Source organism: Melanostigma gelatinosum, assembly GCF_949748355.1.
Source record: "Melanostigma gelatinosum genome assembly, chromosome: 9".
Taxonomy (NCBI): domain Eukaryota; kingdom Metazoa; phylum Chordata; class Actinopteri; order Perciformes; family Zoarcidae; genus Melanostigma; species Melanostigma gelatinosum.
The window spans coordinates 19,765,689-19,837,777 of NC_136642.1; the positions used below are offsets into that span (position 1 = coordinate 19,765,689).

Sequence of the window (72,089 nt, forward strand, 5' to 3'; positions counted from 1 at the left end):
ATCTTCCGTTCGAGATTAACTTTCCAGCGCTTTCCGTCTCTCCCTTTGGCCCTCCCCTCCACTAATTTACCCTCCAACCCGCTGCTTTTGCCATGTACAATTAGGAAGAGGAGTGCTTCTTAATGCGCACTAATAATGCTCAAGCTGAGACGGTTTGTCGGTAATAATTACTTCCTGCAGAATGAGTTATTGTAGTCACAAGATGTGAATAAATACCTACTGTTGTTCTGCCTAATTTTCAATCTACAATGCAATGTGATTGTCTCCTGGTGCTGATTAAATCATTTCGTTTCGTGTGAGGAATTTTTCACAGGTGACAATGAGGAGAGAGGAGAAACGGAGGCGTCGACGCGGAGATGTCGTGGTAGATTCATGCTAGAATTGAAAAATTGAATTAGTTTAATGCTGGTTTGGATTTCTTTATGATTTTCTTTTTTTTGCGTTTACACGTAACGACAATCGCCGAATCTTTGAATCTCATCACAGGTACACAACAACAACAAAAATAGCCTTTAAAACCAGGGAAGAAGAGAGGGTGGTGGACGGCACGTCCCTCCAAAGTGGATCAAATTCCAATCTTAGATTGCCTCCTTGGATAATGTGGAAATATTAGAGAAGCCTTGATCTAAAATGGAGCATGGAAATGAAGTGGCAGAGGGAGCCCTGAGGACAGGCAGCAGACAGAGAGCTGGGCCAGCCATACATACCTCTGGGAGGCTGCGAGCACAGCCTGCCTCTCCTATGTAAATGTCCCATTCCACACATTAGTCATACTGCCTTCACCGTGCACTAAAGTGTGCCTCGCCCATCAAATCCTGCCTGCCTCCATGAAGATCCCTCGACTGCTCCACAGATAAACCCCAGAGGCCCCTTCCTACCCCTCCACCACCCCCACCTTCAGGACCACTGATTGGTTAGATACCCCAGGTAAATGCTGGAAATTCTAATGGAACACTTGAATGCTGATGTCAGGGATTTTCAGGTATGGGCCTATTGATGGTATCTGTGGACAAAATACCCCTTGGTGAGTTTTTCTTTTGGTTTTCATCTTTACTTACTCAAATTGTTTTTCATGATTAATTTCATCGTGAAAAAAAGAAATCACTGATTTTATGAAACGGTGTCATAAAAAGTTGCAAATATATGATAGAACGGCAGATTGGAAAATCAGAATCAACAATTCCCCTCGAGTCCCTGGCTATTGATCACCATAACTATTGACTTTCACATGGCTGTTGATTCTTTTTTTTTCAGTCACAGTGCCTTAAATTACATGTTATGAACCATCACACCAGTCCCATTACCCTCCCGAAGCCTCATGAGCACCACCTTATGGCTCTCAGCCCTGCCCTATCCCCCACCATCAGTCCCCTCTCTTCTGCCTGCTCTGTTTCTATTGTTGAGCGGTGAGGTCCGGGCCAAACCGGGCTAATTTATTCCACCATTAATTGGTCTCGGGCTGTATGGCTGATTAAAACCTGTAATCGCTTACAGGGGAGAAGAAGGAGACGGGGGATGGGGTACCGCTGCTAACCAAATTACTTTATTAGACGTCTCACTGTCCGGCCAGATTTACAATCTCTGAGACGAAGCTTTCAATCTTTATTCTTTCATCAGTTGATAAAGAGTGAGTTCTGTAAAGTTGTCGGCTTTTGTCACCGGACAAACTGATTATTTTTGTAGCTTGTTTTTTTTGCTTCACACCACAAGATCCTAGATTTTATATTAACTGTGTGTAATTTTTTGACAAGTCAGAAACACACAGAAAATCATCACCCAACCCATCTTTTTATTCTGGTTTTTCAATCCAAAACCTGTCTTTTTGGTTTCTCATATGAACAATGTTTTATGTTTTATGGTGTGGTCTCTTGTAGTTCCTTGAATTTGACGATTTCGGCCCTTACCATCAGCAGTACTTGAATCTCGTCGTCTCTCCACGTAGGCAATTCCCTTGGCGTCTTTGTGTAAATGACCTCTCCTCTTCACCTTCAGATGGTCGTATACTTCCTGTTTCGCACCAGTCGCTTAAAAACATCAACACGCGCAACTTCTCCAGACATTGACCGGCTCTAATCACACTGGGGCTCAATCGGGCATTACACAAACGTGTTATTGGGAAGCTAGCAGGTTGTTTAATGTTGGGTCCAAGGGATTCGGACGTTTGCGTTCTCGCATACAGCTCCTCCGTGTAACGTCTACATAAGTTCAGGGTTGCCGTGCATGTGTGAAAGGAGCTTCTGTTTCAAGCAGCAGCAGGCAACTTTTTTTAGCTAGTTAGCAACTAGCTGGTGAATATAGTGGAGCATTTAGCAGCTGCTTTCACCAGGTGGTGATATGTCAATGGTGTGTTTACAGATTGTTTCCACTGCCCCCAAGTGTGAAAAAAAAATGTGGTTGATGCTGCTTTAATAAGTTTGTGAATTTACATGATTTAGATCAATGAATTTCCTCTGTCTATGTGCTCTGAAAGTGAAAGTCATTGAACGATGACTAAGGATCATACAATTCAAATTTTGATGGCATAATTGCTTCTATAATTGACTCTTGGAGCATCAGCATCAGTAGCCTGGGTTGTCTCTGAGCCAGCTCGCCCTCTGACCCCAGCTTGATCAGTCTCTCTGTGTAAGACGCAAAGAAGCAAAGTCAGGAGTCAGATACCTCAGACATATTCGCAGCATGACAGACTCGGCTTGCTTTGCTAATAAACACAGCAGGTAGTCCGACTTAAAACTCCTCAACTGGATGCGATTGGTCCAGGCCTCCCGGGGTCACTGGCTGCAGTTTGCTTTTCTTACAGTCTTCTAGCATTTCCTTAATGACCAGGTTGCTCGTTGTGTTGGGCAAGACAGAGGTAAGGTGATTCAGCCTGATTGCTATTCTAATCAGGCTCTATATATGCTGGACTCTTGGCTCCAAACCTCCTGACCAAGTTAATGCCATTAAATAAATAATGAAAGATATGTATTATCTATCACTCCATCCAACATGGGATCATCGATGTATTATGCATTACCTTCTCTAATTTATTCATTAAGACAAAACGAAAGTCTTGTTAGCCTCATTTCTTAGCCATGAGCCCAAAACCATGCTGCACTCCACGCTGATACACTCCTATTTATACGCAGCCACACAGGACTGCAAGGCTGTTTGCAGCCTGAGCGACAAGTCCACCGGTGATTCACTGAAAAATAATTCATTTATTTGGTGATGCTCTTTTTATTTAAAGCTGACTGAAAGACATGAATGAGGAATAACCTGCCTAAAGGCAGTGTGACGGCACAAATATGTGAAATCGTTGCCTGCGAACATCATGTTTCAAGCTTTTATTGTGAAAGGTAAGAACTGGAGTGGATCTGGTATGCACTGCCTTTTGTCAGGGTTGAAAGGAGTAAAGAAAGTTTGCCGTCTTGGTTGGACTAAGGAGCCTCCGTGTGGCTGTACCCTGTAGTGTATGTTTTGAATATCTCCTTTCGACACAACGTGATTGGTTGATGCCAAGGGCAAAAATGTAACTCATCACACAAAAAAATGATGTTGCTTGTTTGCCTCATAATATTCCTGTTCTGCATGATCCATGATAAAATCAACATCAAAGAAATATATTGAAATCTCATTAAAGCAACACCCTCGTTGTGTAGAGGCCTAAAGAAATCTATTTGAACATTAACTTAGAATTGTATATCAATGTTTTTTTTCCTACTCTTCCATTTCAACACATTTACTGTGTTGTATTTGTACGTTCAGTTGTTCAGTTATCTATTCATTGAATATTATTTAAATGCCCAAATCATTTACATTTTTTAATGCCATACCAACATATATATATATATATATATATATATATATATATATATATATATATATATATATATTACTTGTATTGGTCTCTAATTGTGTTTTTAACCCTTTGAGAGCCCTTTGCGTTTGCAGTAAATAAAAAAATGTTGTGTTTGCAAGTAAAATTTTGAAGTACTTGTACTTCATTTGAGTATTTCCATTTGAACACTTCTAGGGAAATATTGTACTTTTTACTACCTGACAGGCTCGGTGAGGGTGAGGGTGCCCCAGATTTACCTTCGCTTTGGAAGGAGCATTGTCCGTTTGGCGTTTCGCCTCGCTATGTTTTCCATTTTTGTCCACCATTTTCAGAGCTGAATGTGTGCTTAAGATCTGGCACCTGTTCGCTTCGTTTTTATTAATGTTGACACCCAGAAACATCCCGGACATTGCAAAGTGAAAAAGAAAAGAGAAAATACAGGCAGAGTCTATAGATACAGACCCGGCCGCACATTTCTGGTGGGTCATAAGTGACGACTGAGCGGGGTTTGTTTTCCGTCTATATGTTGCTTTTAAGTAAAATCCTACTCACTGTGCCTTTAAGTAGAGGACTTTGATTGTTGATGTTTCTGCTAGAAGGTGGTCATAGTGAGTGAGTGTGTACATATTTTTCCTTTGCTTTAAGAGGAAGGTAAGATTCATTTAATTATATTTTACTCCTGCTGTATTTGTGTGAGAACCCCCAACACCCCCCCACACACTCCTGTTCCCACACTACTGCTCCACAGTGTGCAAATGTCAATAAAATCCATTGCAGGTTAATCTCCCACCAATGGAAACATGAACACTTTATCCAAAGCCGCATATGTTTCACACCCGGGGTCGATTTACTGTATGTCAGGGGCGATATTAGCATTCATATTAGCCGCTCTGCCCATGTATGATATTCGTCATTGCCAGCCCTTTCGCACACCAACACAGTTCAGGGATGCTTATCTCATGAGCCATAAATTAGGGGATGAATTCCCTCCGAAACATCGAAGGCGAAGGATGGAGGATGGAGGATGGAGTCATTGTGCTTGTGTGGTGTTTTGACACTGTAATGACACATGTTTTACAATCACCCCCTTCCCCTTTTCATTCGGAGGAGTGGACCTGTCCGCTCCTGCTGGAGAGAAATGGGCCTCTCGGACATTACCACCTCCTCCCAGGGGACACATAAATGAGCGAGTGGCAATAGGGGGAGACTATAGGAGGAGGAAGAAGAGGAGGAAGGTAGAACTGGATTGTGTCCAAAATACTGGAGGTGGGAGAGAGTTATATACAGTATATGTGTGTGTGTGTGTGGGGGGGGTGTCTGTCTCCATATTTGGGGGAGTTGATCAGATGATGCAGAAAGGGAAAAGAGAGAAAGAGAAAGAGTGTTTGTTTTTAATTGCAGCCGGGGCTGCTGCACAAGCACAAAGGTGCATCATTACTTACCTGACAGAGCGCCACAATCACAGGCCCTCCCTAATAAATACTCGTTACTAAAAGCTCGAATATAAATAAAGTGAAGGTCACATCTGAGGGAGGCGTGATCTAGTCCAGAGGTAGGTGTTTTTACCCATCAACCCAACCTCTCCCTCTCTCTCTCTCTTTCTCATACTCTGTCTCTCTTTCTTGCTCTTTCTCTCGCGCGCTCATTACAGGAGAAGCCATGCAGCGCTGGTTAGGAGAACGTGTGATGAGCCTTGGGAGATATATCCACTGGGAGGGAGAGAGGTAGAGAGAGAGAGACTGAAGGGGAATAGATAAAAAAATGCTGACTTGTCTTCAAAGGAGGCAAAAATAATTGAAATGGTGTGTGTGTATGTGTGTGTGTGCGCGTGCGCGGCAGTGTCGGGGTGAGGTGGCGGTGGGGAGATTGAGTGGCTCCATGTTCGAGTTGGTCATTAATTGAGGAGGAATGTGAAACACTGTGTGGTCCTCCGCCGACACCCTCGCTGACACACAAGGGGAGATTGATAGAGGAAACGGCGTGATAAAGATATGAAAGGGGGAGAGAGGGAGAAGGAAGTGAACGGCGAAAATATAATGAAGTGGAAGGCAGCGTTGTTGGGCCGGCCGAAGGAGACGGAGAGAGAGAGTTCAAAGTGTGCCCAGACTGAGTCCTGTCCTCGCCGTGTCCTTCCTCGAGCCCCGAGTCACGCATCGCTCATCTTGTCACATTGAACTCCAGATGCTCCTACCCCGGAGAACGCTCCGGCCGCGGCCATTTTTCTTCATTCTCGCTAACAATTTGGTGATGAAATATTGATTTTTAGTTAGATTCATATTGATGCCATTAGCTTTGCATTGATAAATCACGTTTGGCTGCTTGTCTAGCGTGGCAGAGCAAGAGCCAGGGCGGAGAGATTACAATCAAAGCCACTGATGTGTTAATTTGATGGATATTTCCCCTCCGCCACCCCACACACACACACACACACGCACGCACACACACACGCACACACACACACACACACACACACATACACACACACACACACACACACACCCCTCCTTCTTCCTTCCTTTATGTTTCACTGCGTTTCATAACATTGTGTTTTTTTTAGTTTTTTTTTATTACAAAGCACCCCGTGAGGATATTTATGTCCATGTCCATTTCTCCTGAAATAGCCTTTCAGCCTGTGGCAACACCGCACAGTCTTAAAGTCATTTCATCTCTTATAGACAAGACAAGGATATGAGGGACTGTTTCACACCCGTTGAGTCAAATGAGGCAAACAGGAGAGGGCATGGCTATTTCTACACTCTGACACCCAGAAACAAAGAAGCAGCAACAGAGACTCTCCGGTTATGAGAGGCCTTTTTGCATGCGATAACCATAATCTCCCAGGGGTAAGAGATATGGCTTTTATTCAGTTTTTCAATATTTATTGTCAAAAATATTGGAAATATATGTGAAAGCAGGGGTAAAGCAGCTCTCGGGGTACATTTTTTAAGCAGAGACTCGGTTTAAATGGCTGAAAACGTTACAGCTCTCGTAAGCGTTTCCCATGCTAGGTTGGGAGGATATAACATTTGAGAAACATTAGAATCATTTTCCAGATTAGGGCGGTTTTTAAATGAGTCTCCTGCCGCAGCTTCGCCTTCCAACTGCAATATGTGTCTGCACACAGTCATCTTAATGAAAGGAAATGATGGCGTTCACTTTAATGACGTGGAGTTCAAGGACTGCTTATTGTTCCAGAGAAAAGCCATCTTTTTTCACGGTAATATGAGTCTCTCTTTTTTTTTCTTCTTTTCCTTTTTTCTCCACAGTGCAATTTCATTTTGAGAAACAGACACCGAAGGTTAAACGTGCTATATAGGTTGTCAAAATATGAGAGAGAATTCAGGATGTGAAACAGATATATTGATAACGTCCCCGCGCGCAGTTATAATTTTTTTGATAATGCCTCATCTCAACTTTTCTTCCTCTTTATCTTTCTGGGCGATTATGCAAAACAGAGTATAGTCCTAATTATCACCGACAAGTGAGCCACTCTGTTTCACTCTAGTTATAAAGCAATCTCACTGCAGATGATCAACACAACTTCTCCCTTTAACATCCTGCTCGCATTTCTCTGCAGCTTTTGAAAGAAACGAACCAATGACAATCCAATTTACAGCATGTTTACTGTGCGTGTCATAAAACAGCTTCACGTTTACATTTAGTCTCTAATTTAGTGCTCTGTGTGGAGTGAATCTCCCGCATGCTTCCAAATATTTTGGTCCAAATGTGATTTTGTTTGATAGGATGACAATAACTGGTATTAAAGGGAGGCCGATGATTCCCAGACGTCTGGGGTGCTCTGACATTTACTCGAAACACAATTAAACCCTAGAGTTATGGCTTCTTTAGGGTTCCGTGCTTTCCCTTTGATCCCATCGTGCCCCCCCTCTCCTGTCATAGATTAGAGGGCCAAACGGGCTATTTGGGGAAAAGGCCAGTCGAGTCCAAATGGGGCTGGTGGAAGAACACCGGCTCCACTGGCCTGGAGGCGGAGCTTCGATATGACTGCAACAAATCTGACAGTTGAATGGCTGCGCTCCAGTTTGGCGCCAACCCGGTTGAAACTCTGTGTCATTCTTTGACGTTATGTTGAAAATAACACAATGAACATGCCACTAATGATGACCCATTAGGAGACATTTCTGTTTTGGAACTCCACCTGGAGTTGGAGCTCTGTTTTGGCCTCAGACAGGCGTCATCCTCTCAGTTATGCTAGTTGCTATTATTCGGCACCGGTCTGATTCCCATCATGCCAAACTTCCATCGCGTCTGAGATGCTACTCTATGCTCCACATTGATTTGGCTTTGAGTCCCTACCTCTCTGGAGAAATACCCCCCCCCCCCCCCCCAGGAGGATTTGCTATTGATCCCCACTTCCTGCGGAGTGATATACCTTCATCCACACACGCATTTAGTCCCAAGCTCACTGACAAGGTGTGCGCCGCAGATACACAGAGAATATTATGACGTAACAGATGGACTGTGAGAGAACAGTTTTTCCCTGAGAGGCTATTCGGGGTAGAGCTGACCCCTCATTCAACCAAGAGTGAAACACCTCAATTGAGATTCTGTATGTGCTGATCGATGGGTCTTTATGTTGCACTGCCCTTTACAGTATTGTACTACCAAGCTCTTTATTACTTTAATGCCTTTCCAGTGATGTCATCCTGAGGTCATGCCCAGAAACAGGGGGCCGTCGGTGGCGTTTTGATTGGCAGAGGCACCGTCGAGGCTCAGCCAATGGTGGCCCGGTGTGGCAGCTGGTTGTCATGAGAATGGGTAGGCAGGGGAGGGGCTTCGTTAGCGCCTCAGCCATGCAATGGAATCGATATCTACCCCCCGAGGCATCGCTGTGTTCCCCCGGCCAGCCACAGCAATGCTCACACTCACTACACAGCTCCAACACCACAGCTCACAGCCGCTAAATGAGTGGGAGAGAGAGAGGAGGGAGGGAGGGAGGGAAGGGGGGGCTGAGGAGAGAAGACAGAGCAGTCAAACATTTCAGGGCTCGCCATTCCAGAGTAATGAAGCATAGCAAGAGAATATACCTCTGCAACATTTGATAAAGATGGGCTGACACACCAGTCCAAATAGGTTCCTCTGTACGCCGGCACATGTCTATCCATCACCGCTCCGCGTTACGGGCAGGAAGAAAGGGAGGCTAGGGGGAGGGCAGCGAAGGGGAGGGGTGCAGATAGATGGCGAAAAGAGAGTCAAAATTGACTGACAGTGAGAGAACAGGTGGGGAGGCAAGGGTGGATCGAGAGAGGCAGGGTGAGAGGGGAAGGACAGAAAGAGAGAGAGAGAGAAAGGGAGTCGGTGTATCCTTGGCAGCTGGTGGATCCTATCAAGGCCGATTGGTTGGTGAATGAGGCTCGGGAGGCCCGTGTCCTTGTACCCACCGGTTTGTTTTCCACTCACTCCCTCACTCCACTCCTGCAGCGAAAGACAATAAAGAAGCAAATGAGTAAACGTTGCACATTTTACGTCCTCATCATCCCTGCACTCTGTCTCTCCATCTGTTACTGCCTCACCAGCGCCATAAAAGAAAAAAAAAGAAAGACAGAAGAGAGCACTCGAAAGGAGACAGAAAAGCCGCGGTTATGTTGTGCGCCTGGAGTCATGTGTTGGTAAAAGTTTTAGTTAAGTTGTTAACATGAACCTTTGAGACCTCAGGATTAGGTCTCGATGCCGAGAGAGTAAAATACGTACTGTTGGTAACAATGTTTTTGATGATATAATGTGTCAACAAGTACATGTGAAAGTCTGATCTTGTTCAGACAACAAAACGATGTGAAACTTCTTTACGATGGGAGAAAGCAAGATGAGAGCAGCTCTGAGAGGGACTCATGCACACTGGTGCTTCGAGGTAAATGCCGATGTCAGCATGCTAACATGCTCACAAAGACAACGCTAACATGCTGATGTTTAGCAGGTATACATATGTTAACTGTGTTAGTTCACAGTGTAAAGCTGAGGCTGATGTCATTAGTTCTCCTGCAGGAATGAGTCCTAAAACCCGGAAATGAGTTGAACATTTTTGCACTTCCTGTTCCCTCGTCTAGAAGTTAATGGGCTTATTTTTTCGTGTCACGGCGGCCTGTAATTAACACAAACGATAACCTCATAACTTCACGGTGGATTGAACAGATTGAGCAGCTGAAGTATAAATTCCAACGAACCATCCTAAAGAGGAGCTAATGTGCTGAATCTTGAAATAATATGACTGCCCTGTGTGTTTCGTTCTTGGCTCTTCGGTGCTGCGGCTCCATGTCACATACTCGCAGTGCTCTTCCATCATTGCAGAGCAGTAAAATATGTAGAGACTTGAATCCTCCACACCTGGCCGAATAATTGTTGACTCAGTTGGTATTGATCCACAACCATAACAAGCCCCTGCTGACATGTCACGGCTGCTTTGTGCCATCGGACAGTAAAAACTTTTCTTTTTTGCTCCTTTCAGCGAATTCATTCTTTATACGGAAACGGCGCTACTTGGAAGCATAAACAGCGTGACAGAAAGCGAGCAGAGAGACAAATACAACAAATAAGCTCTGCCATAACATAACACAACATGGCTGCGCGTCGTCCCCAGGAGGTTGCATGCGGAGGCCTGCTTGCCTGCTCGCCGGCCAGGTACGCCGCTTTTGCTCTCAAGTCTTGGGGTGATTAATGAAATCTTAACGGCAGGCCAGACACAAATATTCATCACCTGGCTGCCCCTATTGTAATGCGTGTGGCGAAGCCGGAGCGTGACAGAGGAGAGGGGAGACGAGAGCCGGCCCAGAGACAAAACACAACATGGGGCACGGGGATTATTACCGGGCCCACGGAAACAGCGCTTTTTGTTCTCCTCAACAAAATGGAGGCCCGTGATTTATGGACAGCCAGCATCTGGTTGGAGCAAAGGGAGACACAGATTCATGTCCGCTATTATGGGCTGTCCATGTTACCGGGGTGAGAATTTGAAAGAGGCGGGTGTGTGTTAAGGGTTGTCGGTTCGCGTTGGGAGGGGGGGGGGAGGCGCCGTTAAGAGCAAGACCTTCTGGGAAAGTACAGTGTGTCAATTCCTTGTCGTGCTGTGAATCTGTGACATTGTAGCGTATGGCTGAGGTGTTGTATTACATTGTACATCACAAACAGATGTAGGCCTACGAGCCATCCGGGGGCGTTCTTTTTCTTTTTTTTTTCTTCTTCTTCTTCTGTTTTGGAAAGAGTCAAGTGTTTGGTGGGTGGGACTGAGAGCGAAACACACACACACACACACACACAAAAAAAGTTTGATACACCAACTGATAATGTGTCTCCACGCGGAGCAAGAGGGAGGATGAAATCTATTGTATCATCATTCCTCGCAATAAATACGGCTTTGTGCGCAAGACTGATATGATCATTTTGATTTATGACATGCATACAAGACTTCCAGGAATCTCTGGGACTGCGTGTATGCGCACAAGGTTGACTGTGTTGTTATGTGTGTGTGTGTGTGGATTTTTAGTGTCTTTGAGAGGAGCAGCAGCAGAGGGACAAAGAGACATACATAAATACAGATGGAGGGAATGAAATAGCCAAGCGGCGGAAGTGAGACAGAGTGCAGTAGACAGTGAGGGAGATTGTGTGTCGGTGTGTGCAGTGTAGCATTGACTCCTGCATGCTCCCAGTGATAGATAGTGTCAGGTTAGGCTGCTCAGTGGCAGGTCTCACACTGTCAATGCTGTGGCTGTGGGGGAGAGCAGGGGCCTGAAATGTTTTAACACCCATCGCTGATCCCTGTCAACATACACACTAACACACATGACATCAGGCGGCACCGCGTACACGTGCACCTGAGTGTGTGTTTCCCCGTGTACACGACGCCCGAGTGCCTGTGTGTGTGTGTGTAACAGTGCACACTTCACATTATTTTGTGCAGAGCATCATCTCGTCTCCTCCCTGAGAAACGGACAAAAAAAATACTTAACATCTCAGAATCACAGCCTTAGAAAACAATTATACCAGCCCGTTTTTTTGTTTTGTAAGGATCTTTTTTTTCTTTCTTTTTTTTCTTTCCTCCAGGCAGCAACAGAGGGAGAAAAAAAGGCCCTCATTGTTCCATTGTTCACATTGTGGCATTCTTTGCCTTGGAACGACGATTGTTTGCTGCACAGTTAGGAACACAATGGTGTTCACATAAAAATGAGCCACTTAGCTCTCACACTAAACTGCAAATTGCATAGCACTGCAGAGGAGAGTCGGGCTTTCCAAATTCGCTTATTCACATTTTCCGCTCCTTACCAGCCCCTATAAAACCAGCCGCTTCTTGCTGAGGTGGACAGAAACGGTGACAGCTGCCGTAGTGTACACACCGTATCTGTGTCCTGTGTTTTGATAGAGTAAGAGGAGAGATATTCAACTATACGGAGAGAATTGTATTATCATTCGCAGTAATCGTTTGGAATCAAAATCAATATCCTGTTGCAAATGATACCTAACCACATAATATTAAGCGCAGACATGTGCTACACAGTTTGTGGAGTTTCAGGGGTGGGTGTGTGGGAGGGGGGGGGGAAGTGTGTTCAGTGTGACATACACGCCTCCAGTGGGAAATCCTCTCTGTTTCTGTGAGAGTCCTGTGCTCACTTTTCACTGTAAATCTTACACAGCACGTGAATATTTCCCCCTGCTTGCATAGCAAAAGGTGGCATGTTGCACCACTGCAGCTTTAAATCTGAAAAGTAGCCGTGAGGTGCTCCTCCGGCGACGAGTGACTGGAAAGTATTGTGTCATCCGTAAAGAAGAAATAAAAAATGGTGCACAGGAGTGGGTGATTTTTCCAGGCGCTGTTAAAAAATAGTTTTGCATGGGTGCCTTTGCTCTCCTGTTAGTAAAACACGTCTCGGAGCCCTCCCGCTGCCATGACCAGGAACGAAGTACTCTCTTGGGCCAGACAAAATCAATTCCTCACTCTGGCAAATTTCCTCCTTCCCTGCTTTTTTTTTTCTTTTTTCTTTATTTTTTTTGAGTCCGGCTATTTGTTTTTAATGCTGGCATAGACTTATGGCTTGGGGAAGGCAGTTATGCCAAACAGTATAAACTACACCTCCTGACAAACATTCAGAACGCCATTGAACTTTCATTCATTTTTCGGTGGTGTCAGCCTCAACTTTCCAAGGCTTTGTTATGAAGAAGTAGTGTTGTGAATTCCAGTTTCTCAAATGTGGCACGCACCTTTTTTTACTTCTTTTTTAAAAGAACGCACATCCGTCTATGTCTTTCCAAAGCCTGCATTTATCATTGAGATCCGTTTATTTGAATGATCCCCCTGGATGAATTACCTGAGCCGGTACATGCACAGCATTTACAAGAGATATGGGGGGGGGGGGGGGTCCTGTGGGAAATCAGAGTCACTGCCACAGTAGCCAACATTGCCATTAAATCAAATATAATCCCACATTTACCGCCGAACACTTGTGTCATTAATTGATGTTGCTCACTCAATCATGATGTACATGTTGTTTTTTTTACCAGAGCTGATTCATACAAGTGACTTTTAAATACAAAAAGAAAATCCATGTATTTCTGCTTCTCTCACCCCTCTCTTATATGGATTCAATGAATGGCACATGAAATGATTTTAAAGTCTTCTCATCCAGTTGTATGCAAAACATTCTTATCCTAAACAATCGCAAATGGCAATTCATAAGCTATCGATTTGAAATATGGACTCACACATTGGCACAAGAGGAAGGCCATTGTAAAGCAAGGCACAATTCCCCTTTTTTGAGAACATAAAAATCCCCTCGCGAGCAATCATCTTTGTGTATTTGGCCAGAGTCGGTTTCACACGGTTTTCGCTCCTCCTCCTCTCTTTCTGCATCGACCCGGGGTGATTTCCATGAGAATCAACGCGGCGATTAATCACAGTGTTCCTCCACTCCCAGATGTCATTCAGGGCCTTTTAAAGGCATCAGCGCTCACTGATGTTTATGGGAGTAGAGAGATATGTGCTCGGCAACCCAGCCCAAAGACCCTTGTGCAATCTCCCTCTGGGACACTCATACAGTCACTCAGCTACTACTGTCCTGGATCGTCCCAAAAGCAGTCAAACTTCTTCCTCCAGTTACAGAAGCAATCAAAACCAGGCCTGACCGACAGCTGTACTTAATATCTGATTGATGGTGTTCATAAAAAGTCTTCCGGGTAACCTCATACACAATCTGTTGTAACTGTAGTTATTTATTTATTTTACCAAAATGTGGTTAATTTACTGCAAAAAAATGTCAAACTTTTTGACTGGAGGGATTTTAAAGGGTTATTCAGACAGTTTCAGATTTCATGCTTTTTAATTACAGTAGTTTTACTTGTTAGACTCATACTGTACGTACTTTATTTAATCATTTTCAAGAACACAAAGTCGTTTCACACACCTCAGCATTGCCATCACAGCTGTAACCTAACTTCATTTGGTGCTCATTGGACATAAGACGAAGAATGACTTTTATAAAACTTGATGACAACTTTTTCTTCTCCCCCTCTACTGCATAACCCAGCGGTAACAGAACATGTTCTAACTCTCACACACTCCCATTTATTGTTGTACCAGCTGATGACGTCTTTTAGATGAATACATCATCCATCATCGTTTGATTCATCTGGAACACAATGTTGTATTTTGGTATGGGAACAACCTCTCACAAAGCCGACACAGATATAAAATATAAATTTGATGATTTACCTTGTTGGGGGAAAAGAAACATGCAGCATAATGATGGTTTAAAGACATATTCATTTACTGCTACACTGTAACGTTACATTTTACCTACATGGCACTTTGTTGCCATACTTGAGGCTAAATAAATACATATATATACATATATGATTGATATATTAGAATACTGAAATCCTCCAAAGGGTAGGATGACCCTAACCCAAACTTAAAGATAATAACAATAATTACAAAATGATATGCAACCCAATCTGCAAAAAATATATCTTATTATGACATTATGACAACTTAGTTGATCATATAGTATGAAGTGAATATAACTGATGATGCTGACAGTGTAAGAACAGTTTCTCTCTGCTTTTTAACCTGCTGGACGAAAACAACGAACAAATCAATATTGCTAATTTCTCCACATTTAATGAAGTAAAAACACTTGTGTACTGTACCACGGGAAGTGCAGGCAGAAATAAGGGCAACAAAAACAAGTGGAGGGAAATCCCCCCCGACATGAACCGAGCTAAAAGGTTGAGAATGCCACGCTCTACCGGGTCCCTGATAATGAAGGGGAAGGCGCAGGCTTCCAGTGACGTCTGAGTGAAGGTGGTGGGTGGAGGGGTGAGCTCAGTTTAAAGAGTCTAGTGAAGTCAAAGACGTGTTAATAAACAGTTATGGAGCACCCCGGGGGGTGGGGGTGCTTGGGAGGCGCGAGGATGGAAGGAGGCAAGAAGGGTGAAGGGGTTGGGGAGGGCAAGGGGTGCTGGATTGGGGGGGGGGGGGGGGGGGGGGGGGTCAGGATCATGGTAGTCAAACTGCTGTTTCCTCCTGGGGAGAAGAAAGGAGTTAATGACACCCTAGAGCTTACCACCCCCACCCGCCGCTCCTCCCTCTCCTTTATGGAGGGTGAGCGACACACACAGCCCTCTCGGAGGTGAGGAGGCCAGGGAGACAGCCATGCCGTCCCACTGCCCCGCTCGCGGGAGGCTCTAACAAAAAGGAGGGAGGAGGAGGAGGCGGCGCGATAACTGTGATTATTATTACTAAATATAATATAAAACCGTCAGTGCGGGGGCAAAGGGAAAGGGATCCACCCATCCGCCCCCACGCGCACGATGGAAAACTCTGTTGAGGATGCGGCGACAGGTTTAAAGACAGCGCCTTTTCAATGCCAGGGGAAAAGGGAGGGGTTAATGAGGGGCTTGGTGAAGGAGCTTATGGCAGGGTGAGGGGTGAGGGAGTGGGGGAGAGGAGAGAGGGGTACCGGGGAGGGATGCCAGGCTGCCGCAGCATCAGCGGAGGAGACGGCGGAAACAGACCCGGAGACAAAGCTGAGACAAGGCGACAGTGAGCCTGTCTTCTCACCCACACACAAGGGACAATCAGTAACAAATGCGTCGGCGTGTTTTGAGCTGTAATTGTAGCTTCCTCCTTTGGCCAGGAAGTGCGATTTTTGAAAAGGTGAAATGCATCATTTCTCCCAGTTTTGTCAAAACAGGAGGCAGGGGTGTCTGAGGAATCGCACGTGATGGAGAGAGTAACAAAGTAGCCTCCCCCCGCCGTGCCATTTTGAAAATACCAGAATGTCGTGGAGGATATTTTTACTGTTTTCTCGTCTGTGATTTATCATGAACCGAAGCATCATTTTCCCCAAGTTTCGTGAAAAGTGGAACAGTGGTGACAAACCAGCGAACAAACAAATAAACTGACACAAAGCCTTTTCTTTGATACGCTGATAAAAGAATGAGTTCACCTGATTTTCTGTCTCTCCGTGACGGCGACGGGTAGCATCCCGTCAGCCACCGGAGAGACGTTGACCACTGGGAAAGTCAAGTTGAGACAACACTGGGGCATGTCAAGGTCACAGGAAATCGGGGGGGAAAGACAGCAGTTAAGTGCTGATGTGCTGTGGCAGCAGCCCTGAGCAAAGGGGCACTAAGTATGGGACGGTCCAGGCTGGAGTCCCAGGACTATAAATCCCTCCTCTCCCTGTCCAAAATTCATTAATGGCCACACAAAGTGGCCGGTGAAACCAGATGGAGGGAGAAACGAGGGGGTGTGTGTGTGGGGGGGGGGGGGGGGGGATAGGTGTGTGTGTGTGGGGTGGGGGTTAGCGTCTATTCTTGGGGACACAGTAGGTCCTGGGATGGCGGATAACTGGTTCTACTCCAGTGTAGTGTGAAATTATAAAGCGTTACCTGCTTTAATTTTCCAAATACAAATTAAATCCTCAGTAAGCTGACTTTAAATCAATAGTTTCATTTAAGGGGCCGCGTGATTTAACAAAAATGAAAACTAGCTGGTCCGCTCAATGGAGCCGGGTCATAAATCACAGAGCTTTGGGAGGCAAAAAGCCGATTTGACTTGTATATGGAGCGGCTGGTGGCCAGGGGGGAGCGCAGCGGGGAAATGAACTCAGGCTTTATTAGGACTCATATTGGCCTGCCTCTCCTCTACCAGCACCACCTCCACTCTCGTAGCATCATGCCCCCCCCCCCCCCCCCCCCCGATTGAAAAACAATCAAGAGGCGTGCGACCCTGAGTGAATTTTCTGTTTTTTCGCTCCTCAATTCTGGCGACTATCTGGTTGAAGAGGAAAGAAAATAAAGAGATAAAACATTCCAAACTTTCAAAAAGGGGGAAAAGGTAAACTTGAATCAAATCTGGAAACAACAGACAACAACAAATGTATTGTCAAAATGCAAGAAGAGGAAGAAAAAAAACACGTCTCACCGGTGAGGTTTTTATCAGTTGTGCATGCCAACATCAAACATTTAATGTCAGCATTCTTCAGAGACACAGACGAAAGGAAGCGAGATGCAAGGCTCACATTGTCATCAAACAATCAAACAGTCATCCGCTTCTCCAAACAGCTTGCAGCTCAGCTCAGCTGGCACCAGACACTCACATTACAATAAACATCTCTCCTAATGTTGTGCTTACACCGCGCCATGCTTACACAGACGCAATGCACACAGACATGAGAAAAAACAGAATACTCTGTTTAATAGGTCGGCCTGACAGCTGGAAAATGGAAGTCAGAACACAAGTCACACACAACACGGCGCACACACCGGCATGTGATCGGCACCAGTTGAAGTCGCCGTCAATAGCGTCGCCGGAGGATCATGAAGGAAGGAGGCCATGAACACTATGCTTGATTGTGAATGAATGGTTCAGAGCGCCACAATAAATCCATTATCAAGTTGTTATGTCATACTTAAATCCCCCCCCACCCCAAAGTGTCCCCATATATCTTGTCAGCGGTTCATTAGCCATTTGGACAGGTAAAGCTTTCTGAGTTCGGCCCACAGCTGACCCCATATTCTGCCTCTGTGTTCCACTTAAAAATAATGGACATCCCCTGTCCCGCATCCATCAATCACACGGCCAGAATCCCCCCGGAAAATAGTTTGGAGGGTTTGGAATTACAGTTACAGCGGCTTTCTGACTGGGGATAGATTAGCCAGGCATTAGCAGTGTTTCATTAACCTTGCGTTAAGTGACATCCTCACATGATTAATGGACATTATTAACAAAAGGGAGATTGTATTCCCGAAAATGAACCTTTTGTGAAATGTCTGCTGCATTGTTAATAGCTTTGTTTGTTAATCATTCATAGGAGAGGGCCTTCATTTCTGAGGTAGTGATACATAGAATGGCTATGAGGGAGCCTGACAGTGAGCTCCATGCAGAATGCGAGCATTTGTCTGCCGGTGCACAACGTTTGCATTTGAAGTATCAACAGTTTCATGCAAGCACATGCAGTGAAAGAAACCAAGTTTTTCAGGGTACTAGTACTTCATTGGAGTATTTCCATTTTATGCAACTTTATACTTATATTTCAAAGGTAAATATTGTACCTTTACTCCACTACAGTTATGTGTCAACTAGAGTTACTAGTTGCTCTTCAGATTAAGGTTTGAAACAGATAATGACTTTGGCTTGTGACCCTTCACAATAAAGTGTAGTAGATACCTCGTCTTACGTTTCAGATGTCTACGAGTTGTCAGCAGTTTCTTTTTAAATACCTTTTTGAGGCCCAACGAGTAAAAATCACGCAATATTTTTACAAAAATTTAAGATAGAGAAACATCCCAACAAAATGATTTGAGATTCGTGTAGCATAACTTCATTATATTGTCCTTCTTTGCTACTTCTGAAATCATTCGACCACCCTTCACATTTATCTTGTGACCCTTTGGAGGGGCCCGACTTCTATGATGGGAGCCACTGGACCACGGTCACCAAAATGTATGTAAAGTAGTTAAAACTAGCTAAAACAACTCAGCCCACTATCATGTCATTTGCTAAATGCTAATGCTAATCGCTAAATCAGTCACAATCTGATAACATCACGTATTCAACTATAACACTGTTGGGGCCATTTTACTGTAAAACAAATAATTTTTTTTTACATTTTGCGTATAATAAGCCTGTAGGCCTACTCTCACTTAAGCAGGATTTTGACTGAAGGACTTTTACTTGCATTTGGAGTATTGTCAAATTGTTGTACTTACTTCCGTAAAGGGTACGAGAACTTCTTGCACAACTGGACATGTGTCCGTTTTTACAACCGTCAATCACGAATATAACATAGTCGTGAATCAAATGTGAGCTATTATGAAGGCTTTGACATTTGCTGTTATGAAAAGCAAGCGTGGGGCACACAGGAGGTGATGCATTTGACATTTTGGATTAAGCATGGGCACTGAGAACCACTGTGGCCGAGCAGACAAAGAACAGAGCACCACCTATAGAGACTTAGAAGGAAAGGACACCCCACAGACACCTTGATTGACACACGAAAACGGCAAAGCAAAGACATTACAGCAATGTACGCCAGGCAAAAACGTGAGCATTTTGAGGATTACCGCTTTACCTCTGTTTCCTTTTTCTGTTGCCTCATGTCACAGCGAGCTGCCTGTCCGTGACGTGGGCCGGAGAGTGGGCGAGAGTTCACACAGGACCGTCCATCACCTCTCATCCTGCCGGGCTCTTCTGAGGGTTGCTGTCCTGCTCGGTGAAAGGCAGTGGGTGAGGCAGCAGGTGAGGCCGGAGGGGGGGGGGGGGTTGCATGAGGCGTTGCTGTCCGGGCCTCCTGTCCTGCTGTCTGGAAACTCTCCAGGCCACATGGGAGCTCACGGTGCTGTCTGCGCTGTCGGCGCTGTCGGACGACCTGACAAACCTGGGCTGCCGTCACATCCTCCCCGTGCACGTGGGAGGTATGAGCTGCAGGTTTGTTTGAGCGCGCACCTGTGTTTGTGTGCGTGCCCTTGAATGCCATGAGTGCTTGTAGCAGGCTTTTATCTGCGCTCCTTCTGGGGTGACATACTGCACCCTCCTGCAGCTTAGGCCTAACTATATATATATATATATATATATATATATATATATATATATATATATATATATAAGGCAGCATAAAATGAAATACAAATGCAAGTCTAGCCGTCAGGTCTGACAGGCTAAGCAGCTCAATCATCAACTTGCTGACTGTCAAATCCCCAAGCCAGGCACAAACACGCACGCACACACTCGCACACACACACAAGCATCATGCAAGAGGTTAGAGAGCCATGAGAGGGTCGCATCAAATCCCAGGACCAGCTGAAAAAATAGGTATCGTCGTCGTCACCCCCCCCCCCCCCTTTTTTTTCTCAGCAAGCGTGACCATATGTATGTGAAGCCCGGCGTCGCTATAAAAGGAAACTGAGCTCCATCGCCTTCTTCTGTCTCAGAACTATAAAATATATCAAAATCAAATGCAGGACGCTTGATGCATTTTTCCTGTAAACGCTGGACCCTCCCCTCCTCTCCACCTCCTAGTCAGCCTGTGGTGGAGGTCTCTCCCCCCCTCTCCTCTCCTCCTCACCCTCCTCCTCTTCTCTGTGTCCCCGCAGCCTGCTGCTGGGCTGGAGGATGACTGACGCTGTCATAACGTCTGGCAGTCAAACAGACCCGCTCTCCTGACGGGTGGCGGCAAACGCAATGTGACACAGCCAGCAGTATCTGGTTCCTCCTGCACCGACTACATTTCATATGGCTCAGAGGGGCTTAGAGCGGCCACGGGGAGGGCGTCTCTCTCCGTGCGTGTGTGTGTGTGTGTGTGTGTGTGTGTGTGTGCGTGCGCGTGTGGCTGTAGGAGGTAATCGAGCAGATGTCAGGAGAGAGTCTGAGAGGGGATGTGTACACTGAGGGACGACTGAAACCTGTCACATTGATTTTCATTGGTCTAGCATGGGCGTGTCTGTGTGTGTTCGTGGAGTGTGTAATGTGTGTCCATGTTCAAAGCAGTGGTAACAGAGCAAATGTAATCACACTGTAGGAACACACTGTTATATTCACTTACAGTTTGAAAAACCCAGTTGCACGTAGAAAGCGCAATAACAGAGAAGTATTTGATTTGTTTTTTTTAAACAACCGTATCAGCTTTTGCTCAGAACGCGTGCCAGTATGAATTGCAAGTTCATGAATCATGATCCATTTTAAGCGAGCAAATTTCACATGTTGTATTTTTTTGATCATCATAATGTAATGATTCCCAGTTAACCCACCCACCCCCCAAAAAAAGGAACATTCCAATCATTCATGTCTGGCAAAGAGAAATAGTTTAGCACAGATTTAAAACTGCCTCCGCAGCACCGGCGTGAGGAAAGAATGATTAAAAGAAATCAGCAACACCTATAAAAAGACAATTTTTGTGGGATTAATGAGCGTGCTTCATGACAAATTTGTTTCAAAGATGATGTATGAAAGGATCTTTTTCATTCCCCTCTCATTTTTTCCCCAAAACCAAACATATTAACCTGTACAATGTGTCCTACCTGGTTAGTCAGGGCATTTCTTTTCTGACTGAGACGTTCAAAACACAAATCATCGGAATCACCATTATTTTTTGCCACCTTCTCAGATTGCGCTGTAACTCCACATGTTCTACAGACAAAATGAACTGGGCTGCTCTCAGATGAAATGTCACAGCCATATATCCTCAGGCTCATTTTAGTGTTGAAGCAGCCAGTGTGGCTTGTTGAGCAGCACGGGCAGAAGCATGACATCCGTTCACCTACCTATAGCGCCTTCTTCTCCCTCCTCCTCCTCCTCCTCCTCCTCCTCCTCCTCCTCCTCTATATGAATCCTAGAAGCAGAAGATTCCCAGCAGAGGAAACACAGACGCTCTCCAGGTTCTAGGTTAAATACAGACACCACAAGGCCGCCACGGCGCTCATCGCAAACCTCTCATTCCGCCATACATAGTGTGCCATCTTTTGGGCGCTCGAGGAACTGCTTCCTCTTTCCTCTTCTCTTTTCCTTTTTTTTTCTTCCTTTTCAGGAAAAGATCATAAAATCAGTGAAATAAAGTGAAATGGTTGTCTGGGGATGGATATGTCCCTTGCAACGTGACGTGGAACTTGAGGAAATCGACGGATCTCCTGCAGCTTTGCGGAGGACTATTGCTGCAGGGCTCTTTTCTTTTTTTTTTCAAACCCTTACAATTTATGCAAGGCTCTCCAGCCGTAAAAAAACACATTTCTGCCTTCTGATGTCTCACACGCTCGCTCCTCATGAGAGGATTGGACGAATGAATGAGCCGAGAGCTGAAAGTAATTATGGCAGTTAAAAACAATTAGACATAAATATTACAACTTCGTATGAAATCACATGGATTTGTGTGCGTATATACGTGTGAATGTATGTGTGTGTGTGTGTGTGTGTGTGTGAATGGCAAGCATGCATACACTTCCACATTGCAAAATACAGAGCGAGAGATAGAGATATTCACCTTTGAAGGGTCACTCTCTTCTTCCTGGCTCATTAAAAACAGCCCCATTAGCAGTGCTCCTTCAGAGCCTCATGCCGACAGATATGTGAGTGTGTGTGTGTGTGTGTGTGTGTGTACACTGGATTGTAAAGACATGCAGCGTTTTGGAGGCCTCTGGGCTGCCGAAGAATACATTAAACAGCAAAGAGCCCCTCTCCTCTTCCTGACTGACTCCTGCTGGGACTACTTAGCATTTCTGGGGTGGAAACTTCTCCAGCAAGGTTGTCAAACACTGTATACAAATTACGGCAGAGCTAAATTGCTCCCGTATTTAACTTTTGTGGTGGCTCGTGTGTGTTTTTGAGCGTGTGTTTGTCTTGGCCTGATGAAGGCTGTATTCCCTCGATACACTACGGGCAATGTCGCTGGAAGGTAGAAGAGCAGATTTGTAAAAAAAATTGCGAATGAGACGTTCAAAGCTGCAAATCCCACTGGAGTCCAAGACATCTTCACAATCGTTTGCTCATGAAAATTCTGGAGGTTTTAATGTGTTTTTTGGGTCACAGATGGCAAGAGGAAGTAAAAATATCTCATTTCTTTGCACTCACTGCATCATGGTCCATAGAGAATTAAGCTGAAAGATTGGAATTAAGATGAAATGCTAATCACAATCAGTCTACATGTAAGTGTGTCCTTGTTGCCTCATTGAGCTAACGAGTGAGGTTTGATTGGCAAAGGCCAGATCTCAGATCAGCACTGGAAGTCAGTCTCCAAACTACTTTAAAAGGTGTCTGTACTGTACTTCGTGCTTTATTGCTATATTTGTAAGAACTACTGCAAGTTTGGAAGTTTCAGAGGTGGAAGAAGTGGCCTACTCTGATCCTTTATTTAAGTTTAAGCAACAAATACAACATTGTAAAGATATTCCTCATGTAGACAACCTCCGTTCAAAAGTAAAAGTACAGAAGTATTATCAGCAAAATGTACAAAAAGTATCAGAGGTAAAAATAGTCAGTCGGCAGAAAACTGGCACAATGCATCAACGTGTAAGTATCATTTTACAGCTGGAGCTGGTGGAGATGGAGCTACTTTTCACCATTTGAGTTTGTTTAGTCCAGAGTTTCCCAAACAAGGGTTCCGGCCCCCTCCAGAAGGTCACAAGATAAATCTGAGGGGTTGTGAGATGATTAATGGCAAGGAAGGAAGAAAACACAAAGCTTCGCTACACAAGTTTCTATTTTTTTTCTCAACTTCAATTGACTTTTTCTGTGATATGTTTTTAACTCTTTCGGCCTGGATCCGTTATTTAAATGGAATAAATGGAACTATATGTTATTTAGGCTTTTAAGGGAAATCTCTTGTTGGTGTTATTGCTGACAACTCGTAGATATCCGAAATGAAAAAGACGACACTTTTTTGTTATTTTCAAAAAATAACTTATTAGAGCCTCTCAACACTGTGATACTCTTTAACAAGGTCTTTCCACCATTGGGAGATTTCTATTTTTCTTTTTTGAAGGTAGTTTATGATACAGACTTGAGGATTAGTGAATATGTGTTCATTTAGGTTTAGAAGCCTCTTGAATAACAATTAAAAAATGTCCCCTATATAATCATTGAATTAAATTCAGTTCTGCATGTGAGGACAGTTATTATGACTTTATCAATTTATTTATTGATATATTTATATTTTAATGGAATTCTAAATGAATTCTAGCTTAGAATACTATAATGAATGGTGTCTCTTGTGATCCTTAGAAGGAGATAAACACCAATGTGTGCGTGCATGCATGTGGACGTGTCTTGTAAGAGTGATAACAAATCACTCCACCACTCACCACCACTGGTCATCCATTAAAACTGAACCAGGATTCAAATACTCGACCCGTCAGAGGTGCCAATAACGAGGAGCCCCTGAGAAAATTACAGGGAGATTTTAGTGTGCTGGCTAATGGCATTGGCACCGACACTTTGCCAATACACGTTTAGCGCTGTGGTGGTGCGGCTGGCCCGGGGTGCCGGCGGAGACTGACACATCTCTGTTGAGTCTGTCCAGGCGGGAGATTGGCCTGTCTGTCAGCGGCCAGGTCCCTGCCCATTACCCGTGAACACCCCCAGCTCTTCTTACCCTTTTAACCCCCCCGCCCACCCCTGCACTAACATAGCCTCTCTTCTCCCTTTGTCCACATCATCCCTCTGTTTTCCTCTCTCACTGCCACCTCTGTCCTCCATCCTTGTATTACAGCAGTGTTGTGGTGGTAAACAAAAAAAGGTGTTTAAACTCTGCCCTCCAGTCGATGATCTAGTGAGGGAAAACAAGCGATGTAATAAAAATCAGATAAAGCTGCAGGAAAGCTCTAATTAATAAGCTTTTTGCCTTTATAAAACTCAAATTGCTCTCCCACCATTTGGTTTATATGATACATTGAAATTATTAGAGCACTGTCGGTTACAGTATTACAATAGTGATTAGAAATGATACCGCTAAAGTGCCAATGTGAGTTAGCTAATTATCTAAATTTGATTGCACTTATTGAATTAATGTAAATTGTAAAAGAAATGTAAAAAAAAAAATGAATATGATATAAGTTCAACTCAAACTCTTAGTTTTTGTTTAAAATCGTACTCAATTTAATTAAGTCTGGTTCATATGCAAACTTTTTTGGAGTTGGTTAAACTCAATTTATTGACAGTTTCTTATATGACAAATTCTTTTTTTTTGCATGAGGTCAAATCCATTTCAGTGAGTTTGTCCTGCTCAAAAATATGCAGACGTTCACACCTCTCAACAAATGGTTGGAAAATGTGCCCTCCAAGTTTCATCAAAAGAACAGTGTACATAATACGAATTTGCATTTGAATGAATTAAATTCAATCGAAGTTTATAAAGTAAAGGTTACATGAGTGTCTGATGGCTTACACCCATTACATTCTTGCACCCCCCCCCCCTCTCAAAAGAGGTCTTTGCGATCAAATTACCATCATGAAATGTAGCTGGAGAGGCTGATGCTGAACCACCTTCGTCACACGCTCGCTGTGGGATCGTGTGACCTCCCTGTAGAAACACATGGGAAAAGCTCTCTGCCCTTGAACAAGGTTGGAGACCGTCACTAATTACCAGAGAGCAGCGGAGGGCTGCTGGAGACTGTCGTTTGATAGCAACACAATGCTCATTTTTCACGCAATAATCTCCTCCATGTACAGATCTAAGTGAAAGAATGACAATAAAATGCCAGCGTGTCCTCAGGCGCTGTTATCCTCTGTGATTTGGCTTTGCTGGGGGACAACTAGAGTGGAGTGAGGTTCGAGCCGCTGAAGGAGAAGAAGAGATGAAGGGTATCGGACGGCATTTGTTTCAACAAGAAGGGCTGAGGGTGATAGAACAGGCGTTGAGCCAGAAAAGAGATGACCCCCCCCCCTCCTTTTCTTAATCTGCCGCGATGCTCGTGTCAATTGGTAAAGGGGGTGTGACCGATAGAATAGATTCCCAACTTAAAGGCTTTATAGGACTCCCTCCATCCCTCCCCTTCTTTAATTCTCCCCTGTTGTCTTCCTGCAAAAGGACCGGGAAAAAAAAGTAACGACTGAAAGATCTCTGCCAAAAGTGTAACGTGAGATTTAAGCTGCGAGAGGAAAGCCAGCAGCATTAGCTGGTTAAGTATCAGCAGCAGAGAAGGGGTAATGGATGTAGAAGGGGAGACATATGAAATGTCATTAATGTTAATTCTAATCACTTTTTGGCTATTAAGCACAAATTAGTGAAGGCAATGTTAAATGTCATGGTCTGTCCTGGGATTCACATAAGAGAGGGTGGGGGCCACCGAATAGGTTCTCATTTACATACTTAAGATCCAACTTAATTCTCACAAGGGGTGATGGAAAACTGAAGCCGAGTCGTAAACCGACGACGATGAAACGCAGGCCGGGGAAAAACACAAACGTTTTCTGGCGGCTGAGTCTTCATTGTTCGTCCTCAAGGTTATTTTCGTGAGCCTGCCGTCGAACGTCATTCCCTTGAATAATTCCGCTCAGGCTTTTTCCTCCCTCTGGCTTTAAGGTTTGCGCTATTTAAGACCAATCATGTCAACGTGGAAAATAATTAATCCTGCTTAAAAATATCTTACATGACTAGAATGTATGTGAACAGGCCCCTGATCCTGTCTCTGGATATAGACTTTAGTTTGGTAGAGCGGGAGATAGTTGACGTAAATCATCATGTGGGCTAGATATCAAGAGGAGTTCACTGTCAAGTTCACTTATGTGCTCACGGCCGCTTGTTTTCATGTAGGTACTCCGTATCTGTCAAGCACTCCGGTCCTGGAAAGAAATCAAGGCAGTGAAGAATGCAGCATTTTAAAAGCAAGTCGAGCTGGAGCCCCACAAAAACCATGTCATGTAATTCATTGCGATAGATTAACCTCAGTGCACCGCAGAGGCCTCTGCATTCTTGTCCACATTGTTCTAATGGCAGCCCACGGTCTTTGGGAATATCCTGTGTTTTTGTTATTTTTTTATTAATTTTTTGCTGCTCTCTCTCTTTCTTTCCTCTGTGGCTACAGTTGACTGTGGGAGAGTAAATAACATTTGATATGCATAAACAGCCCCTTCCTATTCATTACTGTCAGAGCGTTGGAGTGCAGGAGGCGGAGGTCAGCATGTGAAGGTCCTCCTCAGGCAGGAGAAACGCCTGTGGTAGCTGTCACTCCTCAACTCCCCCTCCCCCCCATCCCCTCGCCACCACCGCAACTCAACCCCCAGCTCTCCCTCCATCACCTTCTCTCCTCCCCCCCCCCTCCCTCACTCCCCTATTAGCACAGGCTCCGGGTCATAACCTTTCCGTGGCATTTTGCGATTCCACAACCCTTTGATTAGTGCAATATTTACATATTTCACAGTGGTGAGGGCGTTCTTATGTCACAGACACTTGAAGTGTTGTAAATGCATTTGGCCTTTTGCCTGGGAGATGCGGAGGAGTCTCTGGTGGTAACTGTAGTCAAGGCTGCCGCGCTGATACACAGCGTAGTGTGTTTTAAGTATATTTACCCCTCCACCGCCCACGCTGCCGCAGCCATAGCACATGTACGAGTGCCATTTGGTCCGCCATGTGGCCCCTTGTCCTCCTGAGGAAGGCCGTTTAGCAGCCATTAGAGAGGGATAGTGCTCCCTGGTGGCAGATATAGATCATGCCCTCTGCCTTGGACGGTACACAGCAGAGCTCTGGAGGGTTGCATGCAAAGAAGAGGAGGGGGCGCTACCCCAGGCGGAGGACTACAGTTCATTTTTAAATGTGAGAACAGCGCCAGAGAGACCAGTGAACCGTGGATGAAATGCACGGTATGCTTATGGTGAGCCACACAGTACAGTGTACTGTGACAAGAGTTTCAGATCTTACACATACAGGTGTAACACTGACAAGTGTTGGTCAGAGAGAAAATGAATCAAGTGTGATTTGGAAGGTGTACTTTTTAAGATGGCGGCCTGTCAATTTGTCAGTCCACCGCTTTGGTCTCTACATCTGTTGGATCAGGGCCACGGGTTTGCATATAGACGGTAGATGTGGCCCGAGGCCTACCAATAGTTTGGAGGACAGGATTGTCCCCACCGATATTTGAGTGGCCTCAATCGCATTATGTTTGGAGTGAAGTCATATTTGATCATTTCAACGGGCCCTCCCAGAGGCTACGACTCCCAGACGGCCAAGCATGCTTACGTTTGATTGGCTGAAAGGGAGGGGCCCACCTGAAGGCCCACTTCTCATCGCAAACATCGCACTTACTGCCCGAACTCAAGAGTGAGCTGATCAGTGTGCTTCAGTTATTTTGACATGGGAAAAGTTCGGACTGCCGTGTGGCGTCTTTCCTCTGACCTGTAGCTCTGTGTGGCGGTCTCTGTGTCCCCCTCCCTTAGAGACGACCTGTAGCTCTGTGTGGCGGTCTCTGTGTCCCCCTCACTTAGAGACAGCTTTGCCCCGTCTGGGACTGTCTCTGTACCGGCTGTGAGCTGGACACTAAGCCACAGAATGATGAGATTTATGCCTGATCAGATTTCCTGTTAGTTTCGGCTTCTGTAAACTTTGTCTCATGCAAAGAGTCTCAAACGGGGTTCTGTATCTGTCAGACGGTCTGTGTAATGTAATGCACATCTAAAGTCAGAATGTTTCTAACTGTTATGAATGGCCAAATTGGAATGCAGGGTGAAAATGCAGGGTGAAAAGCTGTCATATTATATTGTTGAAATGGGGATAACACACACCTTTTATGTTCCCTGGAAGTCTAAATGTTGTTTTAGACTTTCTAACCTTGATCAGAATATGATTCTGAATGAAACACAAAATCCTTCAAATGGTCACATAATATCCGTCACAATGAGATGTCTCTCCAAAAGCCCCTTCTTAAAGACCTGTACCTGTTGCACCCAGACATAGGTAGAATAGACAAGCATTTAAACAGGCAAAAATGAAAACCTGTCTGCTCGAACGCAAAAGTTATCTGTAGATATAACCCTGTGGTAAAAGCAAAGTCTTCCGAAGAGAACGGCAACGGCTTTCTTTTGCGACATGAAGACGTGAAATAAGAAAAGCACATCGTACCGTGTTCTCCGCCACACCTATCCATCAACTCTGAGTCAGCCTGACGTTCGCCGTATTCTCCGCCTCAGTCAGTCATTCCGTCAGTCAGTCAGCTTCTCTCCGCTGTGTGACAGAGAGAAGAGATGTCAGCGAACAGGTTTGCCAGGGAGCTCAGGGCCGTAACGTCTGCCTCCGCAGTGACTGATGAGGTTGGGAAGAGTGACGGGCAGCTGCAGTCTTCTCTCAGCCCGCGGGGCCTGCCTGGCATTAACGTTATGTGCCATGTTCTCAGAGGGAACCTGTCATTCACCCGTCGCTCAAACCGACAGACAGATGGTGCACATAGACACCACCGCACATGAAAGAGACTGGCAGAGTAGCGACAAATCCCTAGGTGGTCCCTCGTAGTTGAAGGGTGAGGGTTTCTCATCACCGTTGCTTGGCAGCTCGACTTCAACCGCACGGCCACACATGGACATCAAGGTGCCAACGGGCCCGGACCGAGATCAAAGTCGCTGTCCATCAAACATGTCACATGCTATGAAAGGGAACAGCTTGCAGTATGGCTTCGGTCTGATCTGTTTTCACCTCATCGTCATGAATCATGACCACTTTCACTGTCTTCTGCAGGTCGTGGACATTGTGTGGGGAGCCAAATCAGAGCCCAATGGGTTTTAGAAAATAGATGCAATTAACAGCCAGCTCGTTGTTTTGGGGGATGAAGTGGCAGATTTGACCACAAATAGCTAGAGAAAAGCATTTATCCAAGGATGGCAAGTTTGTTGTGAGTGTGGAAATACTTCTGTAAGAGCGTGTACTCCATAATGAGATACTAAAAAGCCAGGTATGGGAAGTATGTTCGACAGAGTGGTCAGACCCGTCTATTCATCCAACTAAGCAGATACCTATCCCATTATGATAGAGGTCGTGAAAATCCTGGACGCTGGATACGTTGGTCACAGGTTGTATCCATGTTTGAATAGATTGATATACCAGAAAAACGACATCAGAAATTCCTCATGTGTACCGTAAATGTTAAAGTGGCAATGAACAATACTTTTTTAATAACGATGTATCGTTTTCGGTTGTAGCAGGCTGCTTCTCTTCAGTAATAAAGCTCTGAAACCTGCAGATAGGTAAATGTGGTTTGTCTTACCTGTAGCTGATTAAACTAACTGTTGAACAGGAAGTTAAATAGGAAAAGTCCCTATTGTATAAAAAACCAACAGACAGGCTATTTGTTACTTTAGAGTGAACAACACCAGGTCACTGGAAGATAAAAGGGCCTGTTAGGAATATGAGGCTCTGCAACCTTTGCAATGACTGTCTGGGAGGCAATATCCAGAAAGTATACATGATATGTAAATGAGGTTCCACATGCAACCATGGTCTTGAATCAATGAATAGGAATCTGGTCAATCTAACCTGGATGTATGGACTGAGTGAGGAACCCAGATATGCTGGGACAACATATAAACATAACAGTGTGCGTCCAGTGTGTTGGATTTTGGGGTATTTTTGCAGAAATGAAATATAAAACTGTATTGTTGCGTTTTCATGAGTGTATAATCACCTGAAACTAAGAATTGCTGTGTTTTCATTCGCTTAGAATCAGCCCTTCATAACTTCATAGGGAGCGGCTCCTCTTCACGTCGCCCGTCGTGTTGTGCCACCATGTTTCTACAGGAGCCCAGAACAGACAAACCAAACACTGGGTCTATCAAGTGACTTTCACACTTTTACGTTACCTGAAGGCTACTGTAGTTCTCCGACATGGTAACACCAGCCCCCGTCTACCTTCTGTCGGCCCTAGTAGTGTTATTGTTGTAAGAGTGGCCTCTGAGTGAGGCAAACTGACCTCCGGGTCAGAAAATAGAAGGCAGTGCCTTAAGCTTGCATTCTTTTTAATGGCCATGAGGGGGCAACTCCTGTTTGAAAGAAACAGTCAGAATGTCTATGAGAAGTTTAGCTTACTTCTCACTTGAATTATTGCCTCAGTGAACATTTTGAACATGAGTTTGTGGTCTCAATCGCTAGTTTCAAGTCTTTGTCAATACAACATCATGTGAGTTGAGTAAATTATGGTCCCATTTAGAGTAAAATAGACCAGAAAGAAGGTATGCTTCAGGGCGTAGCTAGCTTGTGATTGACAGTTCGCTATCACGGCATTGTCCGGTCTGGAAGGTATCCGTGTTTTTCACAACATGAACCTTTTCACAGTGTGTTTTCACTTCATGAAAGTTAATTGTAATAGTTGCCTAAAAAAGTCTTATTCAGGACACGGGACTGCCTTTTTACAAGGTGGCAATGCTAACCATAGGTAACATCAGAGTATATCAATTCATTTTAAACCTACATTATAGCTAAATCAAAGTGTGTTCTAGGTTTTTGTGTGCTGAAGGATGAATTGTGGACATGAATATTTAGCATTGATATGCCAGTACAGCTTGTGTGCACAGTGCTGACGGTAACATCTGACGACAGTGAGTGCCCATGGCACGAATATGTTGTATGAGCGACACAAAATATGCCCAGTTTTTAATAAGAGATGGTGCATTTTTTGGTTGTTTGTAAATGCATCAGTAGTGTGAGTAAAAGGAAAAAAAAGAACATTTGCAGACTGCTAATCTGTTTGAAGCTTTTTCATCTAAACGTGGACGTGTTCAGTCACAGTTGCTGAGGTAGATTTTATACAAACAAGCAAACCCAGATGAAACACTGCCAACAGGTGCCATTTTGTGTGTCTTTATTGTGGACATGACATTACATCTTTTTGAAATGATGTACAAAAGTGTAACAGAACTGAGAATGGCTCAGACGAGGTAGAGCTTTCACATCGGTTGCTGGCATGAAAACTACACGGTATAAAAACAAAAACAACCCGGAAAAATCAAATTAAACAAACGCTCCTGTCTGCCTCTGTCCTCTAATCCTTTTTGAAGTGATAATAAATACAGATATCAACCAAATACATTTGGAGTAATAATGTCTTCTAAGGTAAATTAATCATGAAGTTCACAACAAATTTAAAAAAAGCAATACGGACACAAATAATACAACTTAAGAGGCATGATAAAAACCCAACCGCAATAAAAGAACAACGCCTGCCAGCCCCTCTGGGAGGGCCAGCCAAGACTAGCTACTGAACAACGCCTACAGTTTAGCAAAGAGAAAGACAATAAACACACTCTTACATCTTTATGAAAAATGAAGCACTGGTGCACCTAGCATTATCACACTTTCAATGAGGAAACAGAGCTAAAAAAGCCATCAAAGAACAAATCATTTGTCATTAATATCTATGGAATCATCCTAACAAAAAGCCTCTAAACCAGAAATGACATTGAAGCGTGTTAGCTGGCACCGTTAAAAAGACACTCTTAAAGAAACCTTAGCTAGAGTCGGACAAAAGGAGAACGGTTAAAGCAGTAACCTAGTCTAAGTGCACTAGTAATGCCATTTGGTTTCTACCGCTGTATATAAGGGTTTGGTAAGAGTGGATTACAGATAAACAGTTTATATATACAGTCACTCCTGCTTCATAGTTTTTCTAAGTCACACTTCGGAGTACAAATTCATAACTGAGGCGTTAATCTTAAAGGGAATTCTGTACAACATTGGTATTAGTACTACACTACCTCGAAGGCTAGAGTATCCGTTTCAAGTATTTTCACTACCCACACCTTCAATATACACATTTGTGTATTATTAGGCATTTTCAAGCACACGACGTTGTATGCATAACTCAACAACCCACTGGTATAGCAACCATTTCATCATCATGGGAAAAACTGCTGAGGTCTCAGAATAGATGGGAAGTACAGTACTCTGTTTGCTCCGTAATCTGTAACTGCTTTGAAATTTGGATTTTTATGCTTATAAAAAATAAAAAATGTCTCCACATGTTCCACTCTTGCTCTATAAGTCTGAGCTGCTTTCCACTGCCCTGTTTTTCTTCCTCTTTTCCCCAACGTGTCGAGGCCGTTGAGGAGAGAAAACCAAGCCCAGGACATGAAAACAGCACCCGTCTCCATCTCGTCTTATCATACCTGAACTCCCTGGAAGCCTGACCTCCTGACCTCCTGGCCGCGCTCTGTCTGTCTGTCTCTCTGACCTCCTCACTCTTTCCCTCCCAGAATGCAAATCTTCACATCTCCATTCAAGAAATTAGAACCGACAGTATTGGGAGTCTGGCTCATTAGTGTGTTTAAATGCTTTGGTAACAAAATCAGCTCTGCGTCTCTGGTTGTTCGCTGTGTCGGACGTGCATGCTGATACACAACGGACATGCTGAATTAATATGTCCGCTTTATCTGTTCAAAGGAAGAGTTTGGGACATTTTGGGAAGTAAGATTGCTCGTTTTCTTGCTGAGATAACACTCTCGTGTGTCTCTCCACTAAATATACAGCAAGCAGCCTGTTAGCTTAGCTTAGCACAACGACTGGAAACAGGGGTTAACAGCTAGCCTGGCTCTGAATTTCCATTCTCAAATTGTTTGATTTGAATCATTTTCAGAGGCATTTTACAAGATTAGAAAAGTCACAAAAAATAAACCTAACATTGTGGAGCGGAAGTTTGTTTCTGAATCAGGTTGCATTGATGCTGAGGTATGATGTGCTGCTGACAGGCGTTTTACCAGAGAGACTGCGTAGGTTTTGGTATCAAAGCGTTGATCACATAAAAACCAACAGGCCAAAGAGTCAGTGTTGCCCTTTAGCGATATGAAATCAAGATGCATCTTTGCTGGTTAACACTTGCAGTGCCATATTCTCCTCTGCAAGCGCACAGGTTGCTAGATCTATCTGTGCAATCTTCCCGTCGTCCCCGCTGTTTTGAAGTCAAGTCGAACTCAAAGTCAGAAGTGTCGGAGTCGGAAACACTCCTTAATGCGATGGAGTTATGGAGGAAAACTGCCTCCACTCAGTCCCTTCCTCTTAAATTGACAATAATTGAATGACCATAAAAATGGTACGCTCATTTATATAGGCTATTAAAAACGCACACTCTTTTTAATGAGCACTAAAGCAGACACCCCCATTAGCGTTCTCTCTTGCTCTCTCTCTTTAATCCTACCTCTCTCCAACTCTCTCTCTCTGTCCTTCTAATCATCCGCTACACAGCCTCAGAGTGGTCATTGCACTCCTAACATTTCACTGTGGAGTGGAGGGAAGTGAGTTTAACACACACGTGCATGCAGACACACACACACACACACACACACACACACGCAGACAAATGCACGTCTTCATCTTCATGGACCCCGAGGAAAAATGAACTTGCAACGCGTCAATTGTCTGTTGAGGAATTGCAGAGCATCTTCTCTCTCATCTCATCTCTGATGATTGGTGTCCTGAGGAATGCACAAACTCTTATACAATAAAGCTTTAAAAGAAAGGGAAAGAGGGAGGCAACTACAGCAGCCATGCAATGCAACAATCCTTGATTAAAACGCTAGCAGTTGCATTCAAGTTCAGTTTTTCTTCGCTTTTCTTGTAAAGCTGCACGAGGCAACTTCACGTGTTGGTACCTCCGAAATGGCAGCAAGAGGTAACTCTTTGAATTTTGAGGGCTTCCATATTCAGAAATCCTTTAAGGTGATGTAAACTACACACAATCTGCTGAATTTTGCCAACCTTCAAACTAGAGAAGCAAAAGATCAATCAGCTTGCGCGCCGAGGACACAACTTTATATTTCACTCTTCAGCTGTGTGCACACCCGACACCTACATTTCTGACTGCAGAATTTCACCAGAAATTCTTCCTGTTAGTAAATAAGACACTCTTCTCTGCCGCAGGCCCACATTGTGATTTTAAAATGGCCGAGCACTGCTGTATTTAGCTTCTTATTAAAAACGACAAGAGCCTTCATTGTAGAAAGTTCTTCTAAGGGCATTAAAGGATGATGGCTGAAGAGGAGAGGCTCAAAAAGTCTATTGTGAGTTTTCCTACTTCCAGTCCTCTGATTTTTAGGAAGGATGATGTTTTCAGGATGTGCGATTCCCTGACTAGTCTGGTCCCAAGTCCGGATCCTGGTCTGTCAAGTGGTCTCTACTGCTGTTGCTGCTGTTGTGGCATTGGTGAGTGTTTGGCAGCCGGCGGTTCTTGCTCCTCCTGGCTCAGTAACAAGCTCCTTGTGTCTGGGTACTGGCTGTTGTCAAAAGGCATATGGTGGACACTCTGGACGTGCGTCTTTAGGTTCCCTTTCTGTGATGCTCGGTATGGGCAGAGCTGGCAGCGGAATGGCCTCTCCCCTGAGGAACACACACTCAAAGGTCAGGCAGAGGCCAGAGAGGACATGGGATTAGGAGAGGACAAGGCTTTTTAGAGAGTTTTGAATGTACAGGGGATTAAACGAGACACAACGATGTAAGCCAAAAACAAGATGGAGAAGCAAGCAAACACAGACAAACGTGGACACATGGTGGCATTCAACTAGAAATAGAGGAATATTATGCAGGTCGAGAGTAGCATTCACATTACATTTGTTACACCTAATTTCACTTAAAAAGTTAACTTTGCTTCCTTGTGCTGCCGACCCAGATGGACAAACTATTCCTTTCTCGTTCCTGCCATCTGGAGAAGTGCTGCACACATCCCCTGTCTGAACAGTCCTAATGTCGTCTCCATGTATTTTTCCCTCAATCACCCGGACCACCCCATGCCCCCACACACCCTTCCAAACACACTCGGCACACACCCCATACTCTCTCTTCTAATTAGACTGACCTACAACGGCACAGACACCTCGGCAAAAATATTTAAAAAAATAATAATTAAAAAAAACTCAGCGGCACACACCTGAACAAAACAAATGAGATTGCCATTTAATTGCACCTAATTATCATTTTGATAAATGGAAGAGTATCAAAGCAGGAAAACAAATGACTCCCCGTGCCCCTCCCGCACCCTTCTCCCTGAAGAAGAAACAGGGAAATATAGCTGTTATCATACATCATCAGAAACACAACCGAGAGAAAGAAGAGGAGGGGGTTGGCGGGGTAGGGGGGGGTTGAGGAAGAGAGAGATAAAAACGAAAAAAGGTATAATTAATCACACAAAATTCAAAAAAAAAAGAAGAAACAAACAGCTGGAGAGACGGCGAGGGCGAGACGTGAGAAGAAAGCGAGAACCTCCACGACATCGTCCTGCGAGGAAACATCGCTGACGGGACCGGTGCACTACATTATAATAAAGGTTATCGTCACCGTAAAGCAGCGTCAACACTACATCTAATTGGACCCCTCCGCCGTGCCTGCTCCCATCATTCATGGCGTGCGGTAAAGCTGAGTCCTATGTGTGTGTGTGTGTGTGTGTGTGATTAATTAAGATGGAGGTGCAGCGTGTAGAACCCGGCTCTCTCCGAATGTCAGAGCAGAACAGATTTACTCCTCGGCTCCTCCTCTGTCTCGATGACTGACTCTAACAACTCTTTAAAGACATTAAAGAAACTACGGGGAATGTGTTTCTTTAAGTTTCTTACTTGTTTGTGCTAAAACCCATTTACACTTTTCTGGTCCCTAACTAGCTTTAAGTGACATTTACAAGCATCTGGTGACTTTTCCTCACCTACTAAAATAACCGATAACCCTTCAAGTGTAATTAAGATCAAAACGTTTTCTTTTCTTTTTTCAATAAGACTTCTGCGGTGTGTATACTGGATACACACAATAATGTCAGGTGTGATCCAGCAGCATATGAGGATGCCAGGTGTTAATGCCAGGTGCAGAGAGTGCCACATGTGACTGTTGCACATGAAAAAGAACGAAACGAAACGCTCACAAAAGGATGGGGGGTGCGGGATTGACACAGACACACATGCGGAGGTGAGACATTAAGAATACGAAAAACATGCAGAAGCGATGAGGGGGCCCAGTGGTTAGCCATCGTGCCACATACTTGTTTGGGAGCCTCAGAAGCGGTGGTGTGAGGGTCAGTACCTCTGTGGAGTCCGTTAAAATCAAACCCAACTGTTGGCGGGAGAAGGAGGGTGGGGGGAGGAAAAGGAGGTGGAGGGGAGGAAGGGGAGGAGGGCATTCGGTTAAAAGCTCGACCAGATCCACACAAGCATTTTTCTTTCTCCTTGCACCGCCACCACCACCACCAACCCCCCCGCACACACTAGCGTTTGCCACCAGCACCCTTGCTAATAGAGGGGAGCTGGCAGTGATGATGATGATGGCGGCGATGATGGTGATGGAACCTGGTGGAGGCAAGTCAGTGATTTAATATGACGCATGTTAATAGAGGCCTCGGGGTGGCTGGCCTTTTCTGCGTGTGCACGTCCATGCTGAAGACAACCGTCGGTGACAACATTAATTACAGCTTCTGCGAGTGTTTACAGACCCTATGCATGGGCGCGTGTGTGTGTGTGTGTGTGTGTGTGTGTTTGTGTGTGTGTGTTGCGAGCAGGGCTTGGGGGGAAGCTGAGCGCTGCATCACTTACCATTTGGCCTCTGTCACTTAGAATCACTGGCTGTGCCACATATCATTCACACTCTCTATAAAGAAGCTACTTATCTCATTGTCTACTGTGATCACTGCCGGGCCCGCTTGATGGACATGACAGCACGGGAGAGGGAAGAGGAGGAGGAGGAGGAGGAGGAGGAGGAGGAAGGGGGAATTGAAGAGGGAGGAAGGTAGACAAATGGGAGAGGAGAGGAGACAAAAGTGAGAAGGACAGGCGAGAGGAGAAAAGGTGAGATGAGAGGAAAGAATTAAGGAAAAGGGAGAGAAATAGGGGAGGAGAGACCGAATAGGTGGGTAGAAAAGAACAGGTGAGATGAGACAGGAGAGGAAAGAACAGGTGAGCAGAATGAATGACGGGAAACAGGAGAGGAAGAGGAGAAAAGATGAAATGAAAGAGGAAGAGGACAGGAGGACAGGAGGAACGGTGGACAAGAGGAAACAAGAGATGGGAGGAAAAAAGAAGAGGAGAGGAAAAGTAAACAGGAAATGGAGAAAGTGGAGGAAAAGGCAGGATGTCTAAATGGAGCTGGTTCGTAAATGGCGTCGGGACGCATGCAAATGGCTCATAAGGTTGGCGTGGACAAATGCTGTTCTGCTTCATTAGAATGCGCAATTCCATCTCTCTAATTGACATGTGATTAATAATGTATACAATTTTTCACAGGTCAGTATCCGGAGCAAATCATGTTTCAGTTTAAAAAATAGAGACAGCTGCCCAGCCCAGGGCGGGTGGAGGGACTCACAGGCTGGCTGTCACACTCAACTGAACAAAAAAAAGATCTCTTTTGATTTATTTTTGGAGAATGCAGGGACGCAGCGGACGTACGGAGAGTCGGACGATGAAATATCGTGGAGCATGTGAATCCCCATGCATATATTCTCTATATCTCATGTGAGTGTTTCTGGGTGAATGAATAGCGGCGAGGGGGATGATGATGTGCGTGCACAGGTGGCGCGGGAATGACTGTTGAAGGAGTGGCCAAACAAAGTGGGAACATCTCGTGAGACATGAATAATAGTTCTCCTTGCACCTAAATTGTATATATGCTAAATTGTCATTGCTGTTTCTTCTTCGCTGAGGTTGTTCGTCATACCTTGCCCTTTTAAATAATTCTACAGGTTTTTTTTTGGGGGGGGGGGGGTGTTACGGCATGTGTTGACATTGAAAACTAATGTTAACGGACTAAATTGGTCTGTTTGGGGTCCTGGAGACCCAGGGCCCTATATTAGCACAAAAACAAACACACATAACATTGTTTCATTATTCCTGATACGTCATGGCTTCTCCTAATTTGCAGAGAATTTGCTTGAAGACATGATTCATGCTCGTTTTTGTGTTTTGTCACCTTAGTCACATGTGCACGCTCATTTTGTGGGCTGCTGCTTAAATACTTTTCTACGTATTGGGTTTTAATAAGGTGAGAAGAAAAGGAAAGAACACATCAAAGGGAATTGCTTGATTTTGCAATTATTATTATGATTATTTACATACAGCAGGGGGAGTCTATGTGATCCCAAAAATGAGGAGGTAAGGCCGATTTCAACAAAGCACAAGGGGTTAAAGTTGTGATTTAGAACGCATTTCTGTGAGGTGTTTCCATTAATGCCACCGAACTTCTGGAAGTATGCGTGCGTATGTAATCTGTGTTCCTGTGGCTGTGTTTGTGTGTCACCGTCCTTGTGGCTGTATTTACCTGTATGGGATCTCATATGCGTACGCAGGTGGCTGGGCTGACTGAAACTCTTCCCGCACTCATGGCAGAAATACTGACCCTGCCGCATCAGAGACCTCAGCATCCCTGATGACACACACACACACACACACACACACACACACACAGAGAGAAACGTACGATTAAACAAGGTACCACAGAGCAAATCTCAGTACAGTTCAATCACAGGTTCATTATAACAGTGGTCAAAACAGATATGGATCAAATGCAGTCTATTCTAACACTGGTGAGTTAAAGCAACCTTTGAATATTATTCCGTATCAGTATTTCGTTCTTGCTACACCCATTTCTATTTTAGCAGATCATATTTTGCCAATATTGTACAGAAAATGTAAAGCAAAGGTACATGTTCACATTTGAATGCTAGTGTGTGCTTTGTATTCCTGTGTGATATTTCACATGTGACTTTTTCTTCGAGGATGTCCGCCTTAGAAAAAGGTGGACATCAGCAACAGTTTATTCTGAGGCGGAAGACGCTTTCAGATTGAGCGACGGCGTAAAGGTCAGTGATGGGCAGGAAGTGAGTGGGTGTACGTGTATAAGCTCAGAGCCCGGCTGCAGCGGTGGAGGTGGGTATAGCGTCAGTAGTGGACTGGCGCATGCAGGCATCATTAGTATGTCTAATGTGTCATTATGAGCGGCTAGCTCCAGGGGCTGGACTGCAGCTGTCACACAGCATCATCTCAGAGGCTGACAGCCAGACACACACACACACCGCATAAATTACAGGCAATTAAAACGCCCCGGCTGTGATGTGCCCGCTCCGCTGCCCGTGTGTCACATGTCAGGTGTGTGTGCGTGCGTGTGTGTGTTTTAAGAGTTGTATCTGCGTGTGTTTGGTCCGAGGGAGGAAAGTGAGGCATGGACTGGCTACACACACACACACACATACACACACTCATAATGACACAATGACACTGCCATTACATGCACAAGTCCGATTTACATGTTAATAGCCTGAAATGGCAAAAGAAACTTGTTGAATTTTGATGACTTCAAATCTCGTAAATCCTGTCACCAGACATGACACGTGTACACGAGAAATCCGGAATGTTTTTCTCTCAGTCGGTCTCCTAGTGGAGGTGGGGAAAAGATGACATCATTGTTGATAAGTTGCCCTCTCAGTGTTCATGCAAGCCTTTGAATCTTCTTGAAGCTTGCTCTCCAGTGTTCATAGAGGATACAACAATGCAAACTGCATGAATTTACCATCCAGTATTATTGCAACAATTCACTGAAGTTATTCTACCTGAGATGAACTAACTGAATTTTAAATTAATATCATGACGCTCACGTGACATCAAAACCTCCTCAAAGTAACTGTACACCTGGGCACACCTTGCACTTCTTCTTCAATGCTATAACACATAACAAGAACGTCATTATGTTAATTGCAGGTAACCAAATTAAATGTAAAACTTTATTTAATTGTTTTTTAAATAGAGCTAAACCAATACATCAGCAGGCCCATATATATCAGCCGATATTAGTCAAAAAACGCAAAGTTGTGTCATTACATAATTTGTCCACTAGAGAGCACATCCAAGTTGATTTTTTTAAACTGTGAAATGTCTCGTTCAGTTTCTTTTTGCAATAAAAACAAACATTTGAATTCAAAGGGATCCGTATTAGATTATATTAGATTAGGTTAGATCAGATTGTTGACTGATATATCATTATCCAATTCTCTTAACTCCCAAATATCAGTGTCATTATCGTCCAGTCAATACTTTTTAATTTTACTTTAAGACTGATTTAAAAACAACTAAAAAAGGCAAAACCAAATGATATCTGACTCAACACAGTCAGTAAAAGTTCTGTAACTTGAATGAGGCAGTATGAGAAGAATCCCACCAGGAAGTGAATTGTTAAGGGACATGAAGCCCGACTGTGTTTCATGAAGCAGACAAGAGGCATCCTGAGTGGCCATTCAGCAAATGAACATGGTGTTACCTGGTGAGGAAAGCATTCCATTTTATAACTCAGATAACAATTGAGGGACCTGTCGGTCATTTTATAATCATGTTTTCAGGTGTGTGTGTGTGTGTGTGTATGTTTTAGGTTCAAAGATAGTTGGATCCATTTCATGTCATTGCGACCACTACCAATACACACACACTCATGCACAGAAACACACACACACATACGTGCACTCCTGTGACCTCTCCTGCTGACAGATAACAGGCCTGGGGGTTTGGTGGTGCTTTCTGTGAGGGGGATTCCTACGACACGAACCCCCGGCATCATCAACACCCACAGCATTGATGCTGGCCATATACCTGGGCAGTGCCCAACAGTTGTGTGCATGCTTGTGTGTGTGGAAAGTGCTGGGGATTGGAGGGACACAGCAGGACAGGGAGGACAGGGAGGACGGGGAGGACAGGGAGGCGGAGGAGGTGACAGAGAGTGTCTCTGGCAGCCCGACTGCTGGCCTCTGGATACTCTACTTCTACTCTGGGCCGCCAGCCCTTCTCACTGATGCACTAATCAAAGACAAGACAGAGCTGGACGGAAAACACAAGCAGACACACACACACACACACACACACACACACACACTCGTACACATATTACAGGGAGAAATGGGAGAAAGACTCAGTTGCTCAAAAAAAGGTCACTTTATAGCATGTGACTCAAAGGGCTAAGGCGGGTCGTGACGATATGCGCCTGGACGGGTGACAGCGATGTCACGCGTCTGCTCTGGGGCTGTTGTCTTTGACCTCTGGCTCCATACAGCCCCACTTGACCTTAGAGACACAACCCAAAATGGGCAAATAATACGCGTGTTCGGTAATGACCATTTCCAAAGCAGCTGGTGGGGTAATTATTCTGTCTCATCTCTCTCTTTGCCTCTTATTTTCCCTCTCTCTCGCTCCGTTTTCACCTCCCTCCATTCGCATCTGTGCGAGTCTCTCGTCAGGCAGAGCCCTGACCCAAACAGTTTGTGACAGCTTTCTGGGAGAGTGGAGCTGGAGACTAGGCATGCCTCGCAGACCTGGGAGTAGCAAAGGTTCTCTCACGTCTCTCACATGAAATTAGAAAAAGCAAAACACACACACACACACACACTCGTTTTGCATCTCAAAACCCAAGCACATATGGACACACATGCACGGACACACATGCTGCCCCAGATACATCACATCCCACAAACGTGTAAAGCACACGGGTGCGTGCCCATTTAATGGATCTCCTCTTCATTGTTCAAAAAGCTTGTCAGAATCGAGCAGTACGTGTGTCCGTCAATCACTTTCTGCCAGATGGCGAGTTAGTGTGAGAGAGGGAGTCGGCATGTGTTCGAGAGGATAAATACACACGCTGAATTGAATATGGCTCATACGTTTTGGATCTATGTTCTACTGCGGGTGTCTTTTCCTGGTTTAGCCTGTCGAGTTTAGGTCATTTTACTCATGACAGCGCAGTCACTGGAAAACATTTCTCCTCAACTCCTGACATTTGGCATTTTTCTCCAAAGCAAAGATCCTGATGACGAGGGATTGAACAGGACTTTCTCCTATTCCCAACGATGGTATTACAAGGACTTCAACAAAAAAACACACAATTTGGGTTTTCTACACATTTTTCACATGTATATAAATCAACGAATTGAACAACAATTGTAATTGCTCCCTACCAGTGGGATCCATCAGTGCATTGGCTGCCCCCCAGCGGTGGTAGAGGGACGCCAGCTCATGGGGGTTGTAGTTCTTGAGGAAGCCGAGGATGTCAGTTGGCATCTCTGGTGTCTCCGCGATTGGCTCCTGCTTCACATCTCCGCGAGCCTCGGAAGGCAAAGATGTAGAGAAGGAGGAGGAGGACGAGGAAGAATTCACCAGGGTGCCCCCGTGTGCCTGGGAGGCTCCGTAGTTGTGTCCTGCTGTGGAGCTATGAGTGATGGTGCTGGGCCTCGTCGTGTTCGCCCGGCCCTGGCCGTGGGAGTTGGAAAGCGGCTGATGAGGGGAACCCCGAGCTCGGCTGTACTCTGCTAGGCCGTGTTTGCTGGACAGCATGAAGCCAAGGCCCTCTTGGGGCATCAAGTAGCGGTCAGCAATCCGGGACGCAGTAGCAGAGCTGGGGCTTGGGGCTGAGGAACGTGAGAGGGCGCCAGTGCTCTTCTCCATGGAGCTGGAGGAAGACGATGGGCCTCCCCGAGGGTACATGTCCGTTTTGGGTCTGAAGCGAGACTGATGACTCTGGTCCTCCGTGTGTCTGACGCTGCTGCTGCTGCTATTGCTGCTGCTATTGTTGCTATTGCTGCTGCTGCCAGGCCGGACTGGGACTTTCCCAGCTTGGGTGCCTGAGGTGGATGAGGAGCCCCTGGAGAACGAGGAGGATGGGGTAGAGGAGGATGATGATGATGGCATGGCTGCCTGACTGGCTGGCCTGCTCTTCTTCAGAACCTCGCTGGAGTAGGTTGGGGGCCGGGTGCGTTGGGCACGCATCAGTGGAGGCAGCGGTGGGCATTCCTTCCCCTCCAAGACTGGCGGGGGACCAGTGCGTCTCCTGGAGGATAACGAGTTGTCCCTGGAGCCCTTGGAGCTGTTTTTCAGGGCCCATTTAGGAGCCAGATTGGAGCTGCTGCTGTTGATGCGGTGAGCCACAGTCTGGTGCATCCAGAGCACCTCTGGGTAGCGGGTGGAGTGGGAGCAGAAGGAGCACTTGTGGCTTGGGAGGCTCTTCCTGTCCTGGGTTAGGGTGGCTATGCCCCTGCAGCCCTCAGCCCTCACACACAGATCCACGGGAGTCAGGCCGGGATTGAGCGGGGAGGATCGAGCTGAAAGGTAAGCAGGGGGGGACTCAGAGTTGCTCAACCCCTGTAGAAGAGCTCTCTTCAGCTTAGGATACCCACTCGGGCTGCCTCTGTCCGAGCTGGAGCCGGGGCTGGGAATGGGGCTGGGTCTGTCTCTGGGGGCAGCCGGGTGTTGGACACGAACATGAGTCAAATAGGCCTGCAACTCTGAGGCGACAAAGTCACAAAGGCTGCAGATGTAAGGCTTCTCATCTGTAGGGAAAAAGGAATGACAGAAAGGTCAATGCTCTAGTTCAGAAATTGCAGATTCTTACCATTTATGACAAAAATATTTCACAAACTTGTGTTTTCATTTATAAGATACTTTCAGGTGAAGGGAATATTCCTGATCATTTCAAGACCTACTCTAAATTCAATTCACAAGTTCACTCTCACTCAACTCGTCAATCTTCACATCTTCATCCTCCTAAGTTACTGACGAGCAGAGGTCAATTTTCAATAAGATTTAGGGGAACCAAACTATGGAATGACTTTTCCCACCGAACAAAAGAATGTCCCTCTGTAAAATGTTTTAAAAGATGCCGAAAAGAAAATCTGATTGCTGTTTTGTAACAGTTTGTTTATGTATTAGTTTTCATGTCTTTCTTGTTTTAGCTGTTATATTACACATGCACACACACACACACGCTCACACTCGACACAATTACATTATTTTTTTTCTTTTCTTTCTTTCTTTCTTTTGTTGTAATGTAATGTCTTATACATATTTTATTTTTTCTTTGTAATTTTGTAACATTTTAATATTATATAGGTGGAGGCTTCAAATAAGCCAAGTTGGCTTTCTGTCTCTTCCTACACTGTGATTCATTTATTTCTGTTATGTTTGATCATTTTAGATTTTATTGTTTGAATTGTGCAAAATAAATAACTCTAACTCTAATGACTGCAATGAAAATGATCTTCATTGTACTCTTCCCTACTGCCAGCTATAAACCGGAGTTCATTACTCCAGCGCACTGTGCCAGATTCATATTGTTCCATCCAGATGTAGGTTTGCTGAACAGCCACCAGGCTGCAGTATTGGCCAGTATTTCCATATCTCTCCTCCTTTCATTTTACATCTCAACCTATCCTGAAATAAAACGATTACTTCTACTATTATAAGCACAATAAACATATCAACAGAAGAATAAACAATGAATAATTATATCCATCATCAATTCGACATTGTTTTAAGGATTTGATGTTTGTTTTCAATGATTGATAATGATGCTGTGAAGGTTATTATGTTCAGATGTGTCAGAGAGTTGTTGATCCATCACGATGGTCATGGTTGGTAATGTATTATGGTCCATATGGTGTGAGACAATCACACCATGATATCAAACAGCACAGTAGAGTTGAATCAACACAGTCTGACAAATTAAACAACTGGGCTGTTATAAAGCTCATTAAGTTGGTTTAATCATTGTAAAGAATTCATTGTTTACTAATATTGCTTCCTGATTTCTGAAGTGCAGCTCTGTGAATTCCCCACAAGATGGCGTCTGTGACCAGTCTTTCTTTACAAGTGAATGTTACTGTTGTCCCTGGGACACTTTAAATCTCCCAAAGTGTTCCAGTTCAGGAATTAAGAGAATAAAGATACAAATAAAAATAGGTATTGTGGTAGTAGAAGAAGTTGTGTTCACAGTGAGTTATTAAATGTAAAGTAATCCCCAAGTTTAAAACCAGAGGTTTTGAACATAAACCCTGAAATTAGCCAGAGTCTGGGTCATTCTATCATCTTACATGCACACACTCCAACAGATCAGATTCTGTAAGTATCACATTATGGTACTCCCCACTACTCCTCTTGTTCACAATAACACCAGTAACATGCCATCTGTTTTTCATTTGGCTTCCTGTTGGCAGCACTGGCCAACACACACACAGCTCAAACTCTGCCAAGGTGAAGCCCTGGTGCTGTGCAGTTCTAGTGGGGCGGCTAGTTAGACTGGTGTGTCCTGTTTATCAGGCCGCTATCGGCCTTTTGTTGTTTTAGTGATTGAAAAAGTCAAAGAATTGAATAACCTGATCATGAATAGCTTCACACCCAACATATTTCATTGCTCTTCTATAGAAAGACTGTCACTTATCATCTACATTCCCAAAAAGTACAGCTGTGAGGGACATCAGAGTATTCGCAACTATAGAGCGTCCTCTGAGTGTCTCTTTCCCAATCGCCTGCCTCCCTCTCCATCGGGAGGTGACTCTATAAATAACCAATCCCTCAGACGTCGGCCAGCCTGGCTGGCTCAATGGTAAGACGAGCGGATGAGTGACAGTGGAAGTGTCACAGGAGGTAACCTTAGAGATTAGGAAAGAGTCAGAGGGGGACAGGGAGAAAAAGGGATGGACGGACGGGCAGAAGCCATCTCGACAAGAATACTCGTCTGGTAAACACTGCATTCTTTAAAACGTATACATAGGCGGGCTTTGTCACAAATATAAATACATTTCATCAAAAGAAATGCATCAACAGATTCTATCTCATTTTACAATGTCCCTTGACGTTGCAGGTTTTTGTATCTGATACATTTTATACATTTGTATATCGTGTATATGTTGAGCTGAAAATATCCTGTGTCCTAAATGCAATTTCTGAAATCAGACACCAGGGTGCATGTGGGTCGGAAGAGAGTGAATAATATATACAGTATATGTATTGTTATAAGTTAACCACACCTTTAACTGCTGGAGTACAGGACTATTATAATGCTTCATAACTGATAATTGGTTGTCATATAAAAAAAACAAGCAAAGGGAACATGCAGACAGATTTTCATGGCAAAGACATAAAAAAAGGAGAGCAAAAGACATATTCACGCACAGATAAGGGGGGGCGGGGGGGGGGGGGGGGTGAGGGGAGTTTCCTGAGACAGGAAGACCTGAAATAGCACACAGCTCGATCAGGCCCGAAGAAATGTTGCTGCTATTTTTGAATGTCTGTACTAACAGGGAGGAATGGAGGCTATCACTACAATTCCTAGCCATCCACGATCCTAACCTGTACAAACAGTGTTTTTTCAGTGAGTCTGAAAGTTAAAAAGACAAAAGCCAGAGAGCTCTGACGGGCTGCTTACACAGGGATCCTTCCTTTAACATATTTCAGCTGTGATTATGGGTGTTTTGCCCTTGCATGGGTAGGTTTTCTTTTTCTGCCCGGCAGTGTTTATTGGTTGTGGAGGTGAAAAAAATGATAGGCATTCCAAAAATGCCCTCTCCTCTACTGACATGCCACCGAAAGGTGCAAACTTCCACTTAACCGTGAGCTTTATTGCTCCGTGATACAAAATAATTGCACTGTTGGAAACAGAATTTTTTCGGTGGCCGTTAAAGTTTATTGACCACATTTGATAGTATCCGTGAGTAGCCTCTCTATAAAAGAGCTGAAGTCAGATGTTATTCTGACATTTTGCCACACGGTGGCTCCAGCTGCCACTCCACAGAGCCTGATGAGCTGAGGAGCTGCACCTACACAAAGCACATCTCATCAACAGATGTTTACTACAGAGTGACAGAGGCAGAGGCCTCGAGTGGGAGGCTTGAAAGGGACTACAGTCATTTCTGCGAATACAAATGCTGCAGAGTACGTGCTTCTTTTAGTGAACTGGTGTATATCCCATTTATCTCTTTGCATAGCTGGAACATTTTCCTCTTACAAACAGTAAAGTAAGCTGTAATTCCCAAAAGACTAATACTTACCCGCATCAAATTCTTCAGGATCTATTTAATTATAATCATTTAAATGTCAAGATAAAACAAGATAAAAACAAGACAGAAGTTTTTGACCGACCTGCAATCTCTCCAGAGTTTGCGGTACCCATCTCTGAGGCCTGGTTTCCCAGGGTAGAGGCTGGTGGAGAGTCTCCGTACCCCGGGGTGCTGGGCCGGCTAGGGGAGCCTGACTCTGGATCGCTGGTGGAGCCCCATCGGTCGTCTCTTGTAGTTCTGTCCTTGTCACCCACAGACGCCCGACCTCCATCCTTCCTGTGGACCCGCTGGTGGACGATCATCTGGTGACGACTGCGGAACACCTTCCCGCACTCAAAGCACTCGTTGGACTTGGAGGACGATGGTCGCCGTCGGTCCTGGCGAGACGAAGGCCGGTACTCGGAGTCGCTGAGGCTCTCTGGTGTCCGGTCCCCTGAAGAAGCGTGGCTTCCCAAACCAGAGCTGCTGCGTCGGCCCGAGCTACGTTTCTCTTGACCTTGCAGGACATAACGACTGCTCTCCTTTTCAAAAACCACAGCAGCTCCAGCGAGGGCCTCCTCCCCCATACTTCCTCCCCCATAGGAGACCTTGTAACTCGGCTCCACTGGCTCAACAACCCTTCCTTTAGTAGCTAATTGCCAGGCCTGGTAGCTGCAAACCGGATCAAGCTCTGGGATTCTTTGACCTAGCATCTTCTTCTCACTCTCCTCTTCTTCATTCAGGGTCTTTTCCTCAACAGGCTTGAGGTTTAAGTAGTCAATCAAACGTCTCTTAGCAGCTGGTGAGTCCTCATCGTCACTGAGTCTGCATTGGCTCTGGGACTTCTTGCCATAGCTGAGACTGTGGATCTTTTCGTGGGCCCTCAGACTATCTCTGTTGGGGAACAGGTTCCCACATTTGGAACACATTTGATAGATGGATGTTGTGGAGCAAGTGGCAATTTCAGGATCCTGGGCTACGTCGTTAATGGTGGCCGGATGCTCAGCGGAATCTGCTTTTGGCCGTGACCTGGATTTGGTGTTGTGGGTTTTCATGTGCGATTTGAGGAACCAAGCTTCCCGGAACCGCCTTCCACAAATACGACAGCAGTGGTCCAGGATCCCTGCATGTTTCTTCATGTGTGACTTAAGAAACCAGGCCTGGGTAAAGACCTGGCCACAGGTCTCACAGGGGAAGGTCCCGTCACCCTGGGGTTGGGCGACATCAGGTTCGGGCATAACCTCTTCCTTAACAGTGGCCTCCTCCTCTGTGTCTGCTGTTATGTGGACCTTTTCAATATGGCTGAGGAGCTGGTCTTCTCGATGGGCCTCGTAGCCGCACAGGCGGCAACAGTAAGGCCTCTGGTCGGTCACAAGCTTCTCTCTTTTCAGGGTCCTCCCAGGCACTTTCCTCCGACTCTCCTCGCCACTGTCCCCGTTGATCATCCGGTTACAGGCTGAGCTGCTCTTAGTTGGACTCGTACCTCCGTCGAGACCCTCTGAAACGCTCATCTCCTCCTCCTCAGCAACACCCTCCTCATCCTCATTGGAGTGGTGGCTCGAGAGCGTGCCCAGTTTGTGGCTGCGGATGTGAACTTTGAGGTTGCCCTTCTGAGAGGCCCTGTGGTCGCAGTAAGGGCATTTGTAAGGGCGCGCGCCAGTGTGGCGTCTCATATGCTGCGACAAGGAGCTGAGGAACGGGAAGCTGCGTCCGCAGACGTTGCAGTCGTAAGCCCCAGGGATTTTGTCATCCTCACCGTCAACCTCGTTTTGGACCTGGTCTTCAACCAGCTTCTCCTTCCCTCCCGCCTGGGTCTCCATCACCTCCACACTGTCTCTACGATTCATTGTACGAACTGAACTACCCCTTCCACCTGGCCTTGCGCAAGCTCAATAAAACCCCAAACTACTGCTATCTGCAGTTGCACATCTAGGGATGTCTGGCGTGCCTTTGTTGGTCAGTTAAAATGCTATCTGCTGTCAATCATCCAGAAATCAAGCTGCTTACACAGCAGCTCATTTAGCACTCTCCGGTTACTGGATGCAACACCATCTATCCATCTTCATCTCGCACTGTCAATGAATCAGTGGCTCAAACTATCTGAGTGCCACTGGCACATGCAGCTGTATCATTTATTTAGTCACAAGAGGTCAAATGTAAACTCTTTTTCATGCGAAAATGAGTCTTTGTCCAAATAAAGGGAGGGTTTTCACTTAATTCCAGGTCGTCATTGTGTCGGTTGACGGAGGTTTCGAAGGGTATTTTCATCAGGGTTACTTTTACACCGCACTTCTGTCCTTCATTTTATTATCTTCTCTTCAGTTTTTAAGCACATTAGCAGCATCCAGGTCATGTAACAGGGAGCTCTCTATAGCGTGGCCTGCACGTACTCCATATCATTCACCTGAGAAAGACACACGACAGAAAGAGACAAAGTGGGGAGGAAGGTGAGAAAAGAGACAAAGAACATGTGAGTAAAGCAAAAATTCAAAGGCGCGTTCAGTTTTCAGGCACATTCAGCTCAGCTAGCTACAGCATGGAGGTGGACTGCATGTGTCATAAGGGAGATCTGCATTTGTTTGTGTAGTAAGCTATGAATTAAAAAGTAGAACCTGGGGCTGGGGATCATCACATAGACTTAAACAGAAATAAAATACAATCCATGACGTCTTTAGAAACATGTACAGTTGTGGAGTAAAACTGCAAACCCTAACACATAAGCAGCTTATGATTAAAAATGAAAATGTTTTTAGATTCACTGTAACGTAAATGAGTTTAAATTGACCTAAAAAGATCAGTATAAATGGGGCAAATGGGGTGTTATCATGTCCACAATGTATCTATGGCTGACACTGTGCACCACCACCATGCACGTGCATGTGTGTGTGTGTCCTGGTTGTGCATGATTCGCGCAGGGCTTGGGGGCTCTGACGCCACACTGGCTGAGTCGACACTTTACACAATCGGCGTGCGTGGGCGGGGGTGGCGGGGGTGGGCTGTGTTCACATCAGCAAGATCAGCAGTGCCACCATATTCCCTCCCCATACTGGCCTCAACCACCCGCCTCAACTGACACTGTCACATGACAGGGATCTTAAGTACACAACAGGAAGTGGCTCTTCAGACGGTTTGCTTTGCTCTATTTCTCAAACTAGAGTTGAACAGGGTCAGGTAGAGAGTTAAACAGAAACACGGTGTTGACTAATTTCATACTTCATAAATTGGTGGGTGGAATAACCTGCACATTTTCACCAACAGTTTCTGTGTATTATTTCTTGCTGCAAAGTCCCAATCTTCTCACAAGAATCACCCAAGGTTAATCACGTCTTTATTCTTTTCCCTTTCTCAGCTCATCGATAATATCATTACAAAAGCCCCCTTTCTGTTCCAGCGTTGTTGATTACAATGACATATTTCTGACTGGAGCAGCATCTTTCAGCAGATGCTAGAGCCTGAAAGTGTGGACTGTATGAAATGTGACTGACAGCATTATTACAGGCTATTATATAAAGTGCCAGGGCCCATAAGCTGAGTTACTGCCAGGCTCTAATTATAAGTGGATAATTGATCATAATCATAAGAGGATAAGGTGCTGGAGCAGGGAAGTTAGCACAAGAACAATCATATGTCTTAAACTCTCGCACAGAAAATGACTACCCTGCGCCAGAGCCACCGATCTCTCTAGAAGGATTTATGCTATTGAAATCACTGCGCCCCCCAATGGTTCACCAGGCTTCCTCCTGGAGTGCTTATCATTTAGGCTCCCAGCTAGCGAGTACAATGCTGTCTCAGCCAATGCATTGCATTTGAAAACTCTTAGCCTTTCACATCTGTGGCAGTGACGTTCTGTCGGTCAGTTGGGCCACCACTTTGGACCAGACTGAACTACTTGATGGTTTGCCTTAAAATCTTCTACATACATTCATGTCCCCAAGAGGATGAATCCTGATGACTTTGGTGATCCCCCTTGACTTTTCCTCTAGTGTCACCATCAGTTTAAAGTTTCATATTGACTCTCGTAAGACTTTTCATATCGAGGCATCGTCAGGTGAAAATTTTAATTTGTCCAATAATTCGGTTTATGAGAAAATACCCAAATCACCCTCAGCTGCATTTAGTTTGGTGCTGATTAGCAAATGTTAGCATGCTAACATGCTAAACTAAGATGGTGACTGTGGTAAACAGTGTGCCTGCTCAGCATTCGCATGTTGGAATCGTATTTGTGAGCATGTTCACATGCTGGCTTCAACATCTGGCTCAATGCACCACTGTGCCTATTACAGCCTCACAGAGCTGCTAGCATGCAGCAGACTCTTTTAGTCTTGTTTTTAAAAGTATTACAATGTTTATTGCACGCAATAGAATCAACATTGTTGTCATTGTGATCTGTGGGCCTTGTGCAGTCACATGAGACGGCACAGCAGTGTGCAGTTTTTAGTTTTAATTTATTTTAACACCATTTTGATTCTTAGTGTAATATACAGCTCACATTCATCATGTCTGCACAGGTGCAGTGTTTGGTGGGATTGATTCAGGTGCCTCGGTTACATAAGATATCCACAAGCTGTTTATAAAGTAGAAAAACATCAAATCTGCCCAAGTGAATTATCTGAATTTATGAGTTTAGGCTTTTTTAGACAGATTAAAGATAAAAGAAGATTGATGAATGTGACGTACCACTTAAATGAGGAACAACAGAGTTTAAGGGAATTACATCCAACACACAATCAGGTGATGATAGACATGAGTCAAAAAAATAAGTAACACAAATCCATCCAACCCCAGCTATCCATCCACTGGTTTTTCCCTCCATCTGTTCCATCTCTCTGTCTCCACATCCTAATGTTGCTCATTAATACTTAGTGGTTTCTTCCAGTTGTGCCGCTAAAAACAGAGGATAGTAATCTTATTTCCTGTTAAATGGCCTTGCTAATTGGGGGGTCAGCAGGGCCGGTGGCGGGGGTGGGGGTTGAGAGTATTCAACAGTAAGCCTGTCATCCACCAGACAGTCGCATGTGCAAATTGAAATGTAATGAGATTAGCCCCCAGAAGGGAAACAATGCAGGCTCCTGGCTATACAGGCAAAAGGGGAGGAGAAAAATAACAAATTGGCTTATGGAAGGAGAAACTGTCCAGGAGAGACGGAAATATTAGCAATCATCGAAGTCATCAGAAAAGAGAAGAGAGGCATCAAAACTCTCTGAAAGGCCAACATGGTTCAGTAACTGGATAAAGTGTCTTCCTGAAGCGAGCAAGAACAGGTGCACTTTGTAAATTGTCATTGATATCCTCCAGCTAATAAACCTCTCACACACACACACACACACACACACACACACACACACACACACACACACACACACACACACACACACACACACACACACAAACAGATTAGTAAGACTGGACATAGGGTGTAGCTGTAGTGTGTATTTCTTATTGTTAAATGCTGTATTCTGATGGAAACCCTTTGGAGTCACTGTCTTTTTTTTGTCCTGCAGGAAAACGATCACCTTTAAATACTTCAGACCAGTCCAACCCTCAATGGGAACGTCATTGGTCTGATATCAGACGTGCCATTAATGGACACTCAAGCAGCCCCACCATGAGTCACAGGGAGTGAGTGGAGGCCTACACTCAGCTGATAATGACTGCTGTGTCGAACAAAAACAAACTGTTCTTTTTTCCTTTCTCCCCTCCTTCCTTGCATGCTCAACCTCTGCTGCTTAGCTCTCTGAATGCTGAACCGTGGCAACTGAGGTCCGGCAAGAGGACGAACTCCACTCTTATTTTCCCATCCACACACACATCCTTTTCAGAGCAGCCCGGCTATTTCTGTTCCTGAGACTCCGGAGGTTCACATCTGGAGTGAGTCTTGAAACAAACAGTGTCAAACGGAGAACCTGCCTTCAGCTTTAAGGTTTTTCAATACTACCATTATGCTGTGAAAAATACCGAGCTGTACAATGACCAGAAACTTGTAATATTTATGATCGGCCTTTTTGACACTCCGTGAAACAACTCAACTCTGGTTCTAAACTAAGTGGTCTGTTTGGCTTTTCCTTTGCTGTTCATTGTTGAAATCTGCTCATTTGCTCCATCTAGAGGCCACAAATCCAGCTGGCAGAACACATTTGGTGCACTAATATGAAAATAAGTATTAAAATTTGGTGACAAAACAAAACGAGTGCAGTCTACTATTTAAGAGCGGTTTTTTTAAAGAGTCAAACAAAGCTTTAGCAGAAGGTGCTCAGCCTCTTTTCTTTTTTTTGTGCTCCACTGTGATAGAAAACACTGTCATCCAGCCAGGAAGCACCTTCATCATAGCAATCATCTCAGAGGCAGCCATGGCACACATCTCCTGCACCCAAGGGTGTGGAGATGGGCTTTCATAACACACTGACTCACTCACGCTGTCACCTTATCACTGATAATGACTGCGGGTCGTTCTCGTGTGGGACATCCTTCAGCCGTGATGGGCTCTGCTTCCCTCCCACACAGCGGCACAGAGACGAGCATTAGAGGTTAAGAAAAAATACACAGCGGGGGGAGAAAATAAAGAGTGGACCTCTTGTTTAAATGCACACGCGCGTGCACGCTCACGCTCACGCATACATGCAGGGGAACTGAGGAATCAAGAAGCAAAACAGAGGGGGCTTTTAATGTTGTCCACACACATCGTTTGAAAGTCTATATGTGCACACTGTGGGCTTTTGACACTGTTTCATACAGGCAGCATTGAGAGCTTAACGGCCCGTACAGAGAGCTGCTCACACACACACACACACACACACACACACACACACACACACACTGCTCACAGAGCATAACATACAGGGAGCACTTTACAAAAAACCTTGCTATCCTCTGTTCGGTTGCTCATAAAGTGGAGACATTCAGGGCTCAGAGTGGGACAGAGGGGATGGTATGGAGTTTTAAACACACGCACACATACACACACACACAGCACACACACACACACACACACACACACACATAGTGCAGAACTAGTGTATTCTCAGACCAATCAATAATCCATTATGAACAGACTGCTCTTCACCTCACACCGTGCTCTAAATCGGCAGACAAAGAGGTGTACTGCAAGCTCCACGATGAAGTGAGAGAGGGATAAAGCATAGCTGGATGCACACACACACACACACACACACAGGCTGTTTGCAAAACACACGCAGTGGAGCGTTAGGACATTATTAGGGTGACAAAGCGTCAGCTGTGGAGCACAGAAGAAGCTTTTTGAAAACTTAGCGGTTGACAGACAACGTTCTGCTTCAACTGCTGTTAAGTACCGTACTTTCCGGACTATAGAGCGCACTGGTATATAGGCCGCACCTGCTAATTTTTAAAAGAAAAAAGAATGTGTACATAGATAAGCCGCACTGGTCTATAAGCCGCAGGTGTCCCCGTTGAACGGCAAGATGCTTTTAACAGTACTAAAGTTGTCTTCTTCTCTGAACATCATAACATGTCCGACTCGCTAGCTTCTAAGCTAATTTTAACATTACCGCCAATGGGGAAATGCTAACCGCGATTAGCATTAGCGAATATAATATATCTTCGTACATCTTTTCATGCTTCATACAGACATACTTACAGACTAAGGTCTCTCAAGGCTACCAAACGGAAGAAGTAAAACGAAGCAGCGTGTCTTCTCATTAGAATCTAAAAGGAACAAGGCAATAACTGTTGTTGTTGTAACTCGTAGCGCTGAATAGCATTTACGGCTAACTGGCTTGGCCGCTTAATAGGGCTGATGACGCCGCTGGTCACGGCGCTCGCTAATCGCTCCAATAACAGCTGATGCCTCCGCAGACTTTTACAGTGCAGTAAAAGTCTGAATTTCTGTGGAGGAATCAGCTGTTATTGGAGCGTCGTCATCAGCGGCGTCAGTTGCTGCTAGCACAACAGAATTTTTCTTTTGGCATTGTCATCCGCTTAAAAATCACCATGGGTGGAAGCTTTAGTCCGGATGCTGTGCAGCTCAGAACACAAGTGAAATGCGTTCTCTCATGGCCAGTTGTTTTCAGCGTGACGGACGACTCACCTTTTTTGTTAACAGTCCTAGTGAGAGGTAGGTCAAACGTCAAAGGTACTTCATCCATATTTATGTTAAATGTGTTGGCGGCGCAAAGCTACGAAAAAACCCATACATTAGCCGCATCGTTGTAAAAGCCGCAGTCTCAAAGCGCGTGGAAAAAAGTAGCGGCTTATATGCCGGAATTTACGGTACTGTAGATTCAGTTTATCAACACATAGACGAGTTAGTCTCTTCTTCTTATTCCTACATTGATATCACTGCATTGTAAAAATGTATGTGCTCAATCCAGGATTCACTTGCATTGCTCGCATACTTGCACATAACCACATCTGGCTCTGTATGCACTTGTGTCTGCATCCAAGCTCGATGGGGAAATCCTTTAGAGACTGAATGCAGATGGTTGTGGTCCTGATGTTTGTTAAAGTCATTTTGGTACTCGACACTGCCTGATTTAGGTCTGTTCTGACTCCAGATTGTGTCTGGACTGGCAGCTTATTAAGTTTTACTCACATTTGGCTATTTTCTTCATTCTATTCTGACTCGATTGTAACTCCAGTTTTGACTCTAGTTTTGGCGTATGACTGATTTGGGTCTAGTCTGGCTTAGTGGTGCTCTTTTGAGTTATTTTTGATTGACTCTAGGTCGAAGGAAAACCCAAGTATACACGTGTTTTCCCAAACAACACACAATACAAGTATCCCCATTGTGAGGACATTTAGTTTGGCTGTAGTTGATGTGACTCCTGTCTAAATTGACTCATAGTTGACCCCAATTCATGATCTAATATAGGAGCAGTTTAGGTTTGCTCTACAACCTTCTTGTGCGCAGTTTGGACTGAGTTCTGTTGTAGTTTTGGTCTAGTGTCCCTCTAGTCTGCATCCGTCCCTGGTCTGTCAGAGCAGGTCATGCTTATAAGCAGGAAGAGCAGTGGGGGGTTTTGGTTGCATTGTTGGGGTCTCCAATTCCCATCCTATCCCCAATTCCATCCCTGCCCCCCCCCCCCCCCCCCCATCCCTTAAACCCAGCCAGAACAATAGAGGGGGTCCACTCTGTCTGTCCCTTCTCAAACCCCCCCTCTCTGATAAATAGGCTGACAAGGGATCCTGCCTGCCTCCTCTATTTGCGTGAGAAGGGCCTTTGGACAGAAAAGAGTCCACTGGGTCTCAGTGTGTGTGTGTGTGTGTGTGTGTGTGTGTGTGTCTGTGTGTTTGCAGGAAGTGGCAGGTGTTTGGGTCAATACTGTCATGTTACATTTTGGTGACCGGTCCATGCTGGTGGGATTAATGTACGGGTCAGGAGGAGAAGGGGGCCGGTTGTCAGCCGTATAGAGTACACTACAGAGTACAAAAACAATAAAACACTCTGCAGTGAAGGATGGAAATTTGACAACAACAGCTGCCTGTTAGGAGTGATTCGTTTCCCATATGATTGATATGCACCTGTAAGTTGCTCTCTGACTGTTGCGCCGTGTGACTTAACACTATCGTGTATTTTCTTGACATCTTATTTTGGATCTGAAAACTGATCAGCATGGAGTGATACCTGCTGCTTTCATTAAGCTCTGTTTAAAGCGAGAGCTGCCTGCTCTCGAGGGCCCGACCATCTTCAGCTTCCTATGGGACTCAGTGTGTGTGTGTGTGTGTGTGCGTATGCTTCCCTCCCCCATCCTTCTCAGACTCAGCCTGTTTTTCTCACACCGCTCGTTAACCCCTCGGTGCTCCTGCCCATAGAGCCCCCCTTCCTCGTCCTGCACCACAGCAGCATTCCTCACACACACACACACACACACACACACACACACACACACACACACACACACACACACACACACACACACACATATACACGCATTGAGATCTACTGTCACTGTGCAACGCAGACCAAACTATCATTACGTGATCGAAACTACTTTAGAGTGGATAGATGTGCTTCCTGCATGAACTGTTCTCGAGCCCTGAGTTAAACATTTTGGCCGTCGCCATCTTTATTTTTTGCAACCGGAAGTGACACAAGTGGGAGAAGCTAAATACATCTGAACGCTGAAGAATAATAATAATAATCATTTTTAGATTACCAAAATGTTAAAAAATAACTGTTAATGAACTGAAAACATGTTAGATGAAAACGCGGACAGCTCCCAGACCAAACAACTCTGTGGTAGCCACACCATAAATCATACTATTTGACTCTAAATGGACCATCATTTACTAAATGAACATCATGCTGTATTGATGAAGACTTGAGACCATAAACTCATGTTCACAATGTTTACTGAAGTAATAAATGAAGTGAGAAGTAGGTTCATTCTATCATAGACTTCCATACAATCTCACTTATTTTTGCAACCAGAGGAGTCGCCCCCTGCTGGCCATTAGAAAGAATGCGAGTTTCAGGCACTTCTGCTTTGGCTTCACTTTTCAGAACCGGAGGTTGACATCAAATACAAGGACAGGCAGTACGGGCCAGAGAGAGATGAGGCGAAACAAGCGCTGCTGCAACTTGTTGGCGTGACGGCCGCAAAAGCAGAAGAGGCACTCGTGGTAATAGTGTTCGATTGAAATCGAAATTGAAACTCCTCCATCTCTTTTCACTCCGTGCCCAACTGTCCACCCTTCTCCAACCTCTCCGTGTCTTCTACCTCCTCTGCCTCCGCGGCCCTCCATCCGTCTGCAGCCCCTTAACAACCTCTGCAACCGAACCTAAATCAGTCTCTCTGAAGTGTAATTAGACCGGTGACCTCAACGCCGGCCACCAGTCTTTCAGACTGTCACACTTTCTGATATAACCGCTTTATTCTGCCGCTCGCTGCACCAGTGGTTCGTGAGTTTACACAAACACCCCCCCGCACACACACACACACACACACACACACAATTTCAGCTGAATTTCAACCTTAAAGGACATCCGATTACAAAAAAACCTAACTACAATGATACCAAAATTACTGCAATATATTTTAACATCCAAAGTTCAGCTTTAAAACTGTTCCACTAGCAGTATTTAACATGTGTTAGCATGGAGCTGTCAGGCCAATGTTGTACTTGAGAACCAAAAAGGATTTTGGTGTCTGTCATCGCGTTGCTTAATAGCTAAATTGTCCATTCATGCATGATTATAGGAACAAACGTCCATGCTGAGGTGTTGAACTGGGACTCCGATAGCTTTGTCTTTCCTACGCATGAACACAGTGTGTCTGTTTGACTTTTCTTTGACTTCTCATTTACATGGTTACTTGTTCTTGTGGTTTTGTTTTAAAACCTGTCTTTACCTTTAGGCAACATCTCAAGATCGCATCCTCCAAGAGTTGTCAAAGGGAGATATGAGAACATAACAGGGCATCAGATCTGGCTTTGACTCTTTATGCCTGAACACAAATAAACACACACGCACACACACACACACACACACACACACACACCTACACACGCACACACTGGCAGGCAGGATGGGAGGGTTTTCCACAGAAATCTCCTGATGGCTCTACTACAGAGGGAATGTGTGGGCTCCAACAAGAAGTTGTTGTTGTTGCGAGGTGGTTCACACACTGCTCTTAAGTACAAACACACACACACATGCCAGAAACAAAAAGAAGACATGAATATTATAAAGAAGCAAAAAGAAACTCCAAACAAACCTGTGGGTAAAATCCAATTGGGTCCCCTGTAAAGCGTGTTGTTGTGCGGAGTACACTGGAGTATTGAACCCCCCCTGTGTGTGATACCACGTATAGCCCACTATAAATCCTTGTTGGATTGTCATAGAAACATTATAGAGAAATTGTTATGATTTGTAAAGAGATAAAACTGCCATAGACAATGCCATAATTTCATCGCGATAATAGTGCTGTGCAATACCAAAATCAACACCACAATATGAATAGACTATTTGTTTTCCAATATTGATGGTTTAAAGGCATTACATCAGCCAAAACTCTACATGCATGTGAAACAAAAGCATAAATTACCAGCTTATTGTTGCTTGTTTTTCATCGTAAAGAGACCAGAGGAAGATAACAGGTAGAACTGGAGTTTCTGGTGAGCTCTGAGTTCAGTCCGACTGAGCTGAACACGATTAGTTAATTCAGTGAGTTTATGCTAAACTGAGCTAACAGGCTGCTGGTTAGGTTGGATAGCTTCATATTTACTGTTCAGATATGAAAGTGGGATCTTTTCAACGTTTTAACAAAACGAACTCTTCCACTAAAAGAGATCCAACTCAACGTCTTATACCATCCACTGTAATAAGGTGCCTTTAAATCCATTGTTATGTCCTACATACCGGCACTTTGAGTCCCCATGGGACCATTACAGAAATACCAAAGCGATACAATCGGAAATAAATAATACCACAAAGTTCAATAAGGTCACCCAAACTCATTATTGGCCATCATAAGTCTCTGAAGGAATATTTTGTTTGTGTGTGTGTGTGTGTGTGTGCCCAGGATTTCATAGCCAAAAATAATAATGATAAAAAAGTAAGCGCCGCACAGGAACTGGGGCTGCTAGATGAGAATAACAAACGTTGTTAGCCTTTTATACGGGACACGGAGTTTTTCTCGAGAGCGCGGCGAAGCTACATGACACATTTCTTTCATATGCCGGCTGACAGCCATTACCGCGAGAAAGAGCTTATGTGGCTACGAGGTCGTGATGGATGGCTGTACAAAAAGAGGCGGAGATCCCATCTGGGTCACGTCTTATCAGGCTGCCTGATTCACATTGATGAAATCATGCCGGCTTGTTAACCCACCCAGTGGACAAAAAAAGCTCTAAACTAATACTGAGGAAAACAAGGCAGCATCTGACGAGAGAGGGAGCGAGAGAGACGCATGTCAAGGAGAGGAGAAAAGGCAGAGGAAATAATGAGAGGGAGGGAAGCCGAGGGAAGATAAGTGGTAAATAGTGATGTAAAGCCACGGCAGGAGATAGATTGGGATAATACGAGCTGACTGAGAGGGAGATTTGAGAGATCGAGGTCGACAGAGAGCAGGAGAGAGAGAAATGCGGGCTGTAGGCCGAACACTGTAGAAAATGAACATCATACAGGAATTGTTTTTTTGGGGGGGGGGGGCTATTGATCACTGGCTGATGAGAACGTACGGAAAACAAACGTGACTTTCTTGTTTATTAGCTGCGTCTGCTGTTTTCTCACTTTCTCTAAGGAAGCGTGATTGAATCACTCAAGAGCAGACTACACGGCTTGTTATGACAGATATTCTTTGCAGTGTAACCACAGCACAGGAAATTGGCCAGGATCCACTCTCTCAACGCTCATCCAATAGTCCTACTGAGACAATCGGCTAGTTTAGTTCCACTCTAACCCCCTCACCCCCCAAATCAACCCACACTGTGCCGTGCAACAGTGTGCACAGCATGTGTGTGTGTGTGTGTGTGTTCATCAGGTCTGTGTGTAGGTGTGTTTGTGTGAAGGTGGGTGGCTGCGTGTGGGAAATGGTAAGTTTTCAAGACAATTTGACTTACTTTTTCCTCTGTTTTTACAGATGTTTCGGTTTAAAAACATTCAAAATCAGAGAAATCTCCAACTAAAGAGTTGGCCGTTTCAATCTGTGGGCCAAAGTAGCAGTAAAGAAAAAACAATCACCCTAATGTCTTTAATGTCTTTAAACAGCTGTTCCCAGAGGTTTAACTGAATATGACGACTTCATGAAAGCAGTTACTGGAAATGACATGGGCTGGAATGTCAACATATGACAAATAACAAACACACAGCAAACACACCTACATGAATGACATACTTGAAGTTCAAAATAGGAAAATTGTAATCGTGTGATATCTGTATTGTTAATGTAGCAAAATACGGCGCGAAAAAAACACCCAATTTGTAGCTGAATCTGGTTCACTTTCCCTTCTGATGCGGGTGGGCTTAAGAAAACCAGATCACCGCGTCTTGTCGGTGCACAAGCAGCATTCCTCAAGCCGCCTGTTTGCAATAAACTCACCAGCACAACCCAATCTGCACCAGTTACCGTGTTTAGACAGTAGTGGCTTTACCAGATCGACATCTGGAAGCATGCAGCTCCTACACTGGCTGTCCGGCTGACAACCTGTCTGCTAATGGGATACATAACGTCATCTGGGATATTAATGGGAACAAATTGCTGTCAAAGTGTTTGCTTGAAATGAAGGAAACTAACCTGGAAACTAACCTGGCTTGGAAACAGTGTATGGTCAGGGTTTGTAAACCTATTTCACATGTATATGTGTGGATACAGCCACCGTATAGTTGCTCTGTGTTAGTTGCGATCAGACACCAATAATCAATTACTAATGGTCATTCTGGGACTGACCCTGATACTGAGGAGTAACTGACGCGTACAATGCTGGTTGGCAGCACAGAGATATCAGCTGGCTGGAGATATGTGCCTGAATTTTGAATGCAGACTGTATTTATGACACAACAATGTCTGCACTCTTTCAGAAATACACCCTTAGCACAGGATATAGTGTTGTGCTATATGTTTGCAATAATGAACCAGGCCCACTTAGGAGATATGGGCTATTAGGCTTTCATTAAAAGTCGTAGTAGCCATTGTATAGTATTAGCAGTACTAGCAATGACATATACAAGAGGCGTTTGCATTTCGACGTTTCGATATTTGTGGCGAGGTTATCTTTCCTTATCGGAGTTGTACAAAGCGCCACAGAATATCAGCTCCACTCTGCAGCACTCCAGTTAATGTCAAACTATTAATTCAGCGGAGCAGCTGAGGGCAATACGGGAGTAAAGCAAATGTTGCATCAAGTAGTCGTGTTTGCGCAGCTTTCCCCAGAGAGATCAGACGCTTCCAACGGGGAGCTGTACCTGCATCAGCCAGGCAGCAAAACAGCCATTAAGTCAGCCAAGCAGCAAATCAGGCCTGCCGCTAAAACACCGACAGGCCCGTTACACAAGAAGTAAGCGACAGAGGATTACGCACGCTGTCAGTCTCTCCACATCGCACCAGTGGACCGGTTTTACACAACACGCTGCGCCAGGCCCAGACTCAAAGACCGCAGGATGGGATACTACAAATGGAGACAAGTCACTCCTAAGCACACACACACACACACAAAGAGAGATAGAGAGAGAGAGAGAGTCGGGTTAACTTGCATGTATTTGTATGAATCTAAGATAAGGAAATCAAATAGCGCCGCGGGTCTAGCTGACAGAGAAAGAACAGAGAGATGGTGACAGTAATCGATTCCAACAAATATGGTTTGGGATGTCGAGATAATGATGTAAAGAGGATCAGGGGGAGCTTCATTGTAAATACTTTATCGGGCCGCTATCTTGAGCTCAGCTTGTGTCATGGAGTATATATACGAGATATTGATTGTTACAACAAGACGACAATTTCCTTTTGTTGCAGATCAGACCGACTGTAATGCATCTGATATTGTTGGCATAATGCAGCGTGATGGATTGCACAATTACCGTAGAATCAATCAACACCGCACTTGTTGAACTGATTCTAATGAGATATTTGGAATTGTTCCCACACTATTAGCAGCAGTTTAAATATGATAGAGTGCCATGAAATGATGTTTCAGGGGATTTGCTCACTGATTATTTGGAATTCCTCTAAAGGTTTAAATATTTAAAAAAAATGTTTTTAGAAATACTGAAATTTGGCGCAGAATTCTCTGCTGCTTCAGTTTAAGAGTTGGCAGTACCAGCCTTCAAAAAAAATTCCTAATACATACAAGTATAGCAAAGAAACCTGTACCTCAGATCTATCTGGGACAATGATGCCTGTGGAGCCGGCTGTCCAGGTATTTAAACCTAAGCATACCAACTGCTTGTGGGACTCCAGGCTCAAATCTAGTTGTGTTCAAAAAGAAGTCATATCAGAATATGTGCAGCAGCCTGCCAGCTGCTACCTTAAATAACCGCATCAGAGTGGGGCGCTCACAGCATCTGTAGCTGGGTGGTAATATACATCTCAGATTAAGATGGTCTCAATATGGTTTAGTGCAAATGTCAACTGGCATGAAAATACAGATGTGTTGTTCCCATTGTCAGCTCTTTTACGACATGAGAGGTCATCTGTTTGAGACTCAGTATTAGATAAAGACTCGATCGATTTTTTTTGCAATTTATTGGGGTTTGTTTTTTTAGGGAAGACAGGCTTTTGTGACCTTTGTTAAGACTATTAATTGGGTGATTTTGGGGAATTGGTCAACTGTAATATGATGGGATTAGCGGCTATGCTCTTTAAATAGAGTTCTACTGCCAGGGATTAGATGATCGCAGCCAGTTGGCCTCAAGAGCGACAGATTTTCATCTCTAAAACATGGAAACAGGACGTTACAGTGGGTCACGATGCTGTAGATGTGTGTGCGTGCATGCAACAAAAAAAACAACATGATGGGATATTGAAGAAAACAAGCCTTAAGTGTGCGAATGTGTTTGGGATGTGTTTAGCCGGGGTGGTGTGTTTTGGGGCTGGGGGTTAGGTGGGGGGGGGGGGGGGGGCACCACCAGGGGCCCCTACCTTCCTCCCCTCAACTACCCTCCTCACATCTGGATACAATGTGGGAACAGGGCACTGAGGCCAGGGGGATAGCTGGAGGGAGGGTGTGAGTGTGCTGGGGGATTCTTTACAAAACATCAAGAGCCAATGGAAAGAGGTGGTGCTGCTGCTGCTGCTGCTGGATGTGAGGCGGTGGGGCTGTGTGTGTTGTGGTGGTGGTGGGGAGGGAGGGGGGGGTGGGTACTAAAAAGCTCCCTGTCTTTGGTCTCTTCTTCCCTGTGTAGTTGACTGCAAGGCCCCGAGCAACAGACAGATAGAGAGGCAGCTGGGAACTGAGGTAGGTAGCAAACAGCAGCCCGGAAAGCACAATGTGCACGGAGCATGAATCCAGACGAGGTCAAAAAACAACAAGTGATGTTTCTGTTCTTAAATAAATACGACGGTTATAACAAGCAATCACTCCAGGTTTGGATTGCCATATACAGACTAAATATACAGATATTGGATTCCACTTTTGATATGAAACACAGGAGTCAAATCATGGTTTATGTTTATGGGTTCACCAAATCAAATTGAAGGCTTTTACAGGCATTTCAAACACCACATCAAATCAGATTTAATACCTGTTTCACGACCATACCGGCCAAGTATGACAGAAAACCAGAAGGAACGATATGGCCTGTAATTATTTATTGTCATATAACATTTTATCTTTACAACAGTAAATACCAATAATATGAATGCACCTGGACCCAGATAAGCAGCATAAAATGGAGGGATGGGTTAATAAACAATGAAGAATTGTTAATTAATCTAAGCTAATTTTTGCTAAAAGTTACACTTGCCCTGCCATTATGAGACAATGAACTTCCTATAGCTTTTTTACATACCAGTAGTGACGGTGATTTCTACAGGTCTGACGGCACCGACTGAAAGTCTCAACAATCCCACATTTATTTTACAGGTGTATGACGTCCCCCAGGCAGCCAGCAATCAGATACAAAAACCTTTTTGTAGGACTAACAATCAGACTTTGTGGAACAAAGGTGGGGTTTTTTTTTTTTAACATATGCACTAGTCCTCTAGACTTTGATGTTTTGGGCACATTTCATTTATAATATCATGTAGTACGTCCATCTGGTAAAACGAAAAAGCCAAAATAATCCATACAATCTGATTTGCCAACATTAACAAAGCTCGGGCTACAACGACCGTCTCGCTTGAAAGAGTATAATGTAATTTATATTACCCACAGTCATAACAACACTTAGCAAGTAAGTGATTGAGAGGAGAGTGCTTGTGCTATTTCTGTCGGTAACAGGCGTTCTTTGTAGAAAAAAGCAAATTGCATGAATATGAAAGAGGAATGAAAAATGAAGAAGAGTAGGCTTGCACTTATTTCTCTTTGCTGAATAGAAACCCCTCAGAATAGATTATAGATGCAGATGGCCTGAAACTCCTGCTGGCATCCAGCTTACATTCATCTCGCCTGCCGCCATGCGTGGAGTTGAACTGTATCTCTGATATGTGGATCTGGGATGAGCTCATTAGCCCCTGTGCGACCCGCCTCCTCCTCCTCACCTCTGTCCTCGGTGACCCTTAAGCCAGAGCTCAACTACTACTTCCTATCCCCTGTTTCCTAACGCCTGCTCGATCCCTTCACTGCAAAGCTTATTAGGTGTAAAAACAAAGGGAGTAAGACTGCCAAATATTTCTATCACACATTTACTTATAGAATTTAGATTGTTCTAGCTCTTCCAGTTGGCTGATAATGAAGCTTTTACAGTGCACAAACGAAGTCACTACAAACAGTATTTTTTCTCTTGACTCATTTTGAGACAGCAAACTGTTTCTGGCAGAAAACGAGAAGTCAAAATGTATTTCCATATGAGTGGTCTGCTCGAGCTCTTTTCCCACAGCAAAAGCACATAACAACAGTGGCATGCAGGCGCGTCAGTGACAGCTTTGTCCTGCTCATTTAGAAACCGCTGTCATCGCTTTTATTCATTGTTCTTTGGGCGAACAAATTTGTTACAATGCTTTTTTATTTTTACGTTGAAGTGCCATAATTGCTAAAAGCCGTATCTTTCGCCTCGATAATGATCAGAAAGCATTTTTGACAGGATTAAGTCCAAACTTCCATCCCCGTGTACCCCGCTCTCCCATACATAGCACACACACACACACACACACACACGCTCACACAAGCACACCGCATCAAGGTTAGGCTGACATCAGTGCCTAACGATCAGTTCCTCTGTGGGCCGAATGATTAGCTGCAGTAGCCGGGAGACTTTTCCAGCTTGTTTCCCTAAGTTGGTCAGACATGCAACATCACTGGCCTTCAATCTGCACTAACGACATACACTCTCTTCCATCCTATCTGACTCCAAAAAAAAACCAGACTAACAAGACGGATAGATGATGCTAAGAATGTAGAGAAAGTGGGGCAATTGAGATGGATAAACAAATGTAGGTTTGTTGTATTTAAAGTTGTTTCATGGAGTAACAACGGTAGAGGGAGATTAGACAACACTGTGCAATGCGTGTGTGTGTGTGTGTGTGTGTGTGTGTGTGTGTGTGTGTGTGTGTGTGTGTGTGTGTGTGTGTGTGTGTAATGGGGCGGAGTTGCTCGTGAAACTAAAGGGAGGTTGCAAATATCCTTAAAGATGCAATTCCTAAATGCCTGTTTTTTCTTTGTTTAGTTTCCAACTGAAGTTCTTAATATCATGTATCAATCAAATCGAAGCATTATTCTGTTCATGGAGTTTGAGCTCCCAGAAGTGACACACCTTACTTTGTCCACTACTCCTTCACTTCATTCTAAAGCAGCCGCAGACAAAGCATGACCTCCTGTGCATCTTTTGTTTTCCTAGAAAAACAACCTAAATTTGCATCATTTAGGACCTGTTTTCATTTTTTGTAGACTTTTTCATTCCCATTTCGTGCGTATAATAACTGGAACGGAATGGTGAATGCTGACAAAAAGAAAAGAAAAAGGAGCCTCTCTGCTTGGGAAACAGTTCACCCAACCCCCACCCATCCTTAATGCCCTCTGGGCTGCTGTGAGTTTGGATTAAGTTTGGGTGCCATGTCCCCTCCCTCCCGAGGCCGGCCGCCACCCCTGCAAAACATACATATATTTGTGTGTGTGATTGAGTGGCCCATCACATGTGAAGAAGGCCATTAGGAAGGCCTCAGTCTTTACAGAGGGATACTTAGATTAGATAGACGAGACAGAAAGAATGCAGAGGAAAGAAAAGCTGATTTTACAAATGATCAGGGAACTACTAGATGCCATGTAGTGTGTAAAATATATCACAACTAAGCTTAAAGTAATCTATTACAAGGTGTATCTGGAGCAGCATTGACTGTGTCGTTCTTAAATTCCAATTTGAATGCCTGCTAATTAAGTGCATTTGTGTGTGTGTGTGTGTGTGTGTGTGTGTGTGTGTGTGTGTGTGTGTGTGTGTGTGTGTGTGTGTGTGTGTGTGTGTGTGTGTGTGTGTGTGTGTGTAAAGCAGTGGATCAATAATGGCAGTCTACTATGGTGACATCTGGGCTGGACAAAGAGGGCTGTTCCGTCCCCCGGCAGCTCTCCCTCTCTCTCTCTCTCTCCCTCTCTCTCTCCCTCTCTCTCTCTCTCTATCCCCCTCTCTCTCTCTCTCTCTCGCTCCCTCTCTCTCTCTCTCTCTCTCTCTCTTTCTCTCCCTCTCTCTCTCTCTCCCTCCCTCCCTCCCTCTCAATCCCTGATCACAGCCACGTGGTTCTCTGGGCTATTTCTCCCAGCTAAGCTTATTCCTCCTCTTTAATCCCGCAGCAATCACAGCGACAATGCCAAGCGTCGGTTGGCATTGTCAAAACCTGATAAGGACTGCTAATGAATCCAGCGCATTCAGCTCAGCGCTGTGCGCTCGTGATTGTTATTTCATTGGATCATAAATAATGTGCAAGATGGAAAATCAACATGAGTGCCAGTGATGGATTATGCCGCTTGTAATGTAGTGAAGGGGGCTTCCATTTGAAGCTGAAGTGAGATTCTACTTTTTGTTTAAAAACAAAAAACATCAATTCAACGGATGGAATCTATATGCACTGACAGGGGGGCCCTCAGGCTGCAGGGCCGGGCTGCTGCGAGTGTCCTCAGTTAATGCAAACAGTTAAACTGATAAATGGGGTCAATATCCAACTCTGACAATCTGGTTGTCAGCCACTCGGTGTGGTACACCTCTGATTTAAATGGTGGTTCCAACCTGTGCACATCTGATGGAATTATTATTAGTACTTCTAGTAATGGTGGTCGTGCTAGTTTCACCATGCAAAACATAAAAACGTTATTACACACTTGCACTGCTTTCACAGGATCTAAGCATTTAGAATAACTCACATTTTGGTGTCGGTTGCAAATAAAAAACGTTTTGTTGGTGATACATTTTTTTGTATATGCATGACAGTTAAAAATTAAATAAAATTCCAATCAGAGGACTTTAGTTAAAACACGTTCACTGCCGACAGCTCTCAAATACATTGGCGGCAACTGTAATCATCTTCTTTCATCGCTCAAATATCCAGGCATGGTGCTCGTCTCTGGGAGTGATCTCAGCATTGAATGACTTCAACTGTTTCCTATGAACTCTTTCATGTCAATCACTGTAATTACGTAAAAAGCAGGCGCACACTTTGTGCGTGAACTTTACTCTATTTATGCTGATTTAAAAAAAATCGGTGTTGTTCTGCTTTAAGCTGTCGATGCTTAACAACTGTGGGTGTGTGCAGATGTAGGAATAATATTTATAACAATAACAAGCCTTTTGGAATGCACATTGAACAAAATGGCTGCACCTAATTAGCGTGGGTTGTTTCCACACCTACATTCAACTGGTGTCACTTTAATGACAGGGCATGTATAAAAAGCATTGTCATCATTTTATAAGTAACCCTGAAACAGTTGATTTCATTTCCATTAAGGGTTTCTCAACAAAAAAAAGCATTTAGTCTTATTTGTATTTTCAATAAAATGCAGATATTGCCGTTCGTGGAGTATGAGAGTATGAATAACCTGCACCAGATAGATCTACATGTGCACAGTGTGATATCTTTCACTGTTTGTAATTGATACAATTGAAGTGTCAAGTATAGAGCTGTAACCATCAACCTCTTGTCTTAAAACATGCACGTAGTTTGGCTCGTACCTGGGAGTTTCTAGCGTCCCATGACGGCACGATGCCTCCCTCTCCACCACGTGTGGTGAAAAAGACTGAATGTTTGTCATGATGGTGCAGTTTGATGATTACAATCTCAGCACGAACTCTCAGCTATCGGCAGCTTTGAGGAAAATCGTCACGATGCGCAACAGTTAGAAACCCTACGCAACACCACCCGCTCCTCTCCACCCTCCCGCACCACCATGGGTGAAGGCTAAAAAGGTCCTGTGCCTTAATCCCCCCCCCCCCCACCAACCCCCGCCAACTAACCCCCTCTCCTATCTTAATCCTCCGATTACTACATCATTTTCTTTGGGTCTAATTGAGGCAGCTATTGGGCCCTCAGCTTGGCAGAGGCTCTATTGATCCTTTTGGGTGGGGAGGGTGCAGGTGTGACAAATAAAATAAAGTCATTAACTGCCCACCTGTAAGCAAAGTTTCACAAAAATGGGCAACCAAGAATGTTTGAGTAGCATTACGAATGGACATATATACATATAATGGAAATATGCAGGGTGACGGCCACAGGAAATGTAAATTCCTTCTGATGATACAAAGCAGAAAGCAACAGGTTTCCCATGGAGGGCTCATTTATAATTTAATCTCGGAGCTCGGTGTTTCTAGGCTGACACAGAGAGATTGCCCTTTCAGAGTGGAAACCCCCACCATGCAGCGGGGAATCAATGCCGTCACCACAGAACAGACGCCAGTCCTTGTAGTATTTTCGTTTTTTGTTTCATACCCCCCCCTGCCCAAAACATAAAAAACATAAACAGCTGCTTATAAAACGTGTTGTTTGCTGCACTCTCTCCATATTCCAACCTCAATATGCCACAGAAAGTTATTTAAGGCCGTGAAGGAAGATACGGCTGTGCTTTCATGTAGAAGAGACGGATGCAATCTAACAACAAAGGAAGAGTTGAGAGAACAAACAGAAAGAACAGGACGTAGACGACTTCAGCCTAACTGACTTTAACTGAGTGTCTGTCTCATGCCTTTTCATATTTATTGTAGTTCAAAGCCACGCCACGTTAACATGAGCAGTTTAGACAGAGATGAAGAAGTAGAGCCAAAGCAGGGTAATTACACTCTAAAAATCGAAGACATAAGTAACCAACTAGCTCCCTCTGGATCTCCTCCAGACGTAAATTCCACAAGGTGCTGGAAAACCACCCACAGAGACCTTTGGTCCACGCTAACACATGTCGGTATTGCATAGAAGAAACCCAGGAGATTGACACACATAAGCCACCGCCATCTCCCAGGACAGAGTAAATGCAAACCTGGTTGTAAAAAACATCTTGCAATGAGGCAAATTAAACGATGATTTCGACAACATAGATCAAAAAACCCAGTGTGCTGTTCTTAAACCTGCATCAGGTGATATTTTGGCCACTTAGGGGCAGCAGAAACATCCATTCATGAAGTTGCTATGACAAACTTGCCAGCTCACAGTGGCTCATTTACATATCCAGTAACTGCTGAGCAACATTAGACTTACATTTGGGGGGTTTTGTCTTTGGCCACCTGATGAATGTGAGTCCAGAATTCACTCTCCTTATAGCTCTGTTGTGGTCTACACCAAGTCCTGAGGGAAATACCTGGTTAAATGTTAAATAACTCACTGTTTTCACTTGGTAGTTTCTTTTTTGTGTTTTTAGCAGGTTGCAGGTTTTTTTTTAGATGTGTTTACTGGAAAAAACAACACCATGAGAGAATTCACCATGAGAATTCACCATGAGGTGAAAAGCAAACCCAGTAAAGTTCCAGGCCAGAAAATGGGAACTACAAATCGTCATTTGATGCCATTTTTTTTATTGGAGCCGGTTCGATATTAACTGCTGAGTAAGCTTAAATTCAGCGGAACCAGTAACTTATCAATGAGCAAAAAAACCACAAAAAAAAAAAAATGTTCGGTCCATATCCAGCTCAGTGATATTAGCTAAGAAATCTCCTATGACAGTCTTTGAGCATTGAGGTTGAGGCCCCCCTCTCAGTTGGTGAAGGTAAATGACTATGTCCATGGTGAAAAGGCAAAAGGCAGTAATGAGTAATGAAAACAGCCGAGTTAGTGCTGCCATTCAGTAAAGGGCCTGCTGCTGTGGAATGTGAGGCGCCATTCATTCACATGGGTTAAAAATGCATTTCTGCCACCACAAAGCCCTGGCTTGTCCTCATTGTTTCTCACCACACCAATAAAACACTTCTACATTCTGAAGGGAGAAGATTAAAAAATAAAAATTGCATTGCTAATTTGACTCCTACAGATACAGGGGGGGGGGGGGGGGGGAGTGGGAGGGGTGGTGAAAAAGAAAAAGTAGAAGTCAAGTCTTTGGAGGAGATAAACAGTCACGGTAGAGTTGAAAGTATGATCGCGATAAGCACGGCGATGGAAAAGTGAGCACACGAGCTGCTTACAAAAGACAAACAGTCCTATTGACAAAAGCCCAATGCATGCAGCTCTTATTCAACGTATGAAAAGAGACACAAGGGTGGAGGGCAAGCAAATACAAAAAAAAGGGCTTCACTCGAGTCTTGTGGGAGCTCTCGAAGGATCCGTTTGCAAATATGAGGCATAGTCTGTGACAGGCTAAAAACATCCCAACTGAGAAACAAGCTTGATTCAACATCAACGCGGATCACATTTGAATTAGTCACAGCGATGCTTCCACAACATGTCACAATGAAACATGGGTCATGTTCCCCTTTTGCCTCGCTTAACAATGCTCAACAAGTCACCTCAGACATGACAGTGTTTGGACACTTGTGTGACACAACCGCCTTAGAGAGAAAAGCACTCCCACATGATGTCTTTCCCTCGAACAG

General features: G+C 44.6%; 1 protein-coding gene across 2 annotated transcripts; it reads right to left on the minus strand.

The window, feature by feature from the left end:
* Positions 1-31,593: 31,593 nt before the first annotated feature.
* LOC306782580 (zinc finger protein 516-like) lies at positions 31,594-49,613 on the minus strand. 2 transcript variants are annotated; one of them, XM_079276013.1, is made up of 5 exons: positions 47,634-49,613; positions 42,680-44,047; positions 39,007-39,111; positions 36,743-36,813; positions 34,946-35,097 (listed from the first exon to the last, which is right to left on the minus strand). In XM_079276013.1, exons 1-5 carry the CDS (start codon positions 49,375-49,377, stop codon positions 35,038-35,040), a joined length of 3,348 nt encoding a protein of 1,115 aa, XP_079132139.1. In that variant the 5' UTR covers positions 49,378-49,613; the 3' UTR covers positions 34,946-35,037. The 2 variants fall into 2 exon arrangements, with proteins under 2 accessions (XP_079132138.1, XP_079132139.1); XM_079276012.1 differs by lacking the exon at positions 36,743-36,813 and having other exon boundaries at positions 31,594-35,097.
* Positions 49,614-72,089: the final 22,476 nt, after the last annotated feature.

What these genes read in the sequence shown, in the direction of transcription:
- LOC306782580 (XM_079276012.1), bottom strand. Translation starts at nt 49,377, where the DNA reads ATGAATCGTAGAGACAGTGTGGAGGTGATGGAGACCCAGGCGGGAGGG. An exon ending in AAACTCTGGAGAGATTGCAG is followed by an intron (nt 44,048 to 47,633) that starts GTCGGTCAAAAA and finishes TTTTCCCTACAG; the next exon opens with ATGAGAAGCCTTACATCTGC. An exon ending in GCATATGAGATCCCATACAG is followed by an intron (nt 35,098 to 39,006) that starts GTAAATACAGCC and finishes TGTGTTCCTCAG; the next exon opens with GGGAGAGGCCATTCCGCTGC.